Source organism: Tenrec ecaudatus, chromosome 1 (genome assembly GCF_050624435.1).
Source record: "Tenrec ecaudatus isolate mTenEca1 chromosome 1, mTenEca1.hap1, whole genome shotgun sequence".
Taxonomy (NCBI): domain Eukaryota; kingdom Metazoa; phylum Chordata; class Mammalia; order Afrosoricida; family Tenrecidae; genus Tenrec; species Tenrec ecaudatus.
In genome coordinates, this window is record NC_134530.1 from 121,379,861 (window position 1) to 121,451,459 (window position 71,599).

Consider the following 71,599-nt stretch of genomic DNA (forward strand, 5'->3'; position numbering starts at 1 on the left):
ATATTGAAAGTAATTGATATAAAAATAATCTATGTTTAATCTTTTAGGATTTAAAGGTGGATTCCATCTCATGGGGACCCTAGATGTGTCAGAACAGGGTTGTCTCTATATGGTTTTCAGAGGCTGCTTTTTAGGGTTTCTTCTTAGGATCTTGAATGGACTCAAGCCTCCGGCCTTTCAGTGGTCAGCTGAGAAAGTTCACCATTTGCACTACCGAGAGAGGGATTGATGTCACCCTGTGTGGGAATTCCTGGTGCCACCTTCCCTGCATCCAGAAATAGAACAACAGCCATGCTTCTAGCACCGTCAATGAAGCCAAGTGACTGGAAGCACCATTGTTATCAGCCAAGAATGACAGCTCTGACCCAAGGGCCAAGATATAAATGAACAGTTTAGCTTTGTAAGTGTATCCTTCGATATAAACTTACATATATCCTGGGCTTGTGAGAAGTAAGTGTTTCTGTCTTGAAAACCAACCATAGGATATTTTACTGAAAAACTAAAATACACTGTTGCCGAAACCAGGCACCAACATTTTATAGACAGTTATTAGGGTATCACTTCCTCTAACTATGTCACCTCTCACCCATGTCCTTCCTCTCTCAGGCAGGTTTATCCCTGCCAAGCATTGACCAAACAAAGAGAAAAGATAGTCCTTATTTGGAAGGAGACTCTCTGGGAAGTGTGGAGAGGACGGATTCTACAACAGAGCTCCTGGTTGGAGAATGGGTTTTGACTCTCCCCCAACTCCCCAGCCTGTAATTAATTTTTTTAAAATAGTTTTATCATCCACAAATCATATAATTCAATAATTCAACCATATGAGGAAGAACTGTACAATCTTTACCACAATTAATTTTAGAACATTTTCTTTTTCTCTGTACCCACTGCTTTTCACATATATTTTTTCAATTTTCACAAAAATACAAGAAAATATTCACCAATTCAACAACATATATATACGTAAGTGCCATTGATTATACCATTTGTGGTATACAACTGTTATTTCATCCATCTCCAAATTGCTCCAGCACCATTAAAACGTACCCAACGCACCCTAAGCAAACTCTTCTTTCTTCACCCATGGTAACGATAGGTCAAGTTTGGTTTTTGTTTTCTTTTTCTTTTTTAAAAAAACATTTTATTGGGGGATCATACAACTTTTATCACAATGCATACATCCATCCATTGTGTCAAGCATTTTTTGTACATTTGTTGCCATCATCATTCTCAAAACATTTGCTTTCTACTTAAGCCCTTGGTATCAGCTTCTCATTTTCCCCCTCCCTCCCCACTTCCCTCTCCCCCCTCCCCCATGAACCCATGATAAATAATTATTTTGTCATATATTACACTGTCTGATGTCTCCCTTCACCAACTTCTCTGCTGTCCATCCCCCAGGGATGGACCTTTAAGACCTCAGATATGGCGTCTGGTTCTTAAAGGCCTGAAGATAAACAAGCAGTCATCTAGCTGAGAAACAAAACCCACATGGAAGAAGCACACCAGCCTGCCCTGACTCTCACTGAGGACAAAGCAGGTGCATAAGCAAATCTAGTGAAGAAAGTTGATGGTGCCGGCTATCAAAAGATATAGAATCTGGGGTCCTAAATGCTAGAAGATAAACAAGTGGCCATCTAACTGAGAAACAACAAAGCCCACGTGGAAGACGCACACCAGCCTGTGAGATCACAAGGCGTTGAAGGGATCAGGTATCAGGCATCAAAGACCAAACAACAACAAAAAAATCATAGCATTGTGAATGAGGGGGAGTGCAGAGTGGGGACCCAGAGCCCATCTGTGGGAAATTGGACATCCCCTTGCAGAAGGGCCCCAGGGAGGAGACGAGCCAGTCAGGGTGCAATATAGCAATGATGAAACATACAATTTTCCTCTAGTTCTTTAATGCTTTCCTTCCCCAATTCTACCTTACAAATCTGGCTGTACTGGAGGGTGTACACTGGTACAGATAAGAACTGGAAAAACAGGGAATCCAGGACAGATGAACCCCTCAGGGCCAGTGGTGAGAGTGACGATACCAGGAGGGTGGGGGGAAGGTGAGGGAGAAAGGGGGAATAGATTCCAAGGATCTTTTTTCTTTTTATTTAGTAGTTTTCTTGACATAATATTCACATGTCATAGACTTCCATCGTTAAAATGCTTCTAGATAGGTGTGTATATATATGTCATCATCATCATCAGCTCTCATGCTCCCTCCCACCTCCCACATCCCCTGGTTCCCCAACTCCCCTCACCCTCACCCCACTTCTCAGTAAACCACTGCTATTGTCTTTTTGTAGTCACGCCTGTGATTCCTAAACTGGGAGACCTAACAGAAGCATTAAACAAACAAACAAACAAAAAGAAACAGAAAGAAGAAAATAATAATATAAAAATTAAGAGTAAGAAATAGAAAAAAACAACAATACTTTAAAAGCCAGAGAAGAAATTTTTTTTCTTGGAACAACTGGGAAGTATTTGAGCGTAGAGTTAATTCACGTTGGGTCAAGAGAGAGATCAACTGACCACGCGTCATATTACAGCATGATTGAATTCACCATCGCCAAGCTTCCTGTGATCTCTGGCTGGGAGTAGAGCTGTTCCCGTCGCTCACCGGTGACTAGAGGGACACTGCCTAGGCCCAGTCCGACCAGACACTCTACAGTTGCATTTTGGGTCCCCGCCATCCTCCATAGCCTTCTACAAATTGGATGTTCACAATTTAAGCTCTGATACTTGAAAATTAGTTTGTGACACAACTCTTGTTTTTTTTCTTTTTGGAAAGACTGGTATGCGTGTATATGAGTAGCTAAGTCACTTTTGCTTTTTACAGACACCATGGTGGGCCAGGATGTGCTCCATTCTCTCTTCCTCCCTATTCATTTGCACCCATATGCTCTGATCACACATGTCCCTCTCCCCTAGCTGCAGCTTCAATGCTGTCCTCTAAAGTAAATTCTTCTGGGCGGGAGAGGCAGTTGTCCACATAGCTGGTATGGGGGCCAAGCACTCAGGCCCCTCCACTGGCTGCCCATGGATATGGCTTTCATTATGAGGTTATTTGTTGTCAGCTTAATCCATGTAAATTTTCTACTGACAGGGTTGTATCACATTCAAGACTGAGCAACCTCCATATAATTCATAACTGTACATTGTCCTAACTAAGGATCTAGCTAGGTTAACTTCCATGACTGTTAACACCACTATCTGCTAGCATTCAATGCATGACCACTTGACAGAAGATATTGGTCAAGTGTCATTTGACTTAATTAGGTGGTTATATTCTATCACACACAACACTTTCTATACTTTCAGTTACTGAGTTCAATGATTCATCACAATGTCCACAGAGAACTCACAAACAATATTCATGATTAAAAAGATTTATTAAGGAAGTTAACAGGTTATAATGCAGATGAGGAATAATCAGGATACAGATGTTCAGTCAGGACATTTTACAAAGTTCCTTCAGGGCTGCTAATAAATGCCCAAAGGGCATGCCACTCCTCTGTAAGTGTCAATCCGAAAGCATTCAGCTCAAGCACCACTGCAGCATCAAACCCAGCTCCTTGGATTACATGCACAGAGGCACCCGACCCCAGTAAAGCGCAGCTTGAAAGGACTCAGCTCCACCTTCATGGATCAGCCGACCTGTTCCCCAATCAAGTCCTCAGAGGCATCCTGTTCCAGAAGCCAGCCGAAACCACAACAGCAACCGGGTTTATTTGCTCTGCAGATGAAATCCACCATTCTGGGTCTCACACTCTAGCTCCTGGTTCTACTGCTGCTGCTCCTCTGCCATCCTCAGATGTGAAAGCTGTTTCTGGATCGATGAGGCTCACTGCACAGGCATCTGGGGATCCAGAAGATGCACTCTCGCCCTGGCTCTTGATCATAGTGAGAGTCCCCCCTCTTCCTTCACAGAGGGCTCATGTGATACTCAACAGGATGGCACTCAAAATGAAACTTGTTAGCACTTACACACAGGCAGATCCTGTCAGAAGCCCCACCTTCTTACCCAGATCCATGCATGACAGGGTGGTTTGGTAAGAGTCAAAGACATTGGATTGAAGAGACCTTTTAACTAACTCGTTGCCCCTGAAGGTTAACACCCCTAGGTAACGTGCACGCTTCTGAAGAGACGCTGAAAACTAGAAGGGTGGCGTGTGAGTGGAAGAGACAAGTCTCAGAGCACCTTAAAATAAGGCAGTGATGAAACGTCAGCTCATATGCAAGTTATAATCCACTTCAGAAAGCATAGTGTTAACTACTGAACTTTTGAGATGTACATGTTACTACGTACCACACCATTCTTCTGAAGTCAATACGAATGTTCTACATATTCATTATGAAACTTATTTAACTGGAAATTGTCCCAAGAGCTATCATTTCTCTGGCCGGCTTTGCCCTCAGTGAGAGTGAACATAAAAGGACACGCTGGTAGTTAGCTCTTTACAGTAGGATGCACTCATTTGAAGTATTTAGTATATTTCCGAAAACGCCGGATCCCTTTATGAGACCTTGCAGTTTGGGCTTCAAGCATCTGTCTGATCCTTTGGGCTTCTTCCTAAACAGCAATAGAGGAAGAATTTATAACTTAATGCAGAGTATGGTCACATAAATTGATTTCTCATTACTTATTTTGTTATAAAAATCAAATCTTTGACTTCTCCTTATGTTAAATCCATCCACAGTATTAGACAGTCCTGCATCCCTCTCTTGCCTTCATCTTCCCTTACCTCCCATCCTTGGATGTGCTCCTTTGTAGTCATCCACCTTGTACCTCTTTCTCTGCTACAGAAACGTGCCCACCTGCTAGCCTCTGAAGTGTCAGTGCGCCTTGATTCCATCCAGAGGTTCCTTCCTGCCTTGTTCTAAACACTCTTCTTGGGGAAACTGAATTACCACTTGCCTTCAAGCCTCTGCTACACAGATGACTGTCTAGCGTATTTCTATGAGGGAAAGGGTTCAGCAACAAGGAGTCATCCAGAATCAGGTGGCGTGTCTGAGCCTTAAATGGGGGTATCTGTCTCATATTTGGGGGAGAAAAGGAGAAGGAAACAGTCAGGAGCTTACGGATTCCAGTTGCCTTTAGAGCAGAGCTGCAATCTTAAAACTGTCTTCGAAGTAGCAGCCAGGTCACCCAGGGAGAAGAAGAAGGTGACCGTTGTCCCAGAGGGAAGGGAAACACAGCAGACCCACTAGAAGGGGTCAAGGCAGTTTGATAACCTGATAGACTGGCTGCAGCATGTTGGCATTTAGTTATCTCTGGCTTTTCACTTTTTCTCATCTGATAAATGGTAACATCGTGGTTCTGCTACACAATGAATAGAGTAGATGAAGGCAAAGCAGGTAAAATATGTGTACAATTCTTGATCGACTAAAATACTTGTTTACTAAGAAATAACATTAATTGATTAAATAAAATCAGCAAAGTAAATTTATATCCAGAGATGATCGTGTCAAAGTCAGCGTCAAAGAAACGGAATGTGAAGTTAATTAGTACAGTAATCGATGGCTAAAGCAAAAGATTACTCACGGCAATTGAGAAGTTAACACCAAAGACTGAGTATTGCCGGTTAGAAATGTCCTTCTCTTTTATTTAGCAAATTACCGTATATGCTCGAGTAGTAGCCGACCCGAATATCAGCCAAGGCATCTAATTTTACCACAAAACTGGGGAAATGTATTGACTCGAGTTTAAGCCTCGGGTGGGAAATGCAGCAGCTACTGGTAAATTTAGAAATTAAAATAGATACCAATGAGATTACATTAATTGAGGCATCCGTAGGTTAAATGCTTTTGAATATTTATTTCAAAGGAAAACAGTAAACTAGCTCTGTAAGTGGACAAGAGGGTCAACAAAAACAATGTGGTATCAACAACTCTCCGCGCTGTGTTACTGCAGGCACTGCATGACTACGTGCACTGCTTTACCGCAGGCACACAACGCAGCTGGTACAGTTTGAGGCCTAACGCAGGCTGATGACATTCCACATGTGATGACATGACTGCTGGCACAGAGCAGCCTGTGTTAGGGTTCATAATATACACGCTACATTGTGTGCGCACTGTGTTAGTGCATGTGCTGTGTTACCGTATATGCACAGTTACCGCATATGTATGGGATGGGCTAACACAACATGAACACAGTGTGTACACACTGTACCCCATGTATTGTGGGACTTCACACAAGCTACTCTATGCAAGCATAGTCAACACAGGGTCCAGACAGGGGTTAATGAGAACAATAAAATAGCAGACTAAGTACTGAAAGTAAGCGTACTGTATATCCAAGACCAGAGATATAATGGTACTAGCATCTAGCAACGCCTGGTGGAGCAAGGGGGCGTGAACAAGCACAGGTAAGACTGTAAAGGTTATATCATTGGTAAGAGCCCTAGAGAATACAGGGAGGAGAAAACCAGCCACATCGGATATTCATCCGACAAGCATGCGGTACGCCCAGGTACTAGCGCACAGAAGCGGGCAGGTTCGTGCCCAGTACAGCGTGGACAACACAGAGGGTGCCAGGTGCGGGAGAAAAGAAGAGCAGTGATATCAGCAGTCGTCGGAGCACCTACAGACGCTGCAGGTGCCCGCAGATGAGCGGGAGAGATTAGAGGACACACACTCTGCACTGGAGAACAGGTAAGTGGCCTTCACTCAAGTTTAAGCCAAGGGGCTTTTTTTCAGCATAAAAATGTGCTGAAACCCTCGGCTTATACACGAGTGTATATGGTGCATCTCCTGCTCTTTTCTAGGCACTGTTCCATTTCAAAATCAGATATTAACTCAATTATCAAAACAATCCCATAAAATAGATATTGTTATCCTCTTATAATACAGAACAGATAACTATGCGACTTAGCAGTTAGAAGTGATTTGTAAATCAGTCATCGGTGGAAATTGAAGGCAGACCTGGCGATCTACTCTCCAGAATCCTTACTCTGGGTCACACTAGCATGTGGTCCCGCTTCCCGTGTCATTGCTATATGTACTCATCAGTACAGAAAGACGACTACAAGTTGAAGGTGCTACCCTCGCCGCACACCTGCATTCTCCGCTGCTGCTCCTGCTCCTGTTCCCTCTGCTGCTGGGCCAGCCTGTTAATTCTGTCCTGCTCCATCTGTCTCAGTTGGTTCTGGTGGTTTCTCTCCATCTCCTCCATTCTGAGCTGATGCTGTCTCTGAATCTCCTCCTGTCTTCGTGCCTCCGCCTGAGCAGCTGCGGCTTTCACACGGGCCTCTGTGGACGAAGGACAAACACAAACGTCTCTGAGATTCCAGTGCCCTTTTCTTCTGCTTCACACTCTGATTATGGAGAAAATTCCTTGGGATCCTTTTTACATATCTGATCCCATATGTGGATCGCATGTGATCAACATGGTCCCTGAACTGAGATGATCCCAGAAAGAACAGGCTAAGTCATTGCAGCATTTGTTTGTTTGTAAAGTAATGTCTGATGTAGCTGCCTTCTTCTCACCTTCCAACTCCTTTTCCTTTGCTGTGAGCATCAGGTCACTCTGTAGAATTGTGTCGCTCACAGACTCCTTGGACATCAAATATTTCTGCAGAGTCTCTTCAGCCTAGGAATGCCAAACGACATGCACTTAGAGTTGCAAGTAGTGGTTGCACATGTGCACACCTTCCTGTCTGAGTTCTTGCACGAGCTCCCTCCCTGACAGTGCTCCTCTGCCCTGCTGGAGCGCTCCGTCCCCTCTCCTCTCACAGGGCTGTGGATTGTCGCAGGCTGGCCAAGCAGATACACAGTGACCAGATACAAAGAACTGGCTGACCAGCTGGAGCTACTGCAGTCTGAGTGTTAAAGGACAGATATGGCTGGGTGGGTGGGGAAGGGGATCAAGGGCCCAAATCCTGTAACCCAGGCCCCACGGACTCGCTGAGCTCAGAGCTGTGGGTGCTGTGTTTTCTATCATGCGGGTGGGTTTCAATGGAAATTAAGTCAATAAGGAGGCAAAAGAACAAATTTTGAAAGTGCAGTTGGATGGGGGTAGTACATACAAAATGGAACTGATGATATTGTATAAACTCCCCAATATAGCTGTACCTGAAGCTAACTTAAAGCTTCTTGCTTTCAATTTTTGTGAGCATAAAATGACTTTTTTCCCCTGCTTAAGTTACTTTTCATAGTTAGATTTCTATCCTGTGCAAGGAAAAAGAATCTGCTCTACTAGACGCTGCAATAAAACTTTGGTGATTTTGCTGACATTTCCATTTAATTTCATCGTTATCTATCATTAAATCAAAAGCATGCCTCAGGAACATTATACGTAACCATGTAGTTTTCTATCTGCTTACTGAGTGAAAGTGCGCCTAACCTCAGGACCCTTCCTCACGCCACGACCCTTCCATACAGTTCCTCATATGGTGGTGACCCCCCACCCTCAAATTACGTACATTGCTACTTTCTAACTCTAATTTTTCTACTCTTATGAATCACAATATAAATATCTGATATGCAGGATATATTTTTGTTACTAATTGTACATATTTAAAGCATAGTGATTAATCACAAAGCAAAAGCAATTATAAATTGTGGAATGTCTCTGCTTTTTCTGATGGACTTAGGCAACACCTGTGATGTTCAACCCCCAAAGGGTCACGACCCACAGGTTGAGAACACTGCTCTAGACGGAGACAGAAACCTTAACTGTGGGCAGTCTCTGTGTCTTTTCTCAGGTTCTCCCTGAATTTTTAGTCTGTTTCTCACTCCCCAGAAGGCTTTCAGAATGAATAGATGAAGTAGGAATACCTGTATTCCCTTTTGGGGCTTCTGATAGTAAGTGTTTTTCAGACTTTCTATCTTCTGAATGTAGCGGCAGTGCCCCCCTGGCTTAGAATAGACCCCCTGATTCACTTCTTCTTCCAGGGGACCAAAAATCTCCCGCAGCAGAGCTGCACAGCGTTCCGATGATGCTTGCAGGTTCTGCTGACAAAAGCCCTCCTGCTTTGCTTCCAGCTGGGTCTGCAAGGAACAAAGACACATCAGGAGGAGACAGCAGCAGCACAGCTGCCTCTGTGGAAGAGATGCTCAATAGAATCCAGGTATTCTCTAGAGTTAGACATCTCAAACCCCTTCCTGGTCACTTCTCCTCTAGCTGTGACCAACAGAACACAGTGGCCTAGTCTCTTGTCCTTTTAAATACAAGCTAGTCCATGGGAATATGCTTGCTTTTACTGTTATACAGACTCGGGATGTCAAAGGAGGGGGCTAGCATTGAAGTAGTGTGGGATGGATGACTGGGTTGCTCTGGTTTGGGAAGACATCCATTTCTTACCATTTGCCTGGAATTGTACTTCATTTTCAGAAGACACCTCTAACACTTTGTGAACTCAGTAAAAATGAGGAACAACACTTAAGAAATACAATTTCTAAAAGTTTAACATAATTTCAAGCAATTAGACCAGTGGGAATATCAAGATAAAAGTGAATTATACACACATGCAATCTTCACAATGCACAGAGTCCAGAGAAGTGATTTTCCCCATCCCAATAAAAATGACTGCTTGGCCATACAGTTACTTTCTTATTCAGTAAGAATTGATTTTTTTTAAGGAAGTCTCTGTGCTTTTCCCCATTCATAGTAACATGTTGTCTCTGCTAACTAGCGTCCAGGAATTAGAGCAGGGGTCAGCAAAGTTGTGAGAAGGAAGAACAAATTCTGTCTCCCACCAAATTAAAAAAAATAATTTAGAGTCGAATGTATGTTTTTCACAAACGAGTTAAGTGACCATAATCTGAATAGGACCCTTGAACATTTTTCAATTGTACTTCTGAGTCACATGTATGTACTGAAAGGGCTGTTTGTAGCCTTCAAGCCACAGCTTCCCAACCCCTGAATTCGACCAATAACAAGACTTACCTCTAGTTCCTTCTGGAACTTTTGGTCCACATCCTTGAAGGAGCTCTTCATGAAGACCGCGATGGCCTCCCTCTCCACGGCCCTGTGCAGGTCCAGCAGCTCCTGGAGGGTCTCTGTGGGCAGCTGCGCCTTCTGGCCCATCTGCTCGTCATAGTGGGCAATGGCTTTTTGCACTGCAGCCGTGTTCTCTATCTGGGCCAAGGCCAGGACTGAGTTCTCCATACAGGGCAGATTCCCACTGTTGATGGCGTTGACATAAGTCAGCACCAGGCTCTCCAGACCTTCATGGGGGAGAAAGATGCTTATTCTATTTTCAGGGAGAGAAGGTGTGTTCTATAGTGGATTGTTCTGAGTACACACATCTAACAAGGCATTCTCTGAACTTTCTTAGTATTGTGCACAGTGCCCAGCTACCCCAGGTAAGTTCCTTTCAGAATCTCTGTCATCAAAACACCTGACCAAGCATTCTTTAAAAAGGATCTATGTTCACAGGAAAAAAAGGGGTTGGGTGGGGGACCACGCAAGGTAATCATGTCATTGCCATATATCAGCCATCACCAATGGAGAAATGAGAGGTGATTATTTACACAAAATGGGTTTCATTTCATTAGAATGCCATTAGGCCTGTAGCCCCTTCACTCTTTCCTGGCTTATCATCTTCCTCTGATTTCAATTCTCTTTATACACCCTTTTGTTTCTTACTTCACTATGGTGAGTATGCACGAGTGTTACCCTCCATGAATAGATACAAAATGAGCAAGTTATACCAGATCTCCTCCATTTTTTTTGAAACTTCCATGTTTTCCTTCCTTGTCTTTGACATAACATTCGTTACATTCAACTTCCTTCAGTCTCACAGAAACACCTTACCAAGGTCTATGGCACAGGACCTTAGACACAATCCTAAGTTGTGTTCATCAGTACAAGCGAGAAGGGTTATAGGAAGACCCAAAGCCCATCTGTAGACAATTGGATATCTCCCCACAGAAGGGTTAAAAGGAAGGGATGATTCATCACGGTGTAGAATAGTACCAGAGAATCATTCCTCTAGTTCCTGAATGCATCCTCCCCACCATGACTGTTTCCATCTCACAAATCCTGCTAGACCGGAGAACATATATTGGTACAGGTAAGAGCTCTCCACACATGGAATTCAGGACAGATAAACCCCTCAGGAACAGCAGTGGGAGTAGGGATATCATGAAGGGAGGAAGTGGGAAAGGGAGATTCCATCAGAAGGTTGGATATATAGCCCACCCCCACTCCAAAGGGGACAAATAACAGAAATGTGGGTGAAAGGGAACAATGGACAGTGTGACATAGGAAAAAATAGCAATATACAATTGATAAAGATTCATGAAGTGGGGGAATAAAGGGAAAAAGAGGAGCTTATACCAAGGACACAAGTTGAAAATGTTTTGGAAATGAAGATGGCAACACATGTAAAAATATGTTTCATACATTTGATCTATGGAATGTTACAAGAGTCCCTAATAAATTGATTAAATAAAAAAAAGTCTGTTCAGACATCCTTTAGCATTTTAGACAGTTTGGGCCTTGGTTTCTGTAAGGTTGTATTGATTAACAACTATTTGATACTTTGTCCTTAGCACAGTCAGAGACAAACTTAACACCCAACATCTTTGTGGAACAAATGCTTTCAAAGCACATGCTGTGCGTCCACAGTGGACCAGGTATGTCCTTCTTTGGGTTGGCTTCCTATTTTACCCTCCTATGGAAGCATAATTAAGAAAGTACTAGAAACTTTTTTGATGCCCACTTAAACTTTAAAATATTATAGTATTTGCTAAGTTTATGCTCAATGGTAATTGCGTGTGCTTTTGTCAACCATGGAAGGAGAATCTCATGACAGTGTTCCATATTCATCATGCTGGATGGAAGGACAATCAACTTAAAAATACTCACAAGGTCCATTGACCTTGATGTCTCCTGGAAGAGTCTTGAGCTTAGAATGGTTGAAGATATAAGAACAGAATTCTGAGACTGTTTGGACAAACTCAGGCTCCAGCTCCTGATCAGGCAGAGTCTTGAGTTGGGAGAGCTCACGATGACTGGGCAAGTCAAAGAGAAAGCATTTCTTTTTAGGAAAGAACTTTTGAATGCATAAACGAGGCAAGTTGAACTTGTGAGCTCCTCCACCTGTATCTGGTCAAGGGAAATAAAATTTGTTTAGGATAATGCTCATGATAATTTTCATCTATTCCCTTCAATAAATATTTCTTTTACCTGTTGTTATGTATTTCAATAGAGCTTCATAAATTTTGAGCAAAAAGATAGAAAGTAAATTATCAAGGAAAAAGAAAAAAATTTTAAGTGCTCCAGGAATCTAAGAGTAATGCAAAGTAATGCTGGATATATTTGTTGACTCTCAATTAATGCTATTTATTTATTTCAGTGTGCTTAGGGGCTGCTAACCACATATAGGTTGCTAGGGTTGGAATTGGCTGAATGACTACAGCTGGATTTTCCCCAGTGGTTTGTGTTTATTAAGCTTGACAGATGATTACATACAGGAAACCATTCATTTAGAAACCCATACAGAGATAATGAGCCCTGATTAATTTGATAGCGGTTAGTTACTGGTTTCTAAGCAAAAGAAGTTAGCACTTCCTTTTCTAGATGATTTTTTCCTTTTTCAAAACTCGTACCTTGCTTTGGCCTTAGTGAATTCTCCAGGTACTCATCTGCTGTGAGGAGTTGCCCATCTGCTTCCAGCTGTAGGTAAAAATCTCGCACGATCCACACTAATTCTGGGAAGAAACTCTCCAAGTTAGCCGCGTCTTCACCCTCAGCAAGATCAGAAGAGCATCTTGCCAGGAGCAGATTTGTGACTTCTGTAACATTGCTGACATGCCATTAAGGATAACTGCTGGAAATACGGCAGGATCTGAGCTCATGCTTCATTCTACGTATCTCTGAACCTTAACTCCCCGACCTGTGAACTGGTTTAGCTTGTTTACTCATGTCCGGGAAAGGACTCTGGGCCAGCCCATATGTAAGATTTGAGTAAACTGCAGTGCTAACTGGGATGGCGTAAATGACAGGTGCTAGTCTCCTGCAAATGTAAGCTCGCTCTAGGAAAGCAAGGGCAGCTTGTGTATTGCATGACAGCCAAATATGTTGCTGGTGGGTGTTGAGCAGAGCCAGAAATAGCAATGATGGTGACTGACGTCACCCCTACTATTGTGAGTCACACTATTGCCCACCATGCAGTTCCCTACACCAGGCTCCTGAAAGACTCCCATTCCTGGGTTTTGACCTTGAATGATTTCCACCCCAGCTGTCCATTCCAGTTCACCTACATGTTAAAAATGCAAGTCTGTTTGGTGTTGGGGTTCTTAATCTTAGCAAAGTGGTCCCGTGTTGTCCCCTTGAATCAGAAGCAGCACATCCTCTCTTCAGTAAAGAAGCAGAGCGTTTCTGTGCAATTTGAATAGTGAACATGCTTGCAGCTTAGGCTTCCCTTGCAGTGATGGCAGACATAGAGCAGCTAATGCTGGATTCTCTCTGGCCGTGTGCTGTCCTAAACCAAAAAAGATACTGCAGTAGGTCAACAGCATGCTGGTCGATTTGGTACTTGGTGTTGTACACGAAGGTGCTGCTCAGTAGCAAGGCCAGGGCAAAGATCTTGTAATCATGCGCCTCGTCCACCTGGAAGTCAGAACAGTTGTAAGTCTTACCTCATGGCATCTCAGAAGAGTGGTCATTGAAATAGACCTGCGATTTTCATGTAGCAAACAAGAGACCTACAACAATGATCATTAGGCAAATGAGAACTTTCTGCTTTCATCAGAATTGATCATTTTATACAGAACAATATGTTGTGTACTCATCACCCCCATGGTAGCTATTGCTGTATATTTACCAAATGGGGAGTCAAAGTAGTGGGATAACCAACGTTCTTAAAAGTAGTGTTTGCATAATCTTTATGTAAAACAACTTGGACCTATAAGCACAATCTTGGAGGTGGGGTGGTTGCCACTGAGTTGATTTCAACCTGATATGGAGGTCATGTACAACAGCAGCGGTTCTTAACTTGTGGGGCGGGACCCTTTGGAGGTTGAACAACCCTTTCACAGGCGTCGCCTGAATTATATCAATAACAAAATTATGGTTATGTAGTACCCACGAAAATAATTTTATGGTTGGGGAGGTTACCACAACAGGAGGAATTCTATCTAAGGGTCGTGGCGTTAGGAAGGTTGAGAACCACTCATTTAGAATCTATTTTTTTAAACAAGCAACTCACAACAGGGATTTTCTATAATACTCAAAGTAGCACTGTGAAGCGAGCTTTACAAATGAGGAAACATTCGTTTTGAAGTTGACCATCTCTGAACGCTGTTAGCAAACTGAAATTTACAAAAAGAAGTAGCAACGTGGAGGGACAGCTCCAGGTAAGAATTGGAGCCCGCTCTATTACTTCATAAGAGGTGACTGTGCACTTTTCTTCCCAACGGGAAGTCTGTCGTGAAGGTGGTAGAAAGGCATCTGTAAGTGCTACCATTCAAGTCTCCCTGCCCTTTACCCCAGTGATCTCGGTGTGCTCATCAGCACACACTCAGAAATAGCCCAAGTATCTCAAATTATGTGTTGGAGAAACCCCTCTTCCCCCTAAAAAGATGGAGGAGCCTTGGGCTCTGTGCTAAGGCATGTTTTCTCTGTGTTATCTGTCTGGAAGATTGGAGTCAAGTTGATCTGACTCAGATCTCCAGCTTCTCGCCAGTCACTGCCCTGTGCACGTGGAGCCTCTTGATACCTGCTCTCCACATCTGGCTCATTGCCTAATTCAACACCTGGGTCGAAGCCCCTAGTCATGGTTCTGGCTTATAAATATTTTTTTCTTGCTTCAGGATTCCTACTTGGACTATTTAAAACAGGAGAAAGAAAAGGTTTGCTCCGGTGAAATGGAAGTCCAAATTTGGGTGAAAACTGCCTGTGCAAAGAATGGTCAGCAACGGGGTTGTTCACCCCTCCCTTACCTTCTCTACATCGCCCAAGCCCTCGGTGTCCAGCAGAACGAAGGTGTGGTCGGGCGCCTCTCGGGGAGACACACACCACATCCAGATGCCCTTGGTGTGAGACTGCACAGTGGAGCCAACGGAGAAGCCTGCAGGAGAGAGTGGGGATGTAGCAGGGGGCTCAGAACAACGGGGGCGGGTCCCGGAGAGAGTCTGTGGAGAAAGTAGCCCGAGGAGACCGTGGAAACTGCAACCAGTCGAGATCTCAATGACAACTAGACAAATGGGAACACGGCAAGGGCACTGGACACTTTTCAGCACGAATGAAGAGAGAAGTACAGCAGATCTTCGCTGGGCGCACTTACCCTGATTGGTCCCAGCCAGCTTGTTCATCAGGTAGGATTTTCCTGTGCGGTACAGGCCCACGATAGCCACCACCACCAGAGGCTGCTGAATGGCAGACAGGATCTCCAGTGCGTCCTGATTAACGACCAGTTGCTCATCAATGTTCTCAATGAGGCACACTGGGTCTGGCATGTGAACCCCTGGGGCCATGTCCAGGAACGTTACTGTAGCTGCAAAGATGAGAATCTTGTTGTTATGGTTGTTGATAGCTGCCATCAAGTGGGTTCCGACCTATTGCGACCCTATCTAAGGTGACCAGAAGTCCTGCTTTTGGCGCAACAGCCCTGATTTTGAACAATTTGTCCCGCGTCCGGCGGCGTTTTACAAAAGTCCCGATTTTTGGAAGGAATGCACGACAAGCAAGGGAACGGCGGGAGAACGGGAAGGGAATGTACAGTTTTCGGGTGCCATGTGGCTATTTCGCCAGGATAGGAGATTTATATTATTTTTGTAAATTTTATAATGTTAAACTTTAATAATAACAAAAATGATTGAAAACGGATGATCGAGAACTGCTTATCATATTCGCATTGTTGATTAGTTGTTAGAATTCGACCACCATTGTTTGGCCTTAATGAACAATGGCATTTTTTGGCATTGGCAATGACGAAAACAGTTTGGAATTGTCTCTCAGACCATACACACCGTACTGCGTGCTAGTGCTAGTTAAACAAGTGAGGGCAACAAATCAGCTTTTCAGAGAATTTAGGTAAGTAATTTATTTATTTATTTCATAAATACATAAATTTTCTTGTATTTAGCAGACAGTACTCGTATTATTTATATTTTATAGCGGCGGCAAAAACTCTAGCACCGGCCTTGAAAGTGACACTGACGACTTACATTACAGCAAATTCAGAGAAAAAAATAATACAAGTTAGTATTGTTATTATTTAGAAAAATATATAGGATTAAAATTTAAAAATTTTAAAATAATTTAAATAATAAAATTAATTTAATTTATAAACTAACAATAAAATATGTTCATGTAATTATGTGCCTACCTGCTGTGTTTTTAAGCAATATGTATATAATAATTTACAATATAATTTTAAATGATTTTTTTAGATTTTTAACATAATGAGTAAGAAAAGAGGATGCAAACTCAACGATGATCTAAGAAGTCAATTTCCTTTTATTAAAAAAACCAAAAGCGATTACGTGGTAAAATGTGAGAAATGTATTGGTGAATTTTCTATTTCGCACGGCGCCATGAATGATATTGCAAAGCACCTGGAGACACATAAACATAAAAGATATGTAAATACTGCAACATCTTCCTCGAAAATACAGGAATTTTTTCACAAAACAGCTTATGGAGATGAAGAAAAGAAATTAGCATTAGCAGAATGACTTATGTCTTTTTGTGCTATTAATCAAAGTCATTCCTTCAGATCTATGGACTATACATCACAAGTTCTCAAAAAGTTAATCAACAAAAAATTTGCCTGTGCTAGAACAAAGTCCGAGGCAATTGTGCGTAATGTGCTTTCCCAATATGCATTTTCAGAATTAAACAAAAATCCAGAAAAAATAATTTTATATATCCATATATTCTGACACATCTAATCATAAGCATATAAAGTTATTTTCAACCATTATTAGATTTTTTTGATTCGGAAACTGGAATAAAATATAGAATTTTAGATTTCTTTTCTGTGCCCAGTAAAAATTCTGAAATAATTTTCAGTTCCATTATTAATATTTTGGAAAAAACAATTTAAATCATAAAACGATTGAATATTGTGCAGACAACTAAAATGCAAATTTTGGAGGAAAAGCGAGAAGAGGTACAAATAATATTTTTTATAAATTAACAAAAAACCTTAATAAAAACATTATTGGTGTTGGCTGTGCAGTACACATACACACAACACCATTCAAACAGCTGCTGATTTGTTGCCCGTAGATGTGGAAAATATTGTTATTAAAATATATTCTTATTTCTATATATACACTATGGCATTGAAATGCTTAAAGAATTTTGTGAAACTGCGGAAGTCAAATATCAGAAAATACTTGGGTACAGTAAAACGTGCTGGTTAGCTCTTTTGCCAGCTGTCAAGAGAATTTTGTAAGTATACGAACCTTTGAAATCCTACTTTCTATCACAGGATAAATATCCTAGAATTTTAGAAGAGTTTTTTGATAAAGAATCTTCAAAAAATTGGCTAGAGTTTGTACACAATCAAGCAGCTCTTTTTCAAAATGCTATAAAAAAGGTGACAACATTTTGGTAATTGAAGTCGTAAATGAAGTTAGTAATTTAAAAATTCAGTGTCAAGAGTGGTTACAAAATAATTTTCTTCCGTGTAACTATACGTAATACTATAAGTCAGCTAGAAGAACAAGGTGCAATAAATCGTGTGGCTATCATGCATCACGTTAAAAAGTTCTATAGTAACTGCACAGATAATTTAGAAGAGCGGACGGTACATTACAATGATATTGAACATTTTCATTGGATTACATTACAACAATAACTTAATTGGGATGAAGAGCAAAAATCATTCAATCGTATTACTCAAAATTTCCCATATAGTAAATATTTCCGAAAATGATCTTTTTAATGAGGTATCATTATTAAAAAATATATTGAAAAGGTTAAATCTTGGGCATCAGCAAAAATCACAATACAGAATAAATGGTTAGAAATATTTCATCATTTTGAAACAAACAATGTTCCATACAATAATGCATTAAAAATTGTGGAATGCGCGCTGTCCTTACCAGGAACTAATGCTGCGACTGAACCCGTTTTTTCTACGGTAAATAAAGAGTGGATATCAGAAAAATCACAATTACGTTTTCAGACATAGGAAGTCATTTTATGTGTGAAATATAATTTAACAAATTCTTGGGGAAAACTTCATGACCTTTTACACACTGACAGCAATTGACTAAAAAAATTCACTCAAATGAGAAATATGCCAAAGAATAAAATAATACTATTCATAATTTTAATGTATTGTATTTGTAAATGTACTTATGTGGAAATTAAAAAAATATATTACAATACTATTTTGCATTCTATGAAAATTTTTGTTGCTCCATATAGACCAAATTTTTAGTCAAGAACCACCCCACCCCCCAATGTTAAAATCTGGTCACCGGATTCTCAGCACAACAGAGGGAAAGTGCTCCGTCCTGTGCGGTCCTCACAACTGATCCCAGACATTGGATGGACTGAAATGCCAGTGTTGACGCAGAACAAAGCCTGTTACTCCTTAAAGCTGATGTCATACTATTCCCAGCTACCGTCCAGTTCTGAATAAAATATGTTTTTTTACCTGATAGCAGAGAGTTTCTCAGAAGAATAGGTCTTAAAGCTCTTTCCAAGTCTCTAATGGGCTACCCCACCAGGTCCTCAATATTTGCTGAGCCAGGGAAGCCTGTGTCCTGCGTCTCACCTCGTACTGCTGGTTTGACTCTGACTCTCCATTGGTTCCGGCCTGTTTTAGTTTCTTACTTTTTACTGAATCACTAGAAGGATGCTGTATAACGGTTATTTCTTACTCCATGCTTATTGCTCTGACCTCCATTTTAATTTGCTTTTCTCTTTTTTAGGACGACATGCACTCCAATTGCGTTACATGAAATACTGGCAGGTACGAGAAACACAAGTGGAAAACCCAGACAGGTATTATCTAACACAGTGGTTCGCAACCTTCATAATGCCGTGATCCTTTAATAAAGTTCCTGATGCTGGGGTGACCCCAGCCATAACATTAGTTTCACTGCTCCTCGGTAACTGTAATTTTGGTACTGCAGTCCATCGGCGATCCCTGTGACAGGGTCATTGTTCTCCCAAAGGGGTTATGACACACAGGATGAGAACCGCTGACCGAACACATCACGGTTGCTTTCTTCTTAGAGATATGCTTTTAAAAAAGCATTAAACATACTTCCTGATGTGGCTTTCTTCAGCCAAATGTTAAAAAATGGTCATGTTGTGTATGAGGACATGAGTGAGAATGCTTTGTTTAATCCTGCCTAACCACTGATTTTCTAAGTTGTGGGTGTTACTTCAGGTACTCTGATGAGTCCCTGACAAAGTATTTTCAGGCTCTAGAGGAAAATATCAACTACAGAAGCTCCAAAGCCATCCTCTGACTCTTCCTTTACCTGAAAGCTTTACCTGAGATCCAAGGGCTGGATACCCGCCTCTCTAAGAGCAGCCTGCAGAAACCAATGCCTTTGGATGGCTCCTTTCTTTCTTTACTTTTCCAACTGCAAGGACTCATTCAACAGCACCTAACCACTAGGAGGCGCCATTCTTCCCTCCTTTCACTTAGCTAAGAAAGACCCCCAGACCCCCCACCGCCCCATCCTCCCCCTGGCACCAGTCCCATGCAGGAGACAGATGCATCCAACCAGAAACTGCATGGAGGTGCATGATAGGAGCTGGACCCCATAAGACAAACCACCGAGACATGGGGACTCCAGCTCTGGCTAATCCTGAAGGAGCAGATTCCACAGTGATTCCAATGACTGGAGGACCACATCTTGCTCCATATTTCACGCCACTCCCTAAGCAATATTGGTGCCTTAGATTTATAGGAGCCCTTGGCCTTAGGGTGAGGAATTGGGCTGCAGTCCACAAGGTCGGCACCTGGAAACCAACAGCCCCTCCAGGGGAGAACAGGGGCTTTCTGCTGCCTGAAAGAGCTGCAGTCTCAGAAACTCACAGGCATAGTCCTCTCCTGTTAGGCAGGGTCGCTGTGAGCTTGCACCCATTCGATGGCAATGATATTGGTTTGGGTCTATATTTATAAAGTTCTAGTTGCTTGATTTGCTTGTACCAGGAACCCAAATAATTCTTAGATAGGAAACACGGGGCCTGGCAGAGATGTTCTATATCCATTAGCTAGAGAAACAAAAGATGCACAAACCACATCTGTGTGCAGAGATTGAGGCACGCAAACTCTCATGCTTGGAGATGATTGTCATTATTGAGAGAGGAAACTCACTTGTTTGAGGTATCAAGCCTCCTTATGTCTAACCCTAGTAACTGCTTATCTCCGTTAATAATTTTATTTTGTGCCTTGTCCCTGCATGTTATCTGGATAATGTTTTTATTGCTCTTTAAGCCCAAGCTATAAAACCGCATGCAGGTTCACCAGGGGCTCTGCTACCTATTACTCCTTGGGTGCTGTGTGCTCTCGTATGCATCTCTCAGTGCTGGTAAAGTCCGGTCTCCTTTAATAAACGTAGGCAGTGTCAGAACGGATTGAGTTGCCAAAAAAGGAGCACAGGTCTGGGCTCTGCAAGAAAGCAGACATGATTTCTAATCGTAGCCCTGCAGCTGGCTAGCTTTGTGAGATCTGACACTTCACTAAACATGTTAAATCCATTTTCTAAAAGAGGCCGGGAGAGCGAGAGGAAGGTGGAGCAGGAGGAAGAAGAGAGAGAGGAGTTACAAAATAATTATTTGGACATAAAATTGAAGGTGCTCTCATTTAAAATGCTAGCTTTAAATGAGGGACAGCAAGTCAGTAAAAAGTGAAAGTCACTATTTAAAATAAAATAAGAATACATTTATATAGCTCATTTAGGAGCGAGTTTTGTTTCGAAAAAATATGCAAACACAGAAAATAGTAAGCAACTTAAGAGAAAATGCCCAGGAGTTAGCGTTCTCCACGAGAAGACATTTCAGGCAAACTATAGTCTTTTGTGTTTAGTTGTGATTTGCTTTGCTTTGTGTTGGTTGTGGTTTGAGTTTGGAAGAAGGAAAGACTGCTAAAGGAGCTAGATGGAAATCAAGGGAGAAATACCCTGAAACGTGTGTCATGGTGCAGACATTGAACGGACGACAGAATTCTAATGCCTAAGGAAAACGAACAGAATCAGGGTCAAGTCAGGCAACCACAGTGGAAATGAGTCACTTACTGAGTGGCAGGCGGGCAGAGCAGGACACCAGTAGACAAAGAGGGTACAACACAACAGGGGCCAGGGAGGGGGTGGAAATGGAAACAGATTTTGCTGGACACAATGAGGCCCTATGACTATAAACAGAGGTATTTCCATGAAACCTCTTCACCGTCGTCTCCTGCGGGTTTCCACAGTGTAAGGGGGCCCTGCTCCAGCAGGTCCTTCAAAGCCCGGGTCTTATAATCAGATTGTCCAGTCTGTCTTGGGGGACCCCTCTGAGTGGGGTCAAACCATCAGCCTTTCAGCTAGCAGCAGAGAACTTACCTGCCACACCCAAGATGCCCCACTCACCACAAGACTCCCAACACTCACTAGAAACCGAACTCACTGCCGCCTAGTCCATTCTGACTCACAGGACCCTGGGGCACAGAACAGGACTGTACTGTGCGTTTCTGGGACCGTGACTGTATGGGAGCAGAGAGCCAGTCTTTCTCCGTCACCACAATTGCTGCCCTTGTGGTAAGCAGCTCAATGCGTCATCACTCTCCACCAGCCCCCCCCCCCAACACTGGTAGCATGTTAATTCCATGCTTCTCATTATTGTTCTTTCTCATACAAGTAACACAGCCATTGTCCCAGTAGAGACTTTCAGGCTGCAGTTTGAACCCAGTTACCATATATACTCGAGTATAAGCCAACTTGAATATCAGCCCAGGCACCTAATTTTGCCACAAAAACTGCATTAAAAGTGTACTGAAGAACTCGGTTTATACAAGAGTGTATACGGTAATAAGATTCTATCAAGGACACAAGTAGCAAGTAGTGATTATCTTCCCAGATGGGTCATAAGGAACAAAAAGGAAATGCATAGTTCTAAAGGCAGTTCCGTGCCTCAACTTCGTTTCCATACACACATGTCTAATTCAGCATTAAACAAAAGTAACTGGCATTGTAGAATCCTGCTGACTGACTGGCGACACCACAACTTTAAAACAAAAAAGTGATTTTCCACAGCAGGCTCAGCTGCCTGCCTTCATCCTGGATAGAATGCTTCACAATGAAATCACCCTTGCGAACCATGTCCCCAATCTTACCTTAAGTGTAACTGAGAGCAGAGCCCTGTTTGTCGTCAAGCAAAGCTGCTTGGATGAGAACTGAGCAGAAGTTCTAACTCCTGTCCCTGAATTTATGTGCTTTCTCTTTTACCTCTTCTTACCAAATCACGGGAATTTCTGGACCTTTTTGTTTTTAACTTGACATTGGACATCTGAATAGAATGGGAAGTAAGGAAAGGGAGGAGTGATGAACCCTTTGAAAGGAAACTGAAACCAAAATTCAAACTCCATGACTAGAGGAACAGAAAGGGGATTTCCTGGATGTTGAGTCATACAGTGAATGCTATTTGGCCTGATTTCTTAGAACTTGCATTCTGATATTGGGAGAAATCTTGTGGTTCAAAATATAATGTACCTGCAGGGCAGAGGACTCTCTATCTATCTATCTATCTATTTATTTTGTTTGGGGGATTTTTTTGCATTAAAAAATCATTTTATTGGGGGCACATGCAATTCTGATCACAATCCATCCATCCATCCATTGTGTCAAGCATATATGTACTTTTGTTGCCATCATCATTCTCAAAACTTTTGCCTCTACTTGGACCCTTAATATCGGCTCCTCGTTTTCCCCTCCCTGCCCATTCCCCACTCCCTCATGAACCCTTCATAATTCATAAATTATTACTATTTAGGACTATTTAGCGTGGCTCTTCCAGACAAAGTCTCTGTCACTCCCATGAAGCAAGCTTTTCCTGTATGGGTCTGGATAAGGAGGTTGGGGTGGGGAGAGGGAGACACTGATAAGGGGTCTCTTGTGGGTAATTTTAGCTGGTTTCATTCTGAATTCTATCCTGCTGAGTATAAAATGAGCCCACTGAGGAGCAGGAGGAGTTTCACTACCAGCAAGAGCTATGAGTCAAGCACCTTTGAGACCCTGAAATCCCTGTGCAGTGAACCCTCTTGACCCAAGAAACTACTTTGATCTAGAAGTGCAGCAGCAGCAGTAGCAGCACCAAGTTTTTATTCATAGTTTACTCTTGTCTGCAAGTTTAAGATGTGTTTCCTGCAGGCAATACATTGATGGGTTATGTTTTCCAAGCCAGTCTACAAGGCTTTTTATTTTAGAGTAGGAGTTGAGTTCATTGCCGTTTAGAATTATTATCATGATCTGTGGCTTCATTGGTGACACTTCATGCCTTTTGAGTTGAGTGTTTTCCTATCACCCTTCTTATCACTGTGCTGTGTCTTTGTTGGGGGCTTCTTTGTTGCCTTCTTTTCCCTCTGAGACCATGTTATCTTGGTGATCGTTATCGGCTCATTAGCTTCTAGTTCGAGTTGGGCTAGATCGTGTTCTCCTGTTTGTGCTTGGTGGATGTTGGTCTTCTGGACATAGTCAGCAAGGATCTTCTACGGCAGTGGTTCTCGACCTTCCTAGTGCTGGGACCCTTTAAAACAGTTCCTCATGTTGTGGTGACCCCCAACCATAAAATTATTTTCATTGCTACTTCATAACTGTCATTTTGCTACTGTTATGAATCATAATCTAAATATCTGATATGCAGGATGTTTTTCATTGTTACAAATTGAACATAATTAAAGCATAGTGATTCATCACAAAAATAGTATGTAATTATATATTGGGAAATACTTATTTCTAAGGACAAATAAATGAAATTTTGTCTTGAAGCATGGTGTCGCATGGGTAACAGTCTTCACTCCAGGTACTCATAGGTGAGAGTGCCTGCATGTGGGCGGACCCACCTGGAGACAAGATAGAAGAGCCGTGTCTCAGTTTCTAAGACCATTGGAAATATGTGTTCTCCTATGCTCGACCCTCAAAGGGGTAGCAACTTGCAGGTTGAGAACCACTGTTTTACAGGGTTGGGTATGTTCTTTGAGTTTTTCCTTGTTCTGGAAAGCCCTTATCTCTCCTCCTATCTTATTAGATAATTTGGCAGAGTAGAGGATTCATGGGGATGTGTTTTTTTCCTTCAGCTTTTGGAAGATGTTACTCCACTCTCTCCTCCTCTTCATGGTTTCTGTGGATTAGTCTGAGCATATTCTTATCTGAGAACCATTGTATGTTCTTTTCTCTTCCTGGTCTTAGTATTTTCTCTTTTCCCTCGAAGTTGGATAGTTTAACTATTATATACCTTGGTACGTTCTTCCTGGGGTTTAGTCTAATTGGTGTCCTCTCTGCTTGCTGTATGAGTGACTGATTCTCATTCATTAAGGTGGGGAAGTTTTCTTCCAGAAATTCCCTTGTTGGTTTAGCTGTCAACTTCTCTGCTGTGTCTTGTTCTGGTAGGCCAATAATTCGAATGTTGGGCCTCTTCATAGCATCTGCCATTGATCTCGGGTTTTCTTCCGCCTCTTTTTTATCTTGTTTGACTGTCTTTCTCATTTGCTGAGGTCTGCCTGATTGTCTTTGAGATAGCTGATATGGTTCTCAGCCTCCTCTAGTCTGTTCATGAGATCTCTGATCTTGTGTGAAGCTTCTGCTACTTCATCCGTTTGCTTCTGTATTTCCCTTTGGTGCATGGATTGCATCCCCTCTATTGTGGACTTCATCTCCTCTGTTGTTGTATCCTTATTCTGCATAGTTTCCCTCTGATCCTGTATTATGCCAAGCAGCTTTCTAAAAAATTCTTTTTGTGGTAGATCCACGTCAGATTCTTCTATGAGTGTTGTTAGCTCTGCTGTTGTGGTTTGTCTTTCTTGTTTTCTTGTAGGGAGTGATAAAGAATGCTGTTGTTTATGTGATGATTTCAAAGAGCTGGGTGCCATCTTTATGGGAGACCAAGGGGCCCTGCGTTCTATGTCTGTGTGACAGGCAACAGTGTCTTCAAGGGCTGCCTGTGGACTATTATGGAGGTCAGTCAGGCTGCTGTATAGGCAGGTGCCACCATGACTCAATGGTCAACAGTGATGTGGGGCCTCAGAGACTGGAGTGAGACTGGTGGCTATATGTATACTCCTGGTCTGAGTTGGTCTGGGCTGTCAGGGACCGATTTTCAGCCTTTTAAAAATATATTTTTTTAATTTTTAATCTTTTAATTGATAGGTACCTAATAAAGGACAGTGGTTGGGAGGTTTTGCTGCTATGGGAACGGGTGCTGAGCAAAGGCAGGAACAACCCCACTGCTTCTGGTGCAGTAGCTAGGGAGAGAGCCTCCCTGGGGGGAGGTTTCAAGCACTGGAGGGGACTGCTGTGGGGAACTCAGTTTGACTGATGGACAGCTTCCGGTTCAGTGATAAGGCTGTAGGGGGCCAATGGGCGAGTGGTGGCCATGTTGGGGACCTAAGGTGATGTGGCCTGCATGGGCTGCCAGAGCTGCCAGAACTGGGTCACTGGTCCTCTGGGTTCCACTGTGAGGCTAGATTTGGGGGAAGGATGCCATCTGGACCAGGGATGTACTCGCCACTGTTCTGCTCCCTGCTTGGGCTGGGAGGGGCCGAGGCAGCGATGATCCACGAGCTGGGAGAGACCAGGCAGCTCCTATCCACAGCTCCAGGGGCTGGTTGCTCACCGGACAGGCCGGCACCGGCCCGGACCACAATTATTGGCAGGTCCAGGGACTGGGCACTTGCTGGGCGGGCCTGCAGACCCAGGCAGCCACTACCCGACCATCCCTGGCTCCAGCCGAGGGAGTGCATGGCACAGTGGGCCACGTGGGCTGGGAGGGACAGGGGTTTCTAGGATCCGGGGAAATGTCGAGTGGTCAGTGAAAATGCCACTTTGCTCAGGCTGTGATGAGCTGAGGTGCCCTAGAAGTAGTGGGCACTGTGCCCATTGACACTGTAGAAGTGACTGCACAGGGGTGCTGGTGCTGGGTGCCCCCGGAGCAGCAGGTGATCAAACTTGCTGCAGGTCAGGGCCTGGGACCCTGGGTGGCTCTTGGGAGAGACCAGGGCCTGTGGGTGGAATCTCCGCCTAGCCTCATGGAGAGAGGGGAACTGCAGGAGAACGGGGCACCTCCCCGCGTGGGAGCTGTGAGTGAACAGTTGCTATGTGGTGGTCCAATCCAGGATTTGGGGAGCTCAACACGATAGCGTCCAGTTCCTGAGGTGGTGACCAGGCCAGGGTGTGAGCGTGGCACTGGTGGGTGGCAACCAAGGCACACAAAGGTCGCACAGCTGGCTGGAAATCCCTGGTATATGAATCCAGATCTCTGGGGCTTTGGAACAAAGCAGATGTGGGGCAGGGCCACCTCCCAGACTGGTGGGGCCCCTCAGGTCTTTGTGGGGATTTTCCCACTCAACAGAATCCTCTCACTTGACCTCCTGAACACCAGACTCAGCAGAAGTGCCCGTAGGGGCTGCTTATACCTGGGTGCCATCTTTTAATATCTAGATCTATTTTTAGAGCCACAGCTCAATATGCCTCAGTGACCCTTCAGTTGCCTGGGGCACTGGGTCTGTTGTCTTTTGGGGACAAATAAATGCATAGCAGATGTTTGGTTGGGTGCCCAGATGGCTGCAACAGCTGTAAAGTTTTTTTTCTTGATTTTAATATCAGTCCCTTTTGAGGTTAGCAGACCTCTTTTAATATATTATCTCATGTACATGAGGCGAAGTGAACGTACATTGACCTATTAGTCCAACTATTTGCCCTTTACCTTCTGGCATCTGAAGAGCACGTGTAAGGGCAATTAGTTCTGTCCCCTGGGCTGAGGTCCCGGCTGGCAAGGCGTCAGACACAAGACAGAATCGTCACTGCCCACTGCAGCTCCAGCCGTCCTGGAGCTGAGCCTGGTGTTCAGGTAGGCACGTGCTGGAGAGCCACCTGGCTGGAGGTAGCCGCCACAGGCTTTCCACCGCCTGCGGAGTGCTGATCTTCAGGTTTGAGCTGAACCACAACTGGAGGCATGTAGGCTGCAAGCCCGGGGAGCAGGGGTGTTATCTTCTGCCAAACCACCAGGAAGACTTCAGTCAATAGTCTTCCCCTACATGCTCGAGAGGAAGGCTCGTGACTGTCAGGAGATGACTGTCACTCAAGGGAAGAGTCACAGAGGCCCAGCAGGGGGCTTCTTCTTCAGGCTGCCCACGCTGTTCTGGTATGGTCTGGTTGAAAGCTGATCACCCCTTAAGTTTGTGCATGAAGTCTCTTCCTAGAAGAGGGTAGGCACAGCCTGGAATGAAGAGGAGTTTTCAACCTCACCTTTTCCCAGGTGTATTTCCTCCTTATAGTCCAGGGGACAGTTTCTAATTTGCCTGTTGCTTCTGGAATGGTAGCTTTCTTTGTGTTGATGGGGCCTGCTGCTTCCTTGAGACCAAATGGATTGCCCGTGTCTGCCCGGAATGTGACAGGCCTGCCCCACACTATCAGGGTTACCATGGACTCTGGGGGTCGGGGGTTGGAGACAGCGGTGCCTTCACCCCCTTATTCCAGTTCTTTTTTTAAAAAAATCATTTTATTAGGGGCTCATACAACTCTTATCACAATCCATACATATATCAATTGTGTAAAGCACATTTGTACATTCATTGCCCTCATCATTCTCAAAGCATTTGCTCTCCTCTTAAGCCCCTGGCATCAGCTCCTCATTTATCCCCCTCCCTCCCTACTTTCCCCTCCCTCATTATTTATAGCTTATTATTTTGTCATATCTTGCACTGTCCGACGTTTGCCTTTACCCCCTTTTCTATTGTTCATCCCCCAGGGAGGAGATTTTATGTAGATCCCTGTAATCGGTTCCCCCTTTCCCTCCCACCTTATTAGAGTTCTAATACTGGAATGGGCAGCGTCTCTGCCCGGCGGGGCTGGTTTCCTCATTGAGGTCACTTTGGGCAGTGGGATTTCCAATGTCTTTTTTTGTTGCAATAAGCACATTGGTTTTGCCCAGGGGTTTGAGCGAACTCTGTTTTCCTGGCCCCAGGTGGGGCCTTGTTCCCCTGTGGTTAGGGCGCAGACTCTGGCCTTGCCACAGCGGAAGCTGGCTGCAGAAGGTCCCATTGACTGCTTCCCTTCTCCACCAGGCTTGACTTCCGCTCCCTCTGACCATGCTTCTTGGCAGCCCAGTGAACCAAAACCAGTAAACTCAAACCCTTATTTTTGAGTCTGCTTCTAAGGAAGCCCAGTCGGAGAACACTTCTGTTCGTTGAAGAATAGGCAGAGTGGCGGGTATCTTCATGGGCTGTTAGGACGAAATGAAATGAGTAAAGTGTCTCAATCAGTAACCAGCACCCAAGGCGCCCTGGTGGCACTGCCAGGGAAGCGCTGGCCTGTTAGCCTCCAGGTCGAGGTTTATTCCCACCCGCCTCTCCATGGAATCACGATGAGACTCTCGCCCCCATAAGCAGTTACAGCCTGGGAGTCACCGTGTAGGGTCACCCCGAGTCTGAATAAGCTGGATGGCAGTGGGAACCAGTAACCGGTTGCCATTTAGTTGACTGCAAGTCGTAGTGGCTCTGTGCGTGTCAGAGTAGAACTGTGCTTCCCAGGGCCTGCGGTGGCTGATATTTGGAAGGAAACCACTGGGCTTTTCTTCCAAGCTGCCATTCGGTAGGTACCAAGCTCCAGTCTTTGGGGTAGAAGTTAAGTAAGTGTAGTAACCGTTTGCATCCTCTAGGAATCCTTTTAAGTAGCTTAAGGCCCAATTACTAACAAAGAAGCTGTGCTCCTCTCAGCGAACAGAGGAGTATAGTGGCAGGGCTTTTGAATGTGGCTTCCACAAGGTGTGAAGGTTAGACCCTTTTTTAAAAACTTTTTTCTAAAAGTCTTCATTGTGAATTAGGTGAGGGTTTACCTTTCCAATCAACATTTTTGTATTTTTAAGAAACATGTATTGGGGGCTCTTACGGCTTGTATCACAATCCATACATATATTCGTGTGTCAAACATATCTGTACATATGTTGTCATCATCTTTTTCAGAATATTTTCTTTCTACTTGGGTCCTTGGTATCAGCTCCTCATTTTTTCCTTCCCTCCCCCAAACTCCTTCCCCCATGAAACCTTGTATAAATTATTCTCTTTTTGTTGTTCATGTTTTACACCTACCACTGTCTCCCTTGGCCCACTTTTCTGTTGTCCATCCCCACTGGGAGGGGGACCATATATAGATTATTGTGACCAGCTCCCCCTTATACCCCAGGCCACTTCCCTTACCCTTCTAGTATTGCTACTCCCTTTATTGGTCCTGAGGGCTTTTAGATCCATTTATTTATAGCTCTGTGATTCTGTGATTTTAAACAAGTTACTAAACTTCCCAGTGCCAAGTAAAATGGGCAGAAAAATACATTGTGAGTGTTTACACAGTCATTCATGTAAAGTAGGGAAGATACAAAGATGTTAAATAAATCATATCCTTGTGATCAGTTATTATGCAATAAGTATGAGTACTTTGCCCTTTTCTCTGTGTTAATATAAATCTACAGTTATTACTCTTACAGTAAAACCAACTCTGGCTCGATGTGAGGTCCAAGTGCTTGGCTTTATGTGAATGTCTCTAGTACTTCAGAAAATTAGATTTCACAAAGAACATCCATCTTCCTTCTGCCCCGGTTCTAAACAGAAGCTGGGTACAGCTCTGTCAAACACACACTCTCGATTTTCCAGCTGCTGAATTCAATAATTCATTGCAATGACCACATAGAACTCATAGACAATATTCATAATTAAAGAGTTGATAAAGGATGTGAACAGGGTATAATGCAGGTAAGAAATGCTCAGGATACAGAACTTCAGTCAGGACCTGCTACACAGTTCCATTGGGGTTGCTTATAAACACTCAGAGGCATGCCCCTTCTCTGTAGGCTTCAGCCAAAAGACATTCAGCTCTAGCTCCAATGGGTCATCAAAGCAAGCCCCCCAAATTAAGTACTCAGAGGCGTCCTACTCCAGTAAGCCTCAGCTTGAGGACATCAGCTCCACCTTTGTAGGTCAGTGAACCCAACTGTGAACCCAACTCCCCTAATTAAGTGCTCAGAGGTACCCCATTCCACTAGCCAGTCTCCTGCCCCAAAGCACTTGTCTTCACTTACTCTGTGGGTGGGAAGTTCACCACTCTGTTTCAGACACTAGATCATGGTGCTGCTGCTGCTTCTTCTCGATCAAAATAGTTTTCTGGATCAAGGAAGTTCACCGCACAAGGATTTCAAAGATGTGCTTGACCCATAACTCTTTTTATTATTATTTTTACTCATGCTGGTAGTGAGACTCCTACTTCTCCTCAGTGGGCTCATTTTATACTCAGCAGGATAGGATTCAGAATGAAACCAGCTAAAATTACCCACAAGAGACCCCTTATCAGTGTCTCCCTCTCCCCACCCCAACCTCCTTACCCAGACCCATACAGGAAAAGCTTGCTTCATGGGAGTGACAGAGACTTTGTCTGGAAGAGCCACGCTAAATAGTCCTAAATAGTAATAATTTATGAATTATGAAGGGTTCATGAGGGAGTGGGGAATGGGGAGGGAGGGAAAAATGAGGAGCTGATATTAAGGGTCCAAGTAGAGGCAAATGTTTTGAGAATGATGATGGCAACAAAAGTACATATGTGCTTGACACAATGGATGGATGGATGGATTGTGATCAGAATTGCATGTGCCCCCAATAAAATGATTTTTTAATGCAAAAAAATCCCAAAAACAAAATAAATAGATAGATAGAGAGTCCTCTGCCCTGCAGGTACATTATATTTTGAACCACAAGATGTCTCCCAATCTCAGAATGCAAGTTCTAAGAAATCAGGCCAAATAGCATTCACTGTGTGACTCAACATCCAGGAAATCCCCTTTCTGTTCCTCTAGTCATGGAGTTTGAATTTTGGTTTCAGTTTCCTTATAAAGGCTTCATCACTCCTCCCTTTCCGTACTTCACAATCTACTGTTCAGATGTCCAATGTCAAATTAAAACCAAAAAGTCAGAAATTCCTGTGATTTGGTAAGAAGAGGTAACAGAGAAACTATATCAATTCAGGGACAGGAGTTAGAACTTCTACTCAGTTCTCATCCAAGCAGCTTTGCTTGACGACAAACAGGGCTCTGCTCTCAGTTACACTTAAGGTAAGATTGGGGGACATGGTTCGCAAGGGTGATTTCATTGTGAAGCATTCTATCCAGGATGAAGGCAGGCAGCTGAGCCTGCTGTGGAAAATCACTTTTTTGTTTTAAAGTTGTGGTGTCGCCAGTCAGTCAGCAGGATTCTACAATGCCAGTTACTTTTGTTTAATGCTGAATTAGACATGTGTGTATGGAAACGAAGTTGAGGCACGGAACTGCCTTTAGAACTATGCATTTCCTTTTTGTTCCTTATGACCCATCTGGGAAGATAATCACTACTTGCTACTTGTGTCCTTGGTTGAATCTTATTACCGTATATACTCTTGTATAAACTGAGTTCTTCAGTACACTTTTAATGCAGATTTTGTGGCAAAATTAGGTGCCTGGGCTGATATTCAAGTTGGCTTATACTCGAGTATATACGGTAACTGGGTTCAAACTGCAGCCTGAAAGTCTCTACTGGGACAATGGCTGTGTTACTTGTATGAGAAAGAACAATAATGAGAAGCACGGAATTAACATGCTACCAGTGTTGTGGTGACGGAGAAAGACGGGCTCTCTAATCCCATACGGTCACGGTCCCAGAAACGCACAGTACATTCCTGCTCTGTGCCCCAGGGTCCTGTGAGTCAGAATGGACTAGGCGGCAGTGAGTTCGGTTTCTAGTGAGTGTTGGGAGTCTTGTGGTGAGTGGGGCATCTTGGGTGTGGCAGGTAAGTTCTCTGCTGCTAGCTGAAAGGCTGATGGTTTGACCCCACTCAGAGGGGTCCCCCAAGACAGACTGGACAATCTGATTATAAGACCCGGGCTTTGAAGGACCTGCTGGAGCAGGGCACCCTTACACCGTGGAAACCCACAAGGGACGACGGTGAGGAGGTTTCATGGAAATACCTCTGTTTATAGTCATAGGGCCTCATTGTGTCCAGGAAAATCTGTTTCCATTTCCACCCCCTCCCTGGCCCCTGTTGTGTTGTACCCTTTTTGTGTACGGGTGTCCTGCTCTGCCCGCCTGCCATCAGTAAGTGACTCATTTCCACTGTGGTTGCCTGACTTGACCCTGATTCTGTTCGTTTTTCTTAGGCATTAGAATTCTGTCGTCCGTTCAATGTCTGCACCATGACACACGTTTCAGGGTATTTCTCCCTTGATTTCCATCTAGCTCCTTTAGCAGTCTTTCCTTCTTCCAAACTCAAACCACAACCAACACAAAGCAAAGCAAATCACAACTAAACACAAAAGACTATAGTTTGCCTGAAATGTCTTCTCGTGGAGAACACTGACTCCTGGGCATTTTCTCTTATGTTGCTTACTATTTTCTGTGTTTGCATATTTTTTCAAAACAAAACTCGCTCCTAAATGAGCTATATAAATGTATTCTAATTTTATTTTAGATAGTGACTTGCACTTTTTACTGACTTGCTGTCTCTCATTTAAAGCTAGCATTTTAGCTTTAAATGAGAGCACATTCAATTTTATATCCAAATAATTATTTTGTAACTCCTCTCTCTCTTCTTCCTCCTGCTCCACCTTCCCTCTCGCTCTCCCGGCCTCTTTTAGAAAATGGATTTAACATGTTTAGTGAAGTGTCAGATCTCACACAGCTAGCCAACTGCAGGGCTACGATTAGAAATCATGTCGGCTTTCCTGCAGAGCCCAGACCCGTGCTCCTTTTTTTGGCAACTCAATCCGTTCTGACACTGCCTACGTTTATTAAAGGAGACCGGACTTTACCAGCACTGAGAGATGCATACGAGAGCACACAGCACGCAAGGAGTAATAGGTAGCAGAGCCCCTGGTGAACCTGCATGCGGTTTTATAGCTTGGGCTTAAAGAGCAATAAAAACATTATCCAGATAACATGCAGGGACAAGGCACAAAATAAAATTATTAACGGAGATAAGCAGTTACTAGGGTTAGACATAAGGAGGCTTGATACCTCAAACAAGTGAGTTTCCTCTCTCAATAATGACAATCATCTCCAAGCATGAGAGTTTGCGTGCCTCAATCTCTGCACACAGATGTGGTTTGTGCATCTTTTGTTTCTCTAGCTAACGGATATAGAACATCCCTGCCAGGCCCCGTGTTTCCTATCTAAGAATTATTTGGGTTCCTGGTACAAGCAAATCAAGCAACTAGAACTTTATAAATATAGACCCAAACCAATATCATTGCCATCGAATGGGTGCAAGCTCACAGCGACCCTGCCTAACAGGAGAGGACTGTGCCTGTGAGTTTCTGAGACTGCAGCTCTTTCAGGCAGCAGAAAGCCCCTGTTCTCCCCTGAAGGGGGTGATGGTTTCCAGGTGCCGACCTTGTGGACTGCAGCCCAATTCCTCACCCTAAGGCCCAGGGCTCCTATAAATCTAAGGCACCAATATTGCTTAGGGAGTGGCGTGAAATATGGAGCAAGACCCGGTCCTCCAGTCATTGAAATCACTGTGGAATCTGCTCCTTCAGGATCAGGCCGGAGCTGGATCCCCATGTCACGGTGGTTTGTCTTATGGGGTCCAGCTCCTATCATGCACCTCCATGCAGTTTCTGGTTGGATGCATCTGTCTCCTGCATGGGGCTGTTGTGAGGTGGGGGAGGTAAGGGGGTGAGTTCTTAGCTAAGTGAAAGGAAGGAAGAATGGCGCCTCCTAGTGGTTAGGTGCTGTTGAGTGAGTCCTTGCAGCTGGGAAAATAAAGAAAGACAGGCGCTGTCCAAAGGTATTGGTTTCTGCAGGCTGCTCTTAGAGAGGCGGGTGGGTATCCAGCCCTTGGATCTCAGGTAAAGCTTTCAGGTAAAGGAAGAGTCAGAGGATGGCTTTGGAGCTTCTGTAGTTGATATTTTCCTCTAGAGCCTGCAAATACTTTGTCAGGGACTCATCAGAGTACCTGAAATAACACCCACAACTTAGAAAATCAGTGGTTAGGCAGGATTAAACAAAGCATTCTCACTCATGTCCTCATACACAACATGACCATTTTTTAACATTTGGCTGAAGAAAGCCACATCAGGAAGTATGTTTAATGCTTTTTTAAAAGCATATCTCTAAGAAGAAAGCAACCGTGATGTGTTCGGTCAGCGGTTCTCATCCTGTGCGTCACAACCCCTTTGGGAGAACAATGACCCTGTCACAGGGGTCACCGATGGACTGCAGTACCAAAATTATAGTTACCGAGGAGCAGTGAAACTAATGTTATGGCTGGGGTCGCCCCAGCATCAGGAACTTTATTAAAGGATCACGGCATTATGAAGGTTGCGAACCACTGTGTTAGATAGTACCTGTCTGGGTTTTCCACTTGTGTTTCTCGTACCTGCCAGTATTTCATGTAACGCAATTGGAGTGCATGTCGTCCTAAAAAAGAGAAAAGCAAATTAAAATGGAGGTCAGAGCAAAAAGCATGGAGTAAGAAATAACCGTTATACAGCATCCTTCTAGTGATTCAGTAAAAAGTAAGAAACTAAAACAGGCCGGAACCAATGGAGAGTCAGAGTCAAACCAGCAGTACGAGGTGAGACGCAGGACACAGGCTTCCCTGGCTCAGCAAATATTGAGGACCTGGTGGGGTAGCCCATTAGAGACTTGGAAAGAGCTTTAAGACCTATTCTTCTGAGAAATTCCCTGCTATCAGGTAAAAAAATATATTTTTATTCAGAACTGGACGGTAGCTGGGAATAGTATGACGTCAGCTTTAAGGAGTAACAGGCTTTGTTCTGCGTCAACACTGGAATTTCAGTCCATCCATAGTCAGGGATCAGTTGTGAGGACCGCACAGGACGGAGCACTTTCCCTCTGTTGTGCTGAGAATCCGGTGACCAGATTTTAACATTGGGGGGTGGGGTGGTTCTTGACTAAAAATTTGGTCTATATGGAGCAACAAAAATTTTCATAGAATGCAAAATAGTATTGTAATATATTTTTTAATTTCCACATAAGTACATTTACAAATACAATACATTAAAAATTATGAATAGTATTATTTTATTCTTTGGCATATTTCTCATTTGAGTGAATTTTTTTAGTCAATTGCTGTCATTGTGTAAAAGGTCATGAAGTTTTCCCCAAGAATTTGTTAAATTATATTTCACACATAAAATGACTTCCTATGTCTGAAAACGTAATTGTGATTTTTCTGATATCCACTCTTTATTTACCGTAGAAAAAAAGGGTTCAGTCGCAGCATTAGTTCCTGGTAAGGACAGCGTGCATTCCACAATTTTTAATGCATTATTGTATGGAACATTGTTTCAAAATGATGAAATATTTCTAACCATTTATTCTGTATTGTGATTTTTGCTGATGCCCAAGATTTAACCTTTTCAATATATTTTTTAATAATGATACCTCATTAAAAAGATCATTTTCGGAAATATTTACTATATGGAAAATTTTGAGTAATACGATCGAATGATTTTTGTTCATCATCCCAATTAAGTTATTGTTGTAATGTAATCCAATGAAAATGTTCAATATCATTGTAATGTACCGTCCGCTCTCCTAAATTATCTGTGCAGTTACTATAGAACTTTTTAACGTGATGCATGATATCCACACGATTTATTGCACCTTGTTCTTCTAGCTGACTTATAGTATTACGTATAGTTACACGGAAGAAAATTATTTTGTAACCACTCTTGACACTGAATTTTTAAATTATTAACTTCATTTACGACTTCAATTACCAAATGTTGTCACCTTTTTTATAGCATTTTGAAAAAGAGCTGCTTGATTGTGTACAAACTCTAGCCAATTTTTTGAAGATTCTTTATCAAAAAACTCTTCTAAAATTCTAGGATATTTATCCTGTGATAGAAAGTAGGATTTCAAAGGTTCGTATACTTACAAAATTCTCTTGACAGCTGGCAAAAGAGCTAACCAGCACGTTTTACTGTACCCAAGTATTTTCTGATATTCGACTTCCGCAGTTTCACAAAATTCTTTAAGCATTTCAATGCCACAGTGTATATATAGAAATAAGAATATATTTTAATATCAATATTTTCCACATCTACGGGCAACAAATCAGCAGCTGTTTGAATGGTGTTATGTGTATGTGCACTGCACAGCCAACACCAATAATGTTTTGATTAAGGTTTTTGGTTAATTTATAAAAAATATTATTTGTACCTCTTCTCGCTTTTCCTCCAAAATTTGCATTTTAGTTGTCTGCACAATATTCAATCGTTTTATGATTTAAATTGTTTTTTCCAAAATATTAATAATGGAACTGAAAATTATTTCAGAAGTTTCACTGGGCACAGAAAAGAAATCTAAAATTCTACATTTTATTCCAGTTTCCAAATAAAAAAATCTAATAATGGTTGAAAATAACTTTATATGCTTATGATTACATGCGTCAGAATATATGGATATATAAAATTATTTTTTCTGGATTTTTGTTTAATTCTGAAAATGCATATAGGGAAAGCACATTACGCACAATTGCCTCGGACATTGTTGTAGCACAGGCAAATTTTTTGTTGATTAACTTTTGACAACCTGTGAAGGAATGACTTTGATTAATAGCACAAAAAGACATAAGTCATTCTGCTAATGCTAATTTCTTTTCTTCATCTACATAAGCTGTTTTGTGAAAAAATTCCTGTATTTTCGAGGAAGATGTTGCAGTATTTAAATATCTTTTATGTTTATGTGTCTCCAGGTGCTTTGCAATATCATTCATGGCGCCGTGCGAAATAGAAAATTCACCAATACATTTCCCACATTTTACCACGTAATCGCTTTTGGTTTTTTTAATAAAAGGAAATTGACTTCTTAGATCATCGTTGAGTTTGCATCCTCTTTTCTTACTCATTATGTTAAAAATCTAAAAAAATCATTTTAAATTATATTGTAAATTATTATATACATATTGCTTAAAAACAGCAGGTAGGCACATAATTACATGAACATATTTTATTGTTAATTTATAAATTAAATTAATTTGATTATTAAAATTATTTTAACATTTAAAAAAATTAATTTTAATCCTATATTCTTTCTTTTTTAAAAATTAATTAATTAATTAATTTTTTTACATTTTATTAGGGGCTCATACAAATCTTATCACAATCCATACATATACATATACATACATCAATTGTATAAAGCACATCCGTACATTCTTTGCCCTAATCATTTTCTTTCTTTTTTTTTTTAAATCTTTTTATTGGGGCTCATAAGGCTCTTATCACAATCTGTGCATACATCAAATGAGCAAAGCACCCTTATACATTCGTTGCACTCATCACTCTCATAATTCACCTTCCACTTGGGTTCCTGGAATCAGCTCGGTTTCCCTTTTTTTTCCCCCATCCCCCTCCCTCCCCAATCCCACCCCTGGTCCCTTGATAGTTTATAAATAATTATTAATTCTTATCTTACACTTCCCAGCGTCTCCCCTCACCCGCGTCCCCCTTGACAATCTCCCAGAGAGGAGGTTACACATAGATCTCCGAGATCGGTTCTCCCTTTCTACATGCCCTTCCCTCCTGGTGTCGCCTCTCCCACCGCTGGTGTTGAAGGGTTCGTCTGTCCTAGATTCCCTGTGCCTCCAGATCCCCACTGCACCACTGTACATCCTCTGGTACAACCAGGTCCGCAAGGCAAGGTAGGATTGGGGTCATGATGATTGGGAGGGGAGGAAGCGTTAGGAACTAGAGGAAGGTTTTGAGTTTCATTGTGGTTACACTGAACCCTGTGTGGCCCATCTCCTCCTCACTACCCCTCTGGAAGGGGTGCTCAGCTCTCTACAGGTGGGCATTGTGTCCCCATCATGCACTCCCCCTCTTTCACGGTGATGTGATTCTCACCACCACCCCACCTTTGATGTTGGAGACCTGGTCTCCTCTGTCCTTCATGGTCACCTATGTTGGTGTGCTGCTTCCGTGTGGGCTCGGTTGCTTCTGGGCTAGATGGCCGCTTGTTTGCTTTCAAGCCTTTAAGTCCCCAGACGCTATATCTCTCAGTAGCCGGGCACCATCCGCCTTCTTCACCACACTTGCTTATGCACACTTTCGTCTTCAGCCATTATGTGAGGAAGGTGATCACACAATGATTGTTTTTGTTCCTTTGTATCTGCTACATGGTCCATTCAACACCTTGTGTTCGCTTAGGCCGTGTGCTTCTTCTCTGTGGGCTTTGTTGCTTCTGAGCTAGATGGCCGCTTACTTGCCTTCAAGCCTTTAAGACCCCAGACGCTATATCTTTTCTTGATAGCCGGGCACCATCAGCTTTCTTCACCACATTTGCTTACACACACGGCTGTCTTCCGTGATCATGTCGGGAAGATGGGTATCCTGCAATGGCTGCTTAGCAGGGTGAGGTGCTATTGTATTGGGGGATTATGCATGAGGAGGCCCAATGTCCATCTGCTACCCTACTACTGAACCTATAAATATATGCATATAAATATATTGCCCCCATAAACATAAATATATTTACATATGTACATGTCTGTATTTAGGCTTCTCTGTATGCACTTTGCCTCCTACTCCTTTCCTCTATTTCCTTTCGCTTTCCTCCCGACCCATTACCATGTTTGGCCTTCATTCTGGATTCAGTAGTTCCTCTCAGTTACCTTGCTCTTGGTCACTCCCTTCCAGTCCTCCCCTCCCCTCCCTCCTCTGGTTTAGAACCATTCGCTGTTCCCTTGTTTCTGTGTTGGGCGACACCTCCTCCCTTCCCCTACCTCCCACGCTCTCATGTCCCTCCAGGACCGTTGGTCCTGTTGTTTTCTTCTCTCATTATTTGTCCAGCCTATCTTGTCTAGGTGGACCTGCTGACATAGTAATATGTGCATACAAATGGATATGACTTTGACTGTACCCAAGTTGCCCATAAGAACATGGCTTTGACAGAAGCAACATTGACACGCTGATAAGCAGAAAAGCCACTAACATACAAAATTTACAAGGTAAAAAACAAAACAAATTAAAAAAGACTAAGCAAAAAGATAGCAAATATTAAAAGAAAAATTGCTAGTAGTTCAAGGTCCTTTCGTTGGCCTGTAGACCATCCTTTATACTCCCTCGGGCTCCCTTTGCTCTGCTTCCTCCGCTGCTCCATTGCACGCCCCCAGTGTTTGCCTCAGTGTGGCGGGGTCAGCTCAGTTGCCCATCCCCCATTGTGTCTCAGGTGCTGTCCCATGTAGGGCCATGTGTTGGTGCAGGATGTCGTATCTCGTAGTGTGGTCAGCTGAATGGTCCTCTCTGTATGACGGGCCCTTCTAGCTGGTCTATCGACTTTGGGCTTGGTGGACCCAGGTGTACTCCACTACGTCCTTTCTCCTTCTTTTGTTTCAGCTTCCTTCTGGATGTGGTGTGGTGGGTCAGTTCCTTTCCCACTCCAGATGATCTATTTTTGTTTTCTGTGGTATTCCCTTCGAGTGTGGGGGTCGGCCTAATTCTGGTTTGGGCCGGCTTGTCGTCCAGCCTCTTTGTGTAGACCTCTGTACTTTGCGTTGCCCTCCTTGTTTGGTGTGTCGTGTTAGGGTCCGTATCATGTTCCAGATCTGTGGGGACACAACCGATACTCTCCCCCGGGTGGGTTAGTACCCTGCCCCCCCCCATACCATCCATTCAGATTCTCCCCCTCCCGGTTCTCCCTCTCTCTACCCCACTACTCCTTCTTTATGCTGGGCTCTCATGTACCTCCCTAGGTGTGGCCTGTCCTCCCTCCCACTATCTATGCTTCCTCCCGTTTATTGTGGGATGGATGCTTATTCTTCTATTTCTGTCATGCTGATTGTACTTACCTCAGGGGACTCATGTTGTACCTGTCCCTTTGGGTCTGGCTTACCTCGCTTAACATAATTCCTTCCAGCTCTTCCCATGAAATAATGTGTTTCATGTGCTCATCGGTGCTTTTCAGTGCTGCATAATACTCCATTGTGTGTATGTGCCAAAGTTTGCTAATCCACTCGTCTATCGATGGAAACTTAGGCTGTTTCCAAGTCTTTGCTATTGTGAATTGTGCCGCAATAAACATTGGAGCGCATATGACTGGTCGTGTTTTATTTGCTGCTTCAAGCGGGTATATGCCCAGTAGAGGGATGGCTGGGTCGTAAGGTAGATCAATTTCCATTTTCTTTAGGTATCGCCAGATTGCTTTCCACAGTGTCTGTACAAATCTGCACGACCACCAGCAGTGGAGGAGGGTTCCTACTTCACCACAGCCCCTCCAACACTTGTTGCTCTCTGATTTACTGATCTGGGCTAGCCTCAGGGGTGTTAGGTGGTATCTCATGGTTGTTTTGATTTGCATTTCACTTATGGCAAGGGACTTCGAGCACTTTCTCATATATTTATTGGCCATATTGATCTCCTCTCTAGTGAAAGTTCTTCTCATTTCTTTTGCCCACTTCCTTAGGGGGTTAACTGTTTTCCTCTTTTTGCAGGTCATGATGGTGTTGTAGATTTTAGTAATGAGCCCTTTGTCTGACGTGTCATTACTAAAAATCTTCTCCCAGTCTGTGGGTTGCCTTGTCACCCTCTTGGCAAAGTCTTTCGAGGTGCACAGGTGTTTTATTCTTATTAGATCCCATTTGTCGATTTCCAGATCACCTGTGTGTGTCCCCTTCCCTGTTGCAGTGAGCCTATGTGCTCCCTGGGCCAGTGCTCTGAGATTAGTCCCGATTCCCTCCTTAATGGTCCTGATGGTTTGGGGTTTGACTTCTAGATCTGTGATCCACCTTGAGTGTATTCTTGTGCATGGGGTGAGGTAGACGTCTTGTTTCAACTTTCTACATGTGGATATCCATTGTTTCCAGCACCCCTTATTAAAGAGGGCATCTGCTTCCCACTTGACGTTTTTGGGACCCTTGTCGAAGATCAGTTGTCTATATGCTGATGATTTTACTCCTGGGCTTTCTAGTCTTTTCCACTGGTCTGAGTGTCTATCATTGTGCCAGTACCATGCTGTTTTGACCACTGTAGCTGTGTAGTAGGCATTAAAATCAGGTAGGGCGAGTCCTCCAATTGTGTCCTTCTTCTTGAGGAGTTCTCTGCTAATTCTGGGTTTCTTCCCTCTCCATATGAAGTTGGTGGTCAGTTTTTCCAATTCTTTGAAGAAGGTTGATGGTAATTGGATTGGTATAGCATTGAACTTGTAGAGTGCTTTAGGAAGAACTGTCATCTTTACTATGTTCAGCCTACCTAACCATGAGCAGGGGAGGGTCATCCATTTGTGAAGGTCACTTTTGGTTTCCTGTAATAGGGTTTTATAATTATGCTTATAAAGGTCTTTAGTATTTTTTGTTAAATATATTCCTAGGTATTTCAGTTTGTTCTTGGCTACTGTGAAGGGTACTTCCCTCTTAATCGCCTCTTCCCTGGCCCTGTCCGATGTGTATAGAAACCCTACCGACTTCTGTTTATTGATCTTGTATCCTGCTACTCTTCCGTATTCCTCTATTGCTGTAAGTATTCCAACTGTGGAGTTTTGGGGGTCTTCAATGTATAGGATCATGTCATCTGCAAATAACGATAGTTTCACCTCCTCCTCTCCCAACTGGATCCCTTTGATGTCCTTCCGCTGTCTTATGTTGTTAGCCAGAACCTCCAAAACGATATTGAATAGAAGAGGGGACAGGGGGCATCCTTGTCTTGTACCCTTTTTCAGTGGTATTGTTCTTGTCTTTTCTCCATTGACTATGATGTTGGCTGTTGGTCTTTCATAGATAGCTTGTATGAGCTTGAGGAACTTACCTTCCAATCCTATCTTCATGAGTGTTTTGATTAGGAATGGGTGCTGGATGTTGTCAAATGCTTTTTCTGCATCTATGGATATTATCATATGGTTTTTATCCTTTTTCTTCTCGATGTGGTGTATGATATTGATGGATTTTCGGATGTTAAACCATCCCTGCATCGCTGGGATGAATCCTACTTGGTCGTGGTGAATGATATGTTTGATGTTCCTTTGTATTCTATTGGCCAATATTTTGTTAAGGATTTTTGCATCTATGTTCATTAGAGATATTGGTTTATAATTCTCTACACCTGTGGGGTCTTTTCCCTGTTTGGGTATCAAAGTAATGCTGGCTTCGTAAAATGAGTTTGGGAGCTTGCCGTTCTTTTCTATGTTATGGAATACTTTGTGGAGGATCGGTGTCAGCTCTTCCCTGAATGTTTGGTAAAATTCTGCTGTGTAGCCATCTGGCCCTGGGGCCTTTTTCCTTTGTAGGTTTTTGATGACACTCTCTATTTCTTCCTTCGCTATGGGTTTGTTGAGGTTCTTGATCTCTGTCTCAGATAATCTAGGGATAGATTGTTTTTCTAAATATTTATCCATGTCTTCCAGGTTTCTGAATTCATTAGAATACAAACCTTCATAGTACTTTGTGATTATCCTTTTTATCTCATTGGGATCTATTGTTATTGCCCCCGATTCATCCCTCATCCTGGCTATTGATGATTGCTCCTTTCTATCTTTGGTAAGCTTTGCCAGGGGAGTGTCAATTTTATTAATTCGTTCATAAAACCAGCTTCTAGTTGCATTAATCCTTTGCATTGTTCTTTTGTCTTCCCACTGGTTTAACTCTGCCCTGATTTTTATTATTTCTTTTCTCTTGCTATTGGAGGGGTAGTTCTGTTGACTCTGTTCTAGTTGTTGGAGGTTTTGTGTTAACATATCTGTCATACGCCTTTCTTCTTTTTCATATATGCATTCAGTGATATCAAGCTACCTCTGATAACTGCCTTTGCAGTGTCCCATAAGTTTTGATATGTTGTATGCTCATTCTCATTAGTTTCTAGAAACTTCCTGATATCCTCTCTGATCTGGACCTTAACCCATTCATGTTGCAGGAGATCGTTGTTTATTCTCCAATTGGTGGCCCTTGTTTTTCTGGGTGCCCTCCTGTTCATCTCCAGCTTTATGGCATGGTGGTCTGAGAAAGACGTCTGGATAATATCTATGTGTTTGAATTTACTCAGGCTGGCCTTGTGTCCCAGCATGTGATCTATTCTTGAGAAAGATCCGTGTGGATTGGAGAAGAATGTGAAACCTTTTGCTTTTGGATGAAAGGCTCTATAGATGTCTATCAGGCCCTGTTGCCTAATTACATTGTTTAGCTCTCTGGCCTCTTTGCTGAGCTTCTTTCCCTGTGACCTGTCTTTCTCTGATAGTGGAGTGTTGAAGTCCCCCACTATTATTGTTGTTTCCGTGATTTCTTCTGTCATTTTTTTAATAGTTTGTTTGACGAAATTTGCCGCGCCATTATTAGGTGCATAAATATTCAGTATGCTAAGTGCTTCCTGGTTTACTGAGCCTTTGAGCATTATGTAATGTCCCTCTTTGTCTCTTTTTATGTTTTGGATCTTGAGATCCATTTTGTCGGAGATTAAGATAGCCACTCCTGCCTTCTTGGAGTTACCATTTGCTTGGTAAACTTTCTGCCAGCCCTTTATTCTCAGCATATGCTTGTCTGCTCGTTTAAGGTGTGTCTCTTGCAGGCAGCAGATTGATGGGTTATGTTTTCTAATCCAATCCTCCAGCCTCTTTCTTTTAACATATGAATTGAGCCCATTTGTATTCAGAGTGATTATTACAATCTCTGGCTTCATGGTTGCCATATTCTGTTTTGTGTTTTGGGTCTTTGCCTATCTTCCTTCATATCAGTGTACTGCGTTTGAGTGGAGGGTTTCTATCCTGTCCTCTTTTCCATCTGAGACCATGTTGTCCTGGTACGTGTTGCTGGCATGTTGACTTCTAGATGGAGATGGGCTATATGGTGGTCTCCTGGTGGTTCTAGTTGGAGCTTGATCTTCTGGCCATAGTGAGTCAGCCAGTATGTTCTGCAGGGTCGGGTGACTTGCAGTATATTTTTTGAGTTCTTCCTTGTCCTGGAAGACCCTTATCTTACCCTCTATCTTAATGGATAACTTGGCAGGGTATAGGATTCTGGGGGAGGCATTTTTATCTTTCAGTTTTTGGAGGATGTTGCTCCATTCTCTCCTCCTCTTCATGGTTTCTGCTGATAAGTCTGAGCATATTCTTACCTGCGCTCCTTTGTATGTGACTGTCTTCCTTTCTCTTGATGCTCGTAAAATTTTCTCTTTTTCCTCTAAGTTGGATAATTTTACAATTATATGTCTTGGCGTGTTCTTCTTGGTGTTTAGCTTAGCCGGCGTCCTCTCTGCTTCCTGTATGAGAGTCGGATTCTCCTTTGTTAGGTTGGGGAAATTTTCTTCCAGAAATTCCTTTGCTATCTTGGCGGTCGATTTGTGTGTTATGTTGTGTTCCGGTAGACCGATTATTCGAATATTATTCCTCTTCATAGCATCTGTCATTGATCTCAGGCTGTCTTCTGTTTCTTTAATTTTCCTATCTGATTGTTTTTCTCGCTTGCTTCGTTTGGTTTGAGCGTCCTCGAGTTCACTGATACGGTTCTCAGCCTCCTCAAGCCTAGATATAGCTTCTGTGACCTTTTGTGTGGCCTCTGCTACCTCCTCTGTTAGTTTCTGCAGTTCCTTTTGGTGGATAGTATTCATCCCCTCTATTGTGGACTTCATCCCCTCTATTGTGCATTTCATCCCCTCTATCGTTGCATCCTTATTTTGGTTTGCTTCTCTAAGCTCCTGTATTACTGCAAGCAGAGTTCTGAAGATTTCCTTTTGTGGCTGATCTATATCTGTTTCTTCTATGAGTGACGTTAGGTCTGTTAAAGTGCCTCGTTTCTCTGATTTTTTTGTTGGGAGTGATGTGGTCTGTTGATTTTTCCTTGATCCTTTCATAGGCCCCATGCTTCTGGGAGACAGGAGTAATCTTATTGTGTGGAGGCTCAGGCCACTGTGCCGTCTCCTGGGGTGGTTGGGGCGGGCTGCGGCAGGCTTAGGGCTGGCACTGGGTACCCCACAGGGCCCCCAGGTGGTGAGAGCTGGCTGGAGCTCACTGACGGCTCCTCAGGGACTGCAAAGCCGAGTCCCAGGCTCCACTGCAGGTGGAATGTTTGATCTGCCCGGGCTGTGAGCGGGCGCGGGGAGGCCCCTCGGACAGCTGCGCAGACAGCGGCGCGACACTGCAGGGAACAATGGTGTTCTCTCTCCGCCCTGCTCTGAGCTCAGAACCCCGCGGACCGTAGTGGCTTGGCACGAAACCGCAGGGGGTAATGGCACCGGCAAAGGAGGCTTGGTGCGAAACCGCAGGGGGAAATGGCGCCCTTCCTCCGCTCAGGCTCAGAGTCGCGGTCGCCGGGGTCCCCGCAGCACCCTGCGGAGGGCACCTACTCTTGTGCCTTGCGCAGGGAGGGGCCCTTGGTGGGCAGACTCAGCAGCGCGCGGAAGCTCAGGGTCCAGGACAGGCGCGGGTTGGGCTATGGCTCCCGTCGGCGGGAAGTGCTCAGCGCAGGGTCCCGGCCAGGAGTGGAGCTGGCGCTAGGCTGCCAGGGGCGGGCGGGGGCGGGCAGGGGTGGGAGGCTGGCGCACGGAGGGCAGGTGGAGAGGTCCGCGGCAGCGGTGCGGGTGGATGGTCCCCCGTGGGGGTCGCCAGACAACCCGCGGGTCCGCTCCCCTGAGCTTGGATGAATGGAGGGAGGGACGCGAGCCCAAGGGCAGATCGCTGCCCTGCAGGGAGAGGGGAACCTCGGGAGAAGAAAGCTTCTCTCCCAGTGGGGATCCGCGAGTGGGGAGTGGGCCGCTGGTGTAGGGGAGCGTGACCTGCTGCGCCTGTCTAGGCAGGGCAGGCAAGCGGCTCTGGGCTGGGGTCCGGTTTGGGGATGGAGCCTAGGCCGGTCGCCAGTGAGCTCACAGCAGCTTAGTGACCAGAGATGTCCCACGAGTCCGGTCCTCTTTCACCTAGACCCCTGCTCAGGACAAATACGTGGGGTGGGACTGGGGTGCTGTCCATGGGGGATATTTCACTCACCAGACTCTTACTATTCAGCTACCTGGTCGCCAATCCCGCTTTGTTTGGAGGAGCTCTCAGAGTATGCGGGTGTCCCTGTCGGCCATCTTCCCGGACTCCTCTATTTTTTTTCTAAATAATAACAATACTAACTTGTATTATTTTTTTCTCTGAATTTGCTGTAATGTAAGTCGTCAGTGTCACTTTCAAGGCCGGTGCTATACTTTTTGCCGCCGCTATAAAATATAAATAATACGAGTACTGTCTGCTAAATTCAAGAAAATTTATGTATTTATGAAATAAATAAGTAAATTACTTACCTAAATTCTCTGAAAAGCTGATTTGTTGCCCTCACTTGTTTTACTAGCACTAGCACGCAGTACGGTGTTTATGGTCTGAGAGACAGTTCCAAACTGTTTTCGTCATTGCCAATGCCAAAAAATGCCATTGTTCATTAAGGCCAAACAATGGTGGACGAATTCTTACAACTAATCAACAATGCGAACTTTAATAAGCAGTTCGAGATAATCTGTTTTCAACAAGTTTTGTTATTATTAAAGTTTAACATTATAAAATTAACAAAAATAATATAAATCTCCTATCCTGGCGAAATAGCCACATGGCACCCGAAAACTGTACATTCCCTTCCCGTTCTCCCGCCGTTCCCTTGCATGTCGTGCATTCCTTCCAAAAATCGGGACTTTTGTAAAACGCCGCGGGACGCGGGACAAATTGTTCAAAATCAATTGGCTGTCACGCCAAAAGCAGGACTTCTGGTCACCTTAGATAGGGTCGCAATAGGTCGGAACCCACTTGATGGCACCTATCAACAACCATAACAACAAGATTCTCATCTTTGCAGCTACAGTAACGTTCCTGGACATGGCCCCAGGGGTTCACATGCCAGACCCAGTGTGCCTCATTGAGAACATTGATGAGCAACTGGTCGTTAATCAGGACGCACTGGAGATCCTGTCTGCCATTCAGCAGCCTCTGGTGGTGGTGGCTATCGTGGGCCTGTACCGCACAGGAAAATCCTACCTGATGAACAAGCTGGCTGGGACCAATCAAGGTAAGTGCGCCCAGCGAAGATCTGCTGTACTTCTCTCTTCATTCGTGCTGAAAAGTGTCCAGTGCCCTTGCCGTGTTCCCATTTGTCTAGTTGTCATTGAGATCTCGACTGGTTGCAGTTTCCACGGTCTCCTCGGGCTACTTTCTCCACAGACTCTCTCCGGGACCCGCCCCCGTTGTTCTGAGCCCCCTGCTGCATCCCCACTCTCTCCTGCAGGCTTCTCCGTTGGCTCCACTGTGCAGTCTCACACCAAGGGCATCTGGATGTGGTGTGTGTCTCCCCGAGAGGCGCCCGACCACACCTTCGTTCTGCTGGACACCGAGGGCTTGGGCGATGTAGAGAAGGTAAGGGAGGGGTGAACAACCCCGTTGCTGACCATTCTTTGCACAGGCAGTTTTCACCCAAATTTGGACTTCCATTTCACCGGAGCAAACCTTTTCTTTCTCCAGTTTTAAATAGTCCAAGTTAGGAATCCTGAAGCAAGAAAAAATATTTATAAGCCAGAACCATGACTAGGGGCTTCGACCCAGGTGTTGAATTAGGCAATGAGCCAGATGTGGAGAGCAGGTATCAAGAGGCTCCACGTGCACAGGGCAGTGACTGGCGAGAAGCTGGAGGTCTGTGTCAGATCAACTTGACTCCAATCTTCCAGACAGATAACACAGAGAAAATATGCCTTAGCACAGAGCCCAAGGCTCCTCCATCTTTTTGGGGGGAAGGGGTTTCTCTAACACATAATTTGAGATACTTGTGCTATTTCTGAGTGTGTGCTGATGAGCACACCAAGATCACTGGGGTAGGGGGCAGGGAGACTTGAATGGTAGCACTTACAGATGCCTTTCTACCACCTTCACGACAGACTTCCCGTTGGGAAGAAAAGTGCACAGTCACCTCTTATGAAGTAATAGAGCGGGCTCCAATTCTTCCCTGGAGCTGTCCCTCCACGTTGCTACTTCTTTTTGTAAATTTCAGTTTGCTAACAGCGTTCAGAGATGGTCAACTTCAAAACGAATGTTTCCTCATTTGTAAAGCTCGCTTCACAGTGCTACTTTGAGTATTATAGAAAATCCCTGTTGTGAGTTGCTTGTTTAAAAAAATAGATTCTAAATGAGTGGTTCTCAACCTTCCTAACGCCACGACCCTTAGATAGAATTCCTCCTGTTGTGGTGACCTCCCCAACCATAAAATTATTTTCGTGGGTACTTCATAACCATAATTTTGTTATTGATATAATTCAGGCGACGCCTGTGAAAGGGTTGTTGAACCTCCAAAGGGTCCCGCCCCACAAGTTAAGAACCGCTGCTGTTGTACATGACCTCCATATCAGGTTGAAATCAACTCAGTGGCAACCACCCCAGCTCCAAGTTTGTGCTTATAGGTCCAAGTTGTTTTACATAAAGATTATGCAAACACTACTTTTAAGAACGTTGGTTATCCCACTACTTTGACTCCCCATTTGGTAAATATACAGCAATAGCTACCATGGGGGTGATGAGTACACAACATATTGTTCTGTATAAAATGATCAATTCTGATGAAAGCAGAAAGTTCTCATTTGCCTAATGATCATTGTTGTAGGTCTCTTGTTTGCTACATGAAAATCACAGGTCTATTTCAATGACCACTCTTCTGAGATGCCATGAGGTAAGACTTACAACTGTTCTGACTTCCAGGTGGACGAGGCGCATGATTACAAGATCTTTGCCCTGGCCTTGCTACTGAGCAGCACCTTCGTGTACAACACCAAGTACCAAATCGACCAGCATGCTGTTGACCTACTGCAGTATCTTTTTTGGTTTAGGACAGCACACAGCCAGAGAGAATCCAGCATTAACTGCTCTATGTGTGCCATCACTGCAAGGGAAGCCTAAGCTGCAAGCATGTTCACTATTCAAAATGCACGGAAACGCTCTGCTTCTTTACTGAAGAGAGGATGTGCTGCTTCCGATTCAAGGGGACAACACGGGACCACTTTGCTAAGATTAAGAACCCCAACACCAAACAGACTTGCATTTTTAACATGTAGGTGAACTGGAATGGAAAGCTGCGGTGGGAATCATTCGAAGTCAAAACCCAGGAATGGGAGTCTTTCAGGAGCCTGGTGTAGGGAACTGCAAGGTGGGCAATAGTGTGACTCACAATAGTAGGGGTGACGTCAGTCACCATCATTGCTATTTCTGGCTCTGCTCAACACCCACCAGCAACATATTTGGCTGTCATGCAATACACAAGCTGCCCTTGCTTTCCTAGAGCGAGCTTACATTTGCAGGAGACTAGCACCTGTCATTTACGCCATCCCAGTTAGCACTGCAGTTTACTCAAATCTTACATATGGGCTGGCCCAGAGTCCTTTCCCGGACATGAGTAAACAAGCTAAACCAGTTCACAGGTCGGGGAGTTAAGGTTCAGAGATACGTAGAATGAAGCATGAGCTCAGATCCTGCCGTATTTCCAGCAGTTATCCTTAATGGCATGTCAGCAATGTTACAGAAGTCACAAATCTGCTCCTGGCAAGATGCTCTTCTGATCTTGCTGAGGGTGAAGACGCGGCTAACTTGGAGAGTTTCTTCCCAGAATTAGTGTGGATCGTGCGAGATTTTTACCTACAGCTGGAAGCAGATGGGCAACTCCTCACAGCAGATGAGTACCTGGAGAATTCACTAAGGCCAAAGCAAGGTACGAGTTTTGAAAAAGGAAAAAATCATCTAGAAAAGGAAGTGCTAACGTCTTTTGCTTAGAAACCAGTAACTAACTGCTATCAAATTAATCAGGGCTCATTATCTCTGTATGGGTTTCTAAATGAATGGTTTCCTGTATGTAATCATCTGTCAAGCTTAATAAACACAAACCACTGGGGAAAATCCAGCTGTAGTCATTCAGCCAATTCCAACCCTAGCAACCTATATGTGGTTAGCAGCCCCTTAGCACACTGAAATAAATAAATAGCATTAATTGAGAACCAACAAATATATCCAGCATTACTTTGCATTACTCTTAGATTCCTGGAGCACTTTTAAAATTTTTCTCTTTCCTTGATAATTTACTTTCTATCTTTTTGCTCAAATTTTATGAAGCTCTATTGAAATACATAACAACAGGTAAAAGAAATATTTATTGAAGGGAATAGATGAAAATTAACATGAGCACTATCCTAAACAAATTTTATTTTCCCTTGACCAGAGACAGATGGAGGAGCTCACAAGTTCAACTTGCCTCGTTTATGTCTTCAAAAGTTCTTTCCCAAAAAGAAATGCTTTCTCTTTGACTTGCCCAGTCATCAGAAGCTCTCCCAACTCAAGACTCTACCTGATCAGGAGCTGCAGCCTGAATTTGTCCAAACAGTCTCAGAATTCTGTTCTTATATCTTCAACCATTCTAAGCTCAAGACTCTTCCAGGAGACATCAAGGTCAATGGACCTTGTGAGTATTTTTAAGTTGATTGTCCTTCCATCCAACATGATGAATATGGAACACTGTCATGAGATTCTCCTTCCATGGTTGACAAAAGCACACGCAATTACCATCGAGCATAAACTTAGCAAATACTATAATATTTTAAAGTTTAAGTGGGCATCAAAAAAGTTTCTAGTACTTTCTTAATTATGCTTCCAAAGGAGGCTAAAATAGGAAGCCAACCCAAAGAAGGACATACCTGGTCCACTGTGGACGCACATCATGTGCTTTGGAAGCATTTGTTCCACTAAGATGTTGGGTGTTAAGTATGTCTCTGACTGTGCTAAGGACAAAGTATCAAATAGTTGGTAATCAATACAACCTTACAGAAATGGAGGCCCCAACTGTCCAAAATGCTCATGGAAGTCTGAACAGACTTTTTAAATTTAATCATTTTATTGGGGGCTCTTATAAAATTCCATACATCAAATGTATGAAGCATATTTGTACATATGTTGCCATCATCATTTCCAAAACATTTTCAACTTGAGTCCTTGGTATAAGCTCCTCTTTTCCCCCTTCCTCCCTCACTTCATGAATCTTTATCAATTGTATATTGCTATTTTTTCCTATGTCACACTGTCCATTGTTCCCTTTCACCCACATTTCTGTTATTTGTTCCCTTTGGAGTGGGGGTGGGCTATATATCCAACCTTCTGATGGAATCTCCCTTTCCCACTTCCTCCCTTCATGATATCCCCACTCCCACTACTGTTCCTGAGGGGTTTATCTGTCCTGAATTCCATGTGTGGAGAGCTCTTACCTGTACCAATATATGTTCTCCGGTCTAGCGGGATTTGTGAGATGGAAGCGGTCATGGTGGGGAGGAAGCATTCTGGAACTTGAGGAATGATTCTCTGGTACTATTCTACACCTTGTTGAATCATTCCTTCCTTATAACCCTTCTGTGGGGAGATATCCAATTGTCTACAGATGGGCTTTGGGTCTCCCTCTAACCCCCCTCGCTTGTACTGATGAACACAAGTTAGGATTGTGTCTAAGGTCCTGTGCCATAGACCTTGGTAAGGTGTTTCTGTGAGACTGAAAGAAGTTGAATGTAACGAATGTTATGTCAAAGACAAGGAAGGAAAACATGGAAGTTTCAACAAAAATGGAGGAGATCTGGTATAACTTGCTCATTTTGTGTCTATTCATGGAGGGTAACTCTCGTGCAAACTCACCATAATGAGTGAGAAACAAAAGGGTGTATAAAGAGAATTGAAATCAGAGGAAGATGATAAGCCAGGAAAGAGTGAAGGGGCTACAGGCCTAATGGCATTCTAATGAAATGAAACCCTTTTGTGTAAATAATCACCTCTCATTTCTCCATTGGTGATGGCTGATATATGGCAATGACATGATTACCTTGAGTGGTCCCCCACCCAACCCCTTTTTTTTTCTGTGAACATAGATCCTTTTTAAAGAATGCATGGTCAGGTGTTTTGATGACAGAGTATCTGAAAGGAACTGTCCTGGGGTAGCTGGGCACTGTGCACAATAGTAAGAAAGTTCAGAGAATGCCTTGTTAGATGTGTGTACTCAGAACAATCTACTATGGAACGTGCCTTCTCTCCCTGAAAATAGCGTAAGCATCTTTCTCCCCCATGAAGGTCTGGAGAGCCTGGTGCTGACCTATGTCAACGCCATCAACAGTGGGAATCTGCCCTGTATGGAGAACTCAGTCCTGGCCTTGGCCCAGATAGAGAACACGGCTGCAGTGCAAAAAGCCATTGCCCACTATGACGAGCAGATGGGCCAGAAGGTGCAGCTGCCCGCAGAGACCCTCCAGGAGCTGCTGGACCTGCACAGGGCCGTGGAGAGGGAGGCCATCGCCGTCTTCATGAAGAGCTCCTTCAAGGATGTGGACCAAAAGTTCCAGAAGGAACTAGAGGTAAGTCTTGTTATTGGTCGAGTTCTGGGGTTGGGAAGCTGTGGCTTGAAGGCTACAAACAGCCCTTTCAGTACATACATGTGACTCAGAAGTACAATTGAAAAATGTTCAAGGGTCCTATTCAGATTATGGTCACTTAACTCGTTTGTGAAAAACATACATTCGACTCTAAATTATTTTTTAAATTTGGTGGGAGACAGAATTTGTTCTTCCTTCTCACAACTATGCTGACCCCTGCTCTAATTCCTGGAGGCTAGTTAGCAGAGACAACATATTACTATGAATGGGGAAAAGCACAGAGACTTCCTTAAAAAAATCAATTCTTACTGAATAAGAAAGTAACTGTATGGCCAAGCAGTCATTTTTATTGGGACGGGGAAAATCACTTCTCTGGACTCTGTGCATTGTGAAGATTGCATGTGTGTATAATTCACTTTTATCTTGATATTCCCACTGGTCTCATTGCTTGAAATTATGTTACACTTTTAGAAATTATATTTCTTAAGTGTTGCTCCTCATTTTTACTGAGTTCACAAAGTGTTAGAGGTGTCTTCTGAAAATGAAGTACAATTCCAGGCAAATGGTAAGAAATGGATGTCTTCCCAAACCAGAGCAACCCAGTCGTCCATCCCACAATACTTCAATGCTAGCCTCCTCCTTTGACATCCCGAGTCTGTATAACAGTAAAAGCAAGCATATTCCCATGGACTAGCTTGTATTTAAAAGGACAAGAGACTAGGCCACTGTGTTCTGTTGGTCACAGCTAGAGGAGAAGTGACCAGAGGAAGGGGTTTGAGATGTCTAACTCTAGAGAATGCCTGGATTCTATTGAGCATCTCTCCCAGAGAGGCAGCTGTGCTGCTGCTGTCTCCTCCTGATGTGTCTTTGTTCCTTGCAGACCCAGCTGGAAGCAAAGCAGGAGGGCTTTTGTCAGCAGAACCTGCAAGCATCATCAGAGCGCTGTGCAGCTCTGCTGCGGGAGATTTTTGGTCCCCTGGAAGAAGAAGTGAATCAGGGGGTCTATTCTAAGCCAGGGGGGCACTGCCGCTACATTCACAAGATAGAAAGTCTGAAAAACACTTACTATCAGAAGCCCCAAAAGGGAATACAGGTATTCCTACTTCATCTATTCATTCTGAAAGCCTTCTGGGGAGTGAGGAACAGACTCTAAAAATTCAGGGAGAACCTGAGAAAAGACACAGAGACTGCACACAATTGAGGTTTCTGTCTTCGTCTAGAGCAGCGCTCTCAACTTGTGGTTCACGACCCTTTGGGGGTTGAACGTCCCTTTCACAGGGGTTGCCTAAGACCATGAGAAAAAACATAGGCATTTTACAATCTATAATTACGTATTGTCCTGTGATTAATCACTATGCTTTAATTATGTACAATTAGTAACCATGAAAATACATCCAGCATATCCAATATTTATCTTTCGATTCATAAGAGTAGCAAAATTACAGTTAGGAAGTAGCAACGTATGTAATTTGAGGGTTGGGGGGTCACCACCACATGGGAACTGTATGGAAGGGTCGTGGCGTGAGGAAGGGTCCTGAGGTTAGGCGCACTTTCACTCAGTAAGCAGATAGAAAACTACATGGTTACGTATACTAATGTTCCTGAGGCATGCTTTTGATTTAATGATAGATAACGATGAAATTAAATGGAAATGTCAGCAAAATCACCAAAGTTTTATTGCAGCGTCTAGTAGAGCAGATTCTTTTTCCTTGCACAGGATAGAAATCTAACTATGAAAAGTAACTTAAGCAGGGGAAAAAAGTCATTTTATGCTCACAAAAATTGAAAGCAAGAAGCTTTAAGTTAGCTTCAGGTACAGCTATATTGGGGAGTTTATACAATATCATCAGTTCCATTTTGTATGTACTACCCCCATCCAACTGCACTTTCAAAATTTGTTCTTTTGCCTCCTTATTAACTTAATTTCCATTGAAACCCACCCGCATGATAGAAAACACAGCACCCACAGCTCTGAGCTCAGCGAGTCCGTGGGGCCTGGGTTACAGGATTTGGGCCCTTGATCCCCTTCCCCACCCACCCAGCCATATCTGTCCTTTAACACTCAGACTGCAGTAGCTCCAGCTGGTGAGCCAGTTCTTTGTATCAGGTCACTGTGTATCTGCTTGGCCAGCCTGCAACAATCCACAACCCTGTGAGAGGAGAGGGGACGGAGCGCTCCAGCAGGGCAGAGGAGCACTGTCAGGGAGGGAGATCATGCAAGAACTCAGACAGGAAGGTGTGCACATGTGCAACCACTATTTGCAACTCTAAGTGCATGTCGTTTGGCATTCCTAGGCTGAAGAGACTCTGCAGAAATATTTAATGTCCAAGAAGTCTGTGAGCGACACAATTCTACAGACAGACCTGATGCTCACAGCAAAGGAAAAGGAGTTGGAAGGTGAGAAGAAGGCAGCTACATCAGACATTACTTTACAAACAAACAAATGCTGCAATGACTTAGCCTGTTCTTTCTGGGATCATCTCAGTTCAGGGACCATGTTGATCACATGCGATCCACATATGGGATCAGATATGTAAAAAGGAGCCCAGGGAATTTTCTCCATAATCAGAGTGTGAAGCAGAAGAAAAGGGCACTGGAATCTCAGAGACGTTTGTGTTTGTCCTTCGTCCACAGAGGCCCGTGTGAAAGCCGCAGCTGCTCAGGCGGAGGCACGAAGACAGGAGGAGATTCAGAGACAGAATCAGCTCAGAATGGAGGAGATGGAGAGAAACCACCAGAACCAACTGAGACAGATGGAGCAAGACAGAATTAACAGGCTGGCCCGGCAGCAGAGGGAACAGGAGCAGGAGCAGCAGCGGAGAATGCAGGTGTGCGGCGAGGGTAGCACCTTCAACTTGCAGTCGTCTCTCTGTACTGATGAGTACATATAGCAATGACACGGGGAGCGGGACCACATGCTAGTGTGACCCGGAGTAAGGATTCTGGAGAGTAGATCGCCAGGTCTGCCTTCAATTTCCACCGATGACTAATATATGATTTACAAATCACTTCTAACTGCTAAGTCGCATAGTTATCTGTTCTGTAGAATAGAGATGGTAACAATATCTATTTTATAGGTTTTTTATAATTGAGTTAATATCTGATTTTGAAATGGAACAGTGCCTAGAAAAGAGCAGGAGATGCACCGTATATACTTGTGTATAAGCCGAGGTTTTCAGCACATTTTGATGATGTAAAAGCCCCCCTCGGATTACACTCGAGTGAGGGTCTCACTTACCTATTCTCTGGTGTAGTGTGGGTTGGTGTTCTCCGGTCTCTCTGCTCATCTCTGGCTACTGCAGCCTCTGTGGGTTCTCTGATGACTATTGATACCACCACTCTTCGTTTCACCTGCACCTGGCAGCCTCAATCCTGTCCACGCTGTACTGGGCAAGGAACTGCCCGCTTCTGTGTGCTGGTCCCTGGGGCGCACCGCATCCTTGTCGGATGAACATCGATGCGGCTGCTCTTCTTCTCCCGCTCTTCTCCAGGGATGTGACCAATGACGTCGCCTTTACCCTCTTACCTGTGCTTGGTCACACCCCCTGGCTCCACCCAAGCATTGCTGAATACAAGTATCAGCATATCTCTGGTCTTGGTTATACAGTACGTTGGTTTACAGTACTTAGTCTGCTATATTTTATTTTATTTTTAACCTTTCTCTGCACCCAGTGTTGACTATGCTTGGATAGAGCAGCCTGTATTAGGGCTCATCATACCCAGGCTGCTTTGTGTATGCCCTGTGTGACTCATGTGCTGTGTTAGCACTTCCCATACCTATGCGGTAGCGCTGCATGTGCAGTAACACAGCGCAGCGCATGCAGCAACAGTGCAAACACGACGCAGCGTGTATGTTATGAGCCCTGACACAGGCTGCTCTGTGCCAGCAGTCATGTCATCACATGTGGAATGTCATCATTCTGCATTAGGCCTCAAACTGTACCAGCTGCGTTGTGTGCCTGCGGTAAAGCAGCGCATGTAGTCATGCAGTGCCTGCAGTAACACAGCACGGAGAGTTGTTGATACCACATTGTTTTTGTTGACCCTCTTGTCCACTTACAGAGCTAGTTTACTGTTTTCCTTTGAAATAAATATTCAAAACCACTTAACCTATGGATGCCTCAATTAATGTAATCTTATTGGTATCTATTTTAATTTCTAAATTTACCAGTAGCTGCTGCATTTCCCACCCGAGGCTTAAACTCGAGTCAATACATTTCCCCAGTTTTGTGGTAAAATTAGATGCCTTGGCTGATATTCGGGTCGGCTACTACTCGAGCATATACGGTAATTTGCTAAATAAAAGAGAAGGACATTTCTAACCGGCAATACTCAGTCTTTGGTGGTAAGTTCTCAATTGCTGTGAGTAATCTTTTGCTTTAGCCATCGATTACTGTACTAATTAACTTCACATTCCGTTTCTATGATGCTGACCTTGACACGATCATCTCTGGATATAAATTTACTTTGCTGATTTTATTTAATCAATTAATGTTATTTCTTAGTAAACAAGTATTTTAGTCGATCAAGAATTGTACAAATATTTTACCTGCTTTGCCTTCATCTACTCTATTCATTGTGTAGCAGAACCATGATGTTACCATTTATCAGATGAGAAAAAGTGAAAAGCCAGAGATAACTAAATGCCAACATACTGCAGCCAGCCTATCAGGTTATCAAAATGCCTTGACCCCTTCTAGTGGGTCTGCTGTGTTTCCCTTCCCTCTGGGACAACGGTCACCTTCTTCTCCCTGGGTGACCTGGCTGCTACTTGGAAGACAGTTTCAAGATTGCAGCTCTGCTATAAAGGCAACTAGAATCCATAAGCTCCTGACTGTTTCCTTCACCTCTTCTCCCCCAAATATGAGACAGATACCCCTATTTAAGGCTCAGACACGCCACCTGATTCTGGATGACTCCTTGTTGCTGAACCCTTTCCCTCATAGAAATACGCTAGACAGTCATCTGTGTAGCAGAGGCTTGAAGTCAAGTGGTAATTCAGTTTCCCCAAGAAGAGTGTTTAGAACAAGGCAGGAAGGAACCTCTGGATGGAATCAAGGCATACTGACACTTCAGAGGCTAGCAGGTGGGCACGTTTCTGTAGCAGAGAAAAGGTACAAGGTGGATGACTACAAAGGAGCACATCCAAGGATGGAAGGTAAGGGAAGATGAAGGCAAGAGAGGGATGCAGGACTGTCTAATACTGTGGATGGATTAACATAAGGAGAAGTTAAAGATTTGATTTTCATAACAAAATAAGTAATGAGAAATCAATTTATGTGACCATACTCTGCACTAAGTTATAAATTCTTCCTGTATTGTTGTTTAGGAAGAAGCCCAAAGGATCAGACAGACGCTTGAAGCCCAAACTGCAAGACTTCATAATGAGATCCAGCATCTTCAGAACACTAATAGCTCTTCAAATGAGTGCATCCTACTGTAAAGAGCTAACTACCAGCGTGTCCTTTTATGTTCACTCTCACTGAGGGCAAAGCCGGCCAGAGAAATGATAGATGTTGGGACAATTTCCAGTTAAATAAATTTCATAATGAATATGTAGAACATTCGTATTGACTTCAGAAGAATGGTGTGGTACGTAGTAACATGTACATCTCAAAAGTTCAGTAGTTAACACTATGCTTTCTGAAGTGGATTATAACTTGCATATGAGCTGACGTTTCATCACTGCCTTATTTTAAGGTGCTCTGAGACTTGTCTCTTCCACTCACACGCCACCCTTCTAGTTTTCAGCGTCTCTTCAGAAGCGTGCACGTTACCTAGGGGTGTTAACCTTCAGGGGCAACGAGTTAGTTAAAAGGTCTCTTCAATCCAATGTCTTTGACTCTTACCAAACCACCCTGTCATGCATGGATCTGGGTAAGAAGGTGGGGCTTCTGACAGGATCCGCCTGTGTGTAAGTGCTAACAAGTTTCATTTTGAGTGCCATCCTGTTGAGTATCACATGAGCCCTCTGTGAAGGAAGAGGGGGGAATCTCTCTGTGATCTAGAGCCAGGGCGAGAGTGCATCTTCTGGATTCCCAGATGCCTGTGCAGTGAGCCTCATTGATCCAGAAACAGCTTTCACATCTGAGGATGGCAGAGGAGCAGCAGCAGTAGAACCAGGAGCTAGAGTGTGAGACCCAGAATGGTGGATTTCATCTGCAGAGCAAATAAAGCCGGTTGCTGTTGTGGATTCGGCTGGCTTCTGGAACAGGATGCCTCTGAGCACTTGATTGGGGAGCAGGTCGGCTGATATATGAAGGTGGAACTGAGTCCTTTCAAGCTGTGCTTTACTGGGGTAGGGTGCCTCTGGGCATGTAATCCAAGGAGCTGGGTTTGATGCTGCAGTGGTGCTTGAGCTGAATGCTTTCGGATTGACACTTACAGTGGAGTGGCATGCCCTTTGGGCATTTATTAGCAGCCCAGAAGGAACTTTGTAAAATGTCCTGACTGAACATCTGTATCCTGATTATTTCTCATCTGCATTATAACCTGTTAACTTCCTTAATAAATCTTTTTAATCATGAATATTGTTTGTGAGTTCTCTGTGGACATTGTGATGAATCATTGAACTCAGTAACTGAAAGTATAGAAAGTGTTGTGTGTGATAGAATATAACCACCTAATTAAGTCAAATGACACTTGACCAATATCTTCTGTCAAGTGGTCATGCATTGAATGCTAGCAGATAGTGGTGTTAACAGTCATGGAAGTTAACCTAGCTAGATCCGTAGTTAGGACAATGTACAGTTATGGATTATGTGGAGGTTGCTCAGTCTTGACAGTGATACAACCCTGTCAGTAGAAAATTTACATGGATTAAGCTGACAACTAATAACCTCATAATGAATCCACCAAGATAAGGTTGGAGTTATCTTAGGGATACAGGGATGGTTTGACATCTGAAAATTCACCAATATTATATACTACATGAATAAGAAAAAGTATAAGAATCATATGATAATATCAATAGAGAATAAGCATTTGATGACACCGAACATCCTTTCCTAATTAAGATGCTCAAGAGGATAGGAATGGAAAGTCAATTTCTCAAGTTAATACAAGCCAACTACGATAAGCCAAGAGCTAAAATAGTCAATGGAGAAAAGACTAAATCGATCCCACTGAAAAGGGGGATCAGATAAGGTTATCCCTTGTCCTTCTATTCAATATAATACTGGAAGTCTTAGTCAACAGCATAAGACAATGGAAAGACATCAAAGGTATCCTACTGGGTGAGGAGGAGGTGAAATTATTGCTATTTGTAGATGACATGATTCTGTACATTGAAAATCCCAAAAGCTCCACAAGCGGAGTTCTGACAGCAATAGAGGAATATGGAAGAGACCAGGGTACAAAATCAGCAAACAGAATTCATTGGACAAGATTATGGAAGAGGAGATCAATAAGTCAGTACCCTTCACAATAGCCAGGAAAAAATTGAAATATTTAGGGATTTATTTAACTAAAAAAAAAAGGCCTATACAAGGGAAACTACAAGATCCTACTACATGAAACCAAAATCAACCTCCATAAATTGAGGAATATCCCATGCTCATGGATCAGAAGACTCAATATAATAAAGCTGTCTATCCTATCCAGGGCACTTTATAAGTTTAATGCTATCCTGATTCAAATACCAACAACCTTCTTCAAAGAATTGGAAAAACTGACCACCAATTTCATTTGGAGAGGGAAGAAGCCCAGAATTAGCAGAGAACTCCTCAAGAAGAAGGACAAAGTTGGAGGGCTTGTGTTATCTGACTGTAACACCTACTACACAGCCACAGTGGTCAAAACAGCATGGTACTGGCATAATAACAGATACACAGACCAATAGAAAAGAATAGAAAACCCCAGAAATAAAACCATCAGCATATAAACAGCTGATCCTCGGCAAGGGCCCCAAAAGTATCAAGTGGGAGAGGAACCCACTATTTAACAAGTGGTGCTAGAAACAATGGATATACACATGTAGAAAAATGAAACACGATGTCTACCTCACCCCATGCACAAGGTAGATCACAAACTTAGAAGTAAAACCCCAAATCATCAGGACCATTAGCGAAGAAATTGGGACAAGCCTAAGAACTTTGGCCCAAGGAATACAAAGGCTAACTGCAATAGAGAAGGGTACACACACCTGGGAACCTGAAATCGACAAATGAGAGTTACAAGGATAAAACACCTGTGTGTCAAAAGACTCTACCAAGAGAGTAACAAGACAAGCCAAAGACTGGGAAAGGACTTTTAGCAATGAAACAACAGACAAACGGCTTATTACAAAAATCTATAATAAGCTCCTTGCCTGAAAAAAAGAGGAAATCAATTAACTCCTTGAAGAAGTGGGCAAAAGAATGGAAAAGAAATTTCTCTAGGGAGGAAACACACCCATATCGCCAATAAACATATGAGAAAATGCTCCTCATCATTAGCCATCAGAGAAATGCAAATCAAAACAACTATGAGATACCACCTAACACCTTTGAGGCTAGCCCAAATCAGAAAATCAGAGAGCAACAAATGTTAGAGGGGATATAGTGAGATAGAACTCTCCTATATTGCTGGTGGTCCTATAGATATGTACAGCTGCTATGGAAAGTGATTTGGTGATGCTTTAAAAAAAAAAAAGGAAATTGATCTACCTTATGACCCAGCTATCCCTTGACTGGGCACATACCCAGAAGAGGTAAAAAATAAACCACGGCCAGTTGTATGCACTCCAATGTTTATTGCAGCACAATTCACAATCACAAAGAGTGGGAAATAACCTAAATTTCCATCGGTAGATGAGTGGATCAGTAAACTCTGGCACATTCACACAATGGAGTACTGTGCATCACTAAAAAGCACTGGTAGAGCACAAGAAACACGTCTTTTCATGGGAAGAGTTGGAGGAAATTATGGTAAGCAAAGTCAGCCAATCACAAAAGGAGAAGCAGCACAAGTCCCCTGAGATAAGTGTTATCAGCAAGGTAGGTACAGAAGAGAAGCCACCTGGGTTGAGGCACAGGGAGTCTGGAGGAGGTTAGACCAAACCCAAGGAGATACATGCTGATTCAACACAAAAAAGGGGAAAGTGGGGCGGGGGGAGGAAAAAAAGGTGGGGGCAAAAATGAGATGATGATGGGGCAAGCAGGGCGTGAACCCACCCAGGGGGAGAGTACTGGTTTGATTTCCACAGACTTGGGAGTGGTCATGCAGACCCTGCCACAGTGTACCAAACCATGAGGACAACCTGGCCGTATGGAAGAATGCATGAACAGGGAAAGCTCCAGGGCTGGCCCCAACCAGAGCCAAACTGACCCCTTCCTTAGAAATCGGTGTGACAGAAAACAACACAAAACCTGCAGGTTGGGGAGAGAGTCCAGCATGCCACACCCACCCGGCAGCAGACCAGGAAGGAAGAAGAGAAAGAGACAGCTGGACTGAACCCCACGCTGGTCCACCAGGCTAATGGGACACAGAGGGGCTGTGCAGCAGACAACACCTGGTGTCACGTTGCCCCCTTACAGGAGCAGACTGCGACAGAGAGGAATTCTGGGGTCACCCGGTGGGGAGGTAGTGCAGTCTGAACTCCCCACCGATGGGCAAGCCAAGAAGGAAACATAGCAGACCTGCAACTGGAGCAAAGCAAAGCTACGAAGCCCTTGTAGAGCCCCCCAAAAGGGACTCCAGGCTGGGAGGAGCAGTTCCCCGACAGTCATGAAGGCCAGCGGCCAGACCTGGAATTTTGTACAATTCTTCTTTTTTTTTCTTTTCTCCCTTTTCTTTTTCTTCTTGTTTCTTCTCTTATCTCTTTTCAATCTTTTATTATTATTATTATTATGTCAGTTTGGGCTATGTCATAGTCGGTGTGCCTACCTATATAAGATAGATAGGGAAAGCAAGCCTAAGGAGAAAGCCACAGGACCAACAGTCCCGGGGAGACCTGGGGGTTAAGGATGGTAGGGGCAGGGGCAGTGAGCAGGCAGCACCATAGACAGAGCAACAACTAGGGTGTTAGAGTCAACAACAAGCAGGAGATAGGGGATCGCGTCGGTGAGGTGGGGGGTTGTCAGAGAAACAGCAAACTAGCTAAAAGGAAGTACCAAGAGGTGGAAATAAGGGGAAAGTGACCATGGGGCAGGAGGAAGGTAAAAGGAAACAGAGGAAGGACCTGGGAAGCAAAGCAATAGACAGACGTATACGTATAGTGGTGTACATATGTAAACGAAAACAAAAATAGAGATATTGGCCTATGTACATATATTTATAAGGCAATACACTGAGGTAGTGGACAGACTTTGGGCCCTGCTCATAGCCTCCCTCAATACAAGAACACTTTGTTGTAACAAATTATCAGTCTGAGATGTGCACCCTCCCGACATAATCACTAAAGACAAATCAGGTGTGTAAGCAAACGTGGTGAAAAAGGCAGATGGTTCCGGGCTATTTAAAAATATAGGGGTCTTAAAGGCTTGAAGTTAAACAAGCCACCATTCAGCAGAGAAGCAACAAGTCCACATAGAAGAAGCGCACTGCTGGTGTGCTCACGAGGAGTTATGGAACTGAGTAATAGGCATCCGAAAACACAGAACAAACAAACAAAAACATGTTGTTGAAAATGAGGGAGATTGGAGCAGAGACCCAAAGCCCATCTGTAGACAATGGAACAGTTCCCCCTCAGAGGGACCACAGGAAAGGGATGAGTCAACCAGGGTGCGCACAATATTTCTCTGGTTTCTTGAGGCTTCCTCACCCCCCACTATCATTACCTCAGTGCTGCTTCTCAATTCAGACTAGACTGGAGCATGTGCTCAGGTATAGATAAGAGATGGGAGCTCGTGCCACACAGAATCCAGGAACGGGAGTGGGAACAGCAATACCAAAAGGGTAGGGGGAAGTGGAGGAGAGGGAGGGAGAAAGGTTATGTGTTGATTCCAATGATCAACACAACCATACAGCCCTCTCAGGGGAAGAACTACAGAGAACATGGGGTAAGGGGGACACCAGATGGTGTGAGATATGAAACTAATAATTTATAATCTATCAAGGGGTTATGAAGGTGGGTGGGTGGAGGGAAGGAAAAAATGAGGAGCTGATTCCAAGGGCTCAATAGAAAGTAATTGTCTAGAAAAGAACGAAGGCAACATATGTACAAATTCGCCCGATGCAATCGATGTATGGATTGTAACAAGAGTTGTAAGAGTCCCCAATAAAATGATCTTTTGATAAATAAATAAATAGTGCAAATCTAGTGCTAGCCACTCTCTGTCTGCCCAGACTCCCCTAGCTAAACTAACTACCCTAGCTAAAAATTATACTCCCCAAGAACATCACCAGTACCGGCTACAAGCAAAAAGGAATGGCTGGTGCTTGCTGCCTGACTGACGGCCATCACATTCTACCAAGAAATGAAAGTGAGACTCTTGAAGCAGCTGCACGACGACAGGCATTGGGGTCCCAGCAAGCGGGACGGACTAGTTCAACTTGCGTCTTGGGCTCCTCCACTCAGTACAACAGCAGAAGTGGTAGCTGCCTCCCACAGCTACCTGCAAGTGAGGCTTGAGCTGCCCGCGCTGCACGCCCTGTTGGAACCAGAGAACAAGATTGCAAGGTAGGGAAGCACTGAGAAGTAGATTTTACAGAGATTAAACTAGGACGATGGAATTACAGGTATTTATTAGTCTTTATAGACACTTTTCCAGGTTGGGTTAGAAGCATTCCCCACCAAGAAAGAAACTGCTAACAGGAAAGACGTTATTAGATAAGTAGTCCCTAGGTGGGGGTAGCCTGACACCATTGGGTCGGACAATGGACCCGGATTTGGTGCTAAAACTATACAAACATTAAGGAAAATTTTAGGCACAAATAGGAACTTATGCAGAGCTCAGGGCAAGTTGAAAGGATGAATTGGACCCTAAAAGAGACCCGAGCTAAATGAACCCTAGCTAAATTAACCGGCGATGGATGAGTGGCGCTCCTACCCTTCGCATTGTTACGTGTCCATTGCACCCCATTTAAAGCTCAGTTAACCCCATTTGAAACTGTATTTGGACTCCTACCAACTGATGCTGCAGAAACTAAGTTGTCTAACGAAGTTTTTATCCAGAAATTGCAAGCGCTCCACCTCGTACAAGTTGAAAGTTGGAGGAAGGTCAAGGCAGAGTACCAGAACTCCAGGTCCTCGGAGCATTCCCCTTATATAACCCAGGAGAGCTGGTTCTGGTGAAAGACATGGGTCCCACTGGTTAGAACCCCACCAGAAAGGCCCTTACACCGTTGTCTGTGTTTCCCTTACCGCCATTAAGGTAGCAGGACTCCGTCCATGGAGCTACTGGAGCCCCTTAAAGCCAGCACCTCCTGATGCCTCTCAGTTTTAGAGGATCCAGCAGCACCCATCTCGGGGACCCACTAAAGTTGACCATCACCTCCAGCCATGAGCCTCATCTCCCTAATCCCGGTGCAGCTACTCCAACCACTCCCAGTGACCGCCAGCTGGTGACGGCCTCGTGGACACTGACTGATAGTAAAAGCGGATGTATCAGCTCTTCATACAGGGATACCAATGTCCCATATTCAGATTTGACTTGGGTCAGTTGTGGCCCAGCTATGGGTCGTGGGCAACAAAAGGAGATTTTAGCATAAAAGCTGCAAGATGGGCGGGGTTGGAAAAACAGTGCAGAAATCATATTGGAAACACAATAGAGGGTGTGGTAATCTCAGAGATGAAAAGTCTGGGCAGGGAACGGAAGCCTACCTATGTGTGCCCCATCACCGGTTCCAGATCCTGCCAGAGTATTTCATTGCGCATCATGAAGCTGTGTATCAGAACCACTGGCTAGACTGTTTCCCCCTCTGACCCATATGTTTTTTCCAGCGAAGACAAATGTAATGAAATCCTGTAAATTAACCCAATCCATATCATATTCAACTCAAATGTATGACCCAACCTCAAAGGTATCTGAGTGGGACTTGGGAAAAACTTCGAGATTTAGATGCTAGGTTTCAGGCACTGACCCAGGGACAGAGATCACTACCCAAGGAAAACTTTCTCTCTTGAACCGAAGAGGCACAAATAGTTGGCCCAAATTCAAACCCATGGGCCCTCTTGCACCCACTGTGGTCCGTCCACCAAACCAGTCAGCCTTTATAAATCATTGTCAGCCCAAGCAAGCACCTTCCCTTGTTAGTGCAGACAAAGAGGAACTCACACAGCTTTTAGATGCAGTGTTTGATTTTTCCCACCACACCAACCCAAATATTATGACTATTTTTAATGTTTAGATCCCAGACCTCCTTATTGTGGAAGAATCGCCGTAAGCTAACTGAACAGCAGCCCAGTAAGCCTGTAAAGTTTGAGTCTTTGGAAACGGTCTGCCGCTGGGCACCAACCCCTGAATGACTCTGGGAGATGTCTCAGGGACTGGAACTGGCATTGAAGGTGGTGCCTACTCAGCCGATTCCAGCCATTACCGCGACAATGGTAACCAGACTATAGCTAACGTTACCCTGCTCCCCAATGAAGAACACCAATGGCCTAAAAGTCCCAATAACACCTGGTTTGCCTGTACGTCCGGACGCACCCCGAGTTTGTATGTTCTTCTCCTTAACCAGAGAAAACATTCAGAGCTGTACATATTGTTCCACATGGTGCCCCAGGTGTATTTGCTCAGAGACGCAGAGGGAAGAGAACATCTAAACCTTATCACAGGAGGGAGCCAGTACCGCCGAGCTGTCCCACTTCTAGTCCCGTTGCAGGTGGGCCTGGGAGTGGCAGGCTCCTCAGCCATTGGAACCTCAGCTCGTGTCACTGGCCAACAGGGCCTACCCCATTACGTAGTCTTTGTAAAAATGAGAGAAAAACAAACAAACCTGATATTCTATCTGAAGCAATGGACCTCATTAGCGGAGGTTGTCCTCCACAATAGAAGACCTGCTGTTTTCTAAACAAGAAAAACTTTGTCTTGCCCTAGGGGAAAAGTATTTTTTTTTATGCCAAGAAGCCTGGAATTGTAAAACAGACGTAAGCAGAAGTCAGAAAACAATTGGACCTGTGGCAGAAAGTAAGAGAACAAGGGCAGAGGTGGTTTGAAAAATGGTTTAATGTGTCCCCATGGCTAACCATCCTTCTGTCTGCTGTCTTGGGGCCAATAGCCATTTTAATTCTCTGGTTAATTTTAGGTTCTTGTTATATAAATGCTTTAGTAAAATGTGTGCAGGACCGAGTAACTGCAGTAAAGTTATGGCCCTGAGGCAACACTATGAAGTACTTCCAATACAGGACACTGAGTTAATTTTAAAAGAACAGGGTACAACTGAGTCAGGAGCCTCAGTATTGACTCAAGACCAGTGGGGGATGTGATAAGGAAGGTAAATTGAGTCTGGGTCTGAAATAAGAATAGTGGACGTCAGGGTGTGCCCAAGCGTCCGCAAACGTCAGCCTTGTGATGAAATATTCCGCTTTTGTACACTTTAGCTTTTAGAAAAACCAAATGCCAGTACAAGCAGATTTTAGTTCACCTTTTTCAAAAAAGACACCTGTGCGTTATGCCTGTGAAAGCTTGTCCCGGGTCCGGCTCAGGGTCCATACTCGGTACTTGACAGAGGCTGGGGTGGGCCCCCAGGGCCGAGTCTGGGTTGGAACCGAATCCACCTCTCAAAGCTGTCCTCAGTCTCTGCTGGTTTTGTTTATCCATCCACCTGCTTACAGCAGCGGACATACAATGCGTTATCAAACCCAGCGATCAAATCGCCAACTAATTAATTTATTCTTTTACTCTCTTCTTTATTTTACTTTCCTAATCCCTTAGCCTGGGATCATTTTCTTTAAAATAAAACTCACCTCACTCAGACTTTTGCCTCAGTTGCTGGATTTTGGAGAACCTGGGCTGAGGCGACCCACCCCATAGATTCGATCTGGTTTCTGTTCGCAGCTAGATCGATTCCTCAAAAGCAGGCCTGTGATTGTAGTTTTAAAGCGGGTCCCTTGCTGGTTAAAGAACCCCCAGGGCTCAGACGGGCTTCCCTGCTGATGCTAAGTGGGATGGTGATAATCTTCCGCAAGGAGCTGAATCCAAATGCAGGGCAGGTGGAAGATGAAGCACTAGGTGATGTTCTGGGACTCTGAACAACATGGGGCTGTGGTAGTTTGGGATTTTGCAACTGGGTGACTTTTGCTGATTGCTGAGAAAGCTTTTAAAACAAAAGCAAGGTAGGAAGGGGAGGGATTCGTGAACTGCCATGTAAGGAGTCCGCTTACCTCAAGACACCTACAGCAGGAAATAGGAATACATTCACTACAAATCAGTAAGTAAGTAACAAGTGAGTCCATGCTTTCCTTGCTGATTGGGCAGTCCAATACTGCCAATTCTACTCACCTTCTTTAGAATGTGCCACTGGGCACCCTAGCTCCTCACTGCTCCTTCAAATGTGCTTCTTAGTACTGTCAGGATATCGACGTGGCTTCTGATAACTGTTACCCCCTGGCCTTCATTTTGTCAGGATCTATCATGCCCACACAGGCCAGTTCTGTACTGGCACGCTTTCCAAGTGTACCAAGCAGAGGACACCATTGTCCTTGGTGAGGACAGTGGCATTCCTTTCCCCCAAAAGAATGGTTGTCTCGTTTGGTATTTCTACTTTTAACATCAGAAACTGTAAGTAATTCAGAAGTCGAGAATAGAGGCCACTCTAGCTGAGATTGCAAAGGATCGTGGAAACTGAAACCCTCATGTTGAACAACGCTACAAATGAAAATACCAGACGCTTCCCCTTTTGCCACGGCTCTGAAAGAAAACGGTCAGGAGAAGTGGTTCCCGTAAGGCCAGTACCTGGAAAGGCGCAGTCCTGGAAAGGGACATAACTCGTGGGGAAGGGGGAGGGGCAAAAAGAGAAAGACACGACCCTCTACGAGATGGATTGGCACAGTGGCTGCGCCATGGACTCAAGCATCACAGTGGCGAGGGTGGCACAGGACTGGGCAGTGTTTCCTTTTATTGTGCAGAGGGTCGTTATGAGTCCGAACTGACTCGGGCACCTAGTCACAGCACCATCGCTATTTGGCTCTCGCCCAGCGTCCTCGGGCCGGGTCTGCACTGATATGGCCGGGGGTCTTTCATGTCGAGACTAGAAGACCCTTCTACTACTTTCCTTCCACATCATGGCAAACTGTAATGAGCATTTTAAGAATCTCAGCTTAAATAAATTTTTATGACTGAAAGTGTGCCTACTTTCAAAAAATATATGATGTTTTATCTCAGAACCATGACATTTGCAGGTGAGTAGGGAAATCGACTTGAATATGTACATTCTACATAACTCTTCTGGTGACTTTCAGCAGCGTTCTTGATAAATTTATTTAAAGTTTTTTGTTTTGTTTTTACTGCTATCACAAATTTGATCTTATTTTCTAAACGATAGCCAACTTTTTTTCCACTTAACAGCCAGGTAAACAAAAAGAGGGGGGAGGGCTTTGGGGATCATGTACTGTTAGTTTTAACTAGTCGACTTCATTCTTGTGACATAAGAGCATCTATGAACAAATGAGCAAGGCTGTGTTCCAACAAATGAGCAAGGCTGTGTTCCAATAAAGCTTTGTTGATAAAAGTAGGTAACAAGCCTCATTAGCCTCACCTGCCAGAATCTGCCAGCACCGATGCTAAAGTGCTGTTGGCTGTTCCCTTAAATTAACTCATGAAATCAGCGTTTATTTCATCTAAGGTGTGCCAGACACTGATATCCATTAGTAGGCATTGGTTAAGTTCAAGACTTTGCTGAATAGAAATGTAAAACCTACCCACACATATACAACATATATTCATATTCTATATTTCAGGCACTGTGACCACTTAGCCTTCCACAATTAATCATCTTTATTTTCAAAACCATTTTATAGGGTGTTACTAAAAATATCATATCAGTCTGTAGTTCAATCACATCAGGCGGTATTGTACAATTGCAACCACAATCAGTTTCCAAATATTCTTTTCCATCTGGATCCCCTTGACACCAGCTCTCTTCTACACCCACCCCACCGCCACCACAGTAACCCCCTAGGAATCCTTAGTTTACCTGCTGTCTCTATAGGTTAATCAACCCTGGGTTTCACATACTGAAAAAAGAAAAACACATAGCAAAAATTCTTCAAAGATTCAGCCAAAGCCTTTCACAGCCACGAATAACTAATTAAGCAGAAGCACAGACGATTGGAGTGATATGGACATATCATTGGCAGATATGTCCAAACTCCAAAACCAAACTCAATGCCATCTAGCCAATGCTGACTCCAGAGCCCATGAAATCCAGGCAGAAGGAACATTTTTCATGCTCTCAATATTTTAAAAATAACTTATCGCTGCTTTCATCTCTTCAGATATCTTTTAAAATCGTTCCCTGGCCAGGTCCTCTTAGACTTAATATAAAAGATGGGAAAAGAATCCAGTTTTTAAATCTGAATTTTTAAAAGAATCACATTTTTTAATTTAAGAACTCTGTAAAGAAAGCTCTCTATTTTACGAGGTTTTTCCCACTCCTTGGGGAAAAAGAGGCTACCCTATAGGGTCACTCTGAATTGGAATGGAAAAGATGGCAATGAGTTTGATTTGAGAGTGCTAAATCAAGCATAAAAATAAATGCTGCTGATGGATCAGGTATCAGACATCAAAGAACAAAAAAATCATATCATTGTGAATGAGGGGGAGTGCGGAGTGGGGACCCAAAGCCCATCTGTAGGCAACTGGACATCCCCTTACAGAAAGGTCATGGGGAGGAGACAAGCCAGTCAGGGTGCAGAATAGCAACTTTCCTCTAGTTCTTTAATGCTTCCTTCGCCCCACCACTGTCATGATCCCAATTGTAAGCCGGCTAGACCAGAGGATGTACACAGGTACAGATAAAAACGGGAAACTCAGGGAATCCAGGACAGATAAACTCCTTAGGACCAATAATGAGAGTAGCGATACCAGGAGGGGAAGGGGAAGGTGAGGGAGAAAGGGCGAACCCATCACAAAGATCTACATATAACCCCCTCCCTAGGGGACGGACAACAGAAAAATGGGTGAAGGGAGACATTGGGCAGTGTAAGACATGACAAAATAATAATAATTTATAAATTATCAAGGGATCATGTGGGAGGGGGTGACAGGAAGGGGGGGGGGGAATGAGGAGCTGATACCAAGGGCTCAAGAAGAAAGAAAATATTTTGAGAATGATGATGGCAACAAATGTACAAATGTGCTTGACACAATGGATGGATGGATGGATTGTGATAAGACTTGTACGTGCCCCCAATAAAATGATTTTTTAAAAAGAATAAATGCTGCAATATGTTCCAGTTAAAAATGCAAAGTGAGAGAAAGTCATTGGTGTGACGGTGGTAGTCCTTAGTCCCCTGGAGGACAGCACATCATCTATAAAATATGGCAATTAATAAATGAATCTGAAAATATTTGTAAGTATGAGGTAGGAAAAAGATTGTTACTATGGTTCCACTTCATACATGCACTGGTTTATTTCAAACAAATCCTGCTTAAACTGTCTCTATGATCAGTGGTGTTTTCAATGATCTTATATGCACGGGGAAGTTGGGCATAAGGAAGACAGAAGAAGAATCGATGCATGTGGATTGTGGCGCTGCCAAGGAGTACTTAGAATATGACTGCCAAAAGAACGGACAAATCTGTCTTGGAGGAAGTAGCGCCAGAATGCTCCCTGTGGATGGCAAGACGTTGTCTCACGTAATTTAGACACACAGAGGAGAGACCGGTCTCAGGAAGAAGACTTCATGCTCCGTAAAGCTGAGGCCAGCACAAAAGAAGAAGATCCTTGACAAGCTAGATTGACATAGTGGCTCCAACAGTGGGCTCACTTCTAAGAACAATTATGAGAACCGCACAGGACCGAGTAGTGTTTGTTCTATTGTTCATCGGGTACCTATGAGTCTAAACCAACTCAACAGCACACAACAACAATAACAAATGATCACTGACAGCTGCAGGCAGGTGTTGTCAATAATGTACTTGTCTAAGTCTTCTTAGGGTACCATAAAAAAATAAGCTTCAGTCAAGACTGGTTTCCATGGGGATCTGCTGACTCATTACATTCCAAGCACAGAAGCCAGCTCAGAAAGGTATGGTGACTTTTTC

General features: G+C 43.7%; 2 protein-coding genes across 3 annotated transcripts; one reads left to right on the forward strand and one right to left on the reverse strand.

Moving 5' to 3' along the window:
* Window positions 1-3,388: 3,388 nt before the first annotated feature.
* LOC142456835 (guanylate-binding protein 5-like) lies at window positions 3,389-22,422 on the reverse strand. The gene is made up of 11 exons (XM_075558132.1): window positions 22,239-22,422; window positions 15,234-15,443; window positions 14,890-15,017; window positions 13,449-13,558; window positions 12,556-12,752; window positions 11,813-12,052; window positions 9,887-10,167; window positions 8,776-8,988; window positions 7,486-7,588; window positions 7,055-7,248; window positions 3,389-4,567 (listed from the first exon to the last, which is right to left on the reverse strand). The coding sequence occupies exons 2-11, from the start codon at window positions 15,421-15,423 to the stop codon at window positions 4,469-4,471; spliced, it is 1,755 nt and encodes a 584-aa protein (XP_075414247.1). The 5' UTR covers window positions 15,424-15,443; window positions 22,239-22,422; the 3' UTR covers window positions 3,389-4,468.
* An 8,573-nt stretch (window positions 22,423-30,995) lies between these two features.
* On the forward strand, window positions 30,996-58,993 carry LOC142456841 (guanylate-binding protein 5-like). 2 transcript variants are annotated; one of them, XM_075558146.1, is made up of 11 exons: window positions 30,996-31,210; window positions 46,900-47,109; window positions 47,326-47,453; window positions 48,783-48,892; window positions 49,589-49,785; window positions 50,290-50,529; window positions 52,173-52,453; window positions 53,352-53,564; window positions 54,767-54,869; window positions 55,107-55,300; window positions 57,802-58,993. In XM_075558146.1, the coding sequence occupies exons 2-11, from the start codon at window positions 46,920-46,922 to the stop codon at window positions 57,913-57,915; spliced, it is 1,770 nt and encodes a 589-aa protein (XP_075414261.1). In that variant the 5' UTR covers window positions 30,996-31,210; window positions 46,900-46,919; the 3' UTR covers window positions 57,916-58,993. The 2 variants fall into 2 exon arrangements, with proteins under 2 accessions (XP_075414261.1, XP_075414270.1); XM_075558155.1 differs by lacking the exon at window positions 30,996-31,210 and adding an exon at window positions 31,707-31,920.
* Window positions 58,994-71,599: the final 12,606 nt, after the last annotated feature.

What these genes read in the sequence shown, in the direction of transcription:
- LOC142456835 (XM_075558132.1), bottom strand. Translation starts at nt 15,423, where the DNA reads ATGGCCCCAGGGGTTCACATGCCAGACCCAGTGTGCCTCATTGAGAAC. An exon ending in GCTTGGGCGATGTAGAGAAG is followed by an intron (nt 13,559 to 14,889) that starts GTAAGGGAGGGG and finishes TCTGACTTCCAG; the next exon opens with GTGGACGAGGCGCATGATTA. An exon ending in CATGCTGTTGACCTACTGCA is followed by an intron (nt 12,753 to 13,448) that starts GTATCTTTTTTG and finishes ATGGCATGTCAG; the next exon opens with CAATGTTACAGAAGTCACAA.
- LOC142456841 (XM_075558146.1), top strand. Translation starts at nt 46,920, where the DNA reads ATGGCCCCAGGGGTTCACATGCCAGACCCAGTGTGCCTCATTGAGAAC. An exon ending in CATGCTGTTGACCTACTGCA is followed by an intron (nt 48,893 to 49,588) that starts GTATCTTTTTTG and finishes ATGGCATGTCAG; the next exon opens with CAATGTTACAGAAGTCACAA. An exon ending in AAAGGAAAAGGAGTTGGAAG is followed by an intron (nt 54,870 to 55,106) that starts GTGAGAAGAAGG and finishes CTTCGTCCACAG; the next exon opens with AGGCCCGTGTGAAAGCCGCA.